At 43.1% G+C, this 71,467-nt stretch overlaps 3 protein-coding genes across 3 annotated transcripts in view; 2 read left to right on the top strand and 1 right to left on the bottom strand.

The window, feature by feature from the left end:
* Positions 1-4,268, top strand: part of ABCC3 (ATP binding cassette subfamily C member 3) — a gene marked incomplete at its 5' end in the record, with an annotated part of 64,636 nt that extends 60,368 nt beyond the window's left edge. Inside the window, 2 exons of the mRNA XM_080714038.1 lie at positions 246-440; positions 4,044-4,268. Of these exons, the coding sequence (XP_080570164.1) occupies positions 246-440; positions 4,044-4,152 (304 nt within the window). The 3' untranslated portion in view covers positions 4,153-4,268. The remainder of the gene's footprint in view (positions 1-245; positions 441-4,043) is intronic.
* Positions 4,269-8,579: 4,311 nt separating this feature from the next.
* ANKRD40 (ankyrin repeat domain 40) lies at positions 8,580-24,466 on the bottom strand (the record flags this gene model as incomplete). Its single annotated transcript, XM_080713626.1, has 5 exons — positions 8,580-8,726; positions 9,587-9,768; positions 13,746-14,231; positions 16,137-16,285; positions 24,333-24,466. The coding sequence occupies 5 exons, from the start codon at positions 24,464-24,466 to the stop codon at positions 8,580-8,582; spliced, it is 1,098 nt and encodes a 365-aa protein (XP_080569752.1).
* A 10,599-nt stretch (positions 24,467-35,065) lies between these two features.
* On the top strand, positions 35,066-69,492 carry LUC7L3 (LUC7 like 3 pre-mRNA splicing factor; the record flags this gene model as incomplete). Its single annotated transcript, XM_080712936.1, has 12 exons — positions 35,066-35,164; positions 50,203-50,269; positions 55,935-55,974; positions 57,147-57,291; positions 57,851-57,925; positions 58,892-58,996; positions 60,017-60,178; positions 60,874-61,157; positions 62,802-62,962; positions 67,762-67,902; positions 68,008-68,113; positions 69,459-69,492. The coding sequence occupies 12 exons, from the start codon at positions 35,066-35,068 to the stop codon at positions 69,490-69,492; spliced, it is 1,419 nt and encodes a 472-aa protein (XP_080569062.1).
* Positions 69,493-71,467: the final 1,975 nt, after the last annotated feature.

The raw sequence follows: 71,467 nt of genomic DNA, 5'->3' as shown, positions 1-71,467 counted from the left end.
CCACTCGTAGAGGAGTGAGGATGGGGAAGAAAGTACGAAAAGAGAAAGAGAGGTACAGTGATAATTAGCATCCCTCCATAGCGCCCGGCCTCCACTCTGTGTCCCAGGAGGGCTGGTTTGTGGCAGAGAGGGGAGAAGGTAGATAGAAAGCCAATCCTGGGCCGTTGAGGAGAAAGAGGTTGGGGCCGAGGCCTGGAAGCCAGTAGGAGGTACCAGCTAGAAATGCCTGCTTTTCTCCTTCCCAGCGTGGGCCAGAGGCAGCTGGTGTGCCTGGCCCGAGCTCTGCTGCGCAAGAGCCGCATCCTGATTTTGGACGAGGCCACGGCTGCTGTTGACTTGGAGACTGATAACCTCACCCAGAGCACCATCCGCACCCAGTTTGAATCCTGCACCGTGCTGACCATCGCACACCGGCTGAACACCATCATGGACTACACCAGGTGGTACCCGGGAACCCGAGCAACGGGAGGGAGGTGCTGGCTGGGGCATCAGGAAGGGGCGGGGCGGATTAGGGTGTCTGAGCATGGCAGAGCTTTGGGGATTGGCTGGGGGATGAGAGGGGAGCAGAGCATCAGCTCCCCAGGTGAAGAGGAGGTAGAAAAGAGCAAGGTTTCCTGGGCACAGGGGGCACTTTGCAGTTGCCGACATGTGGGGAAGGGAGGCCCTGGGTTGGGAACTATGCATGGGCCACCTTCACCCTTCCTCCTGTTAATGAGGTGAGGTGAGTGACAAGGACGTTCCCTTCCGAGCCCCAGAGACAGCAGAATACTTGCATGCCACTTTGTGTGCACCTTGCTGCCACCTGTGATGGGGTCATCACATGGGGCTGCAGATGAAGAAGCGGGCCCATCAGCTGTGTGACATCTGGGGCCCTGTCTAGTGGCCAGACGCTGACAGCTCTAAGAGGAGCGGATGCCTTGTGGTGGGTCTGAGCCACATGTTGAGTCCCAGGCCCTGGGTTACTGCAGAGTGCTGTGTGACCTTGGGCAATTTGCAAAGCCTTTCTGAGTCTGTTTCAAGTAGAAATGATAACGCCTCTCTGGATTGTTGTAAATCAGTGAAGTAATGTGTAGGAAGGTGACCTTGGGAAATGTCTTTTGCTCCTCCACCCCCACCCCTTTGGCCGACTTATTATAATTCCACCTAGCACTAGTCCTTCAAAGGAAGAGGGAAGAGGCCGTACCCTCGGAGCCTTTTGGCTTCCTTGGGGAAGCAGGCCACTGAACAAAAGGAAAAATTGTGACCTTGTCCTTCAGCAGTGTTGGAGCACAGTGAAGCCTCCTGGAAGTGGACTGGGGCTGGCTTGGCAGGGTGGGCTCCCTAGAGGGGCTGGGCACCCTGGGAGGGCAGGAGGAGGCCTGGGGGCTGGTGTAGATCCATCAACCAGCTTTCTCAGTAACTGCCTACAGGCGGCATGGAGAGGCAGGGAGTGTACCCTCTCTTGGAAGTGTCCCCACATAGTCTACAGGGTCCTAGGAGTCCAAATATTACCTCTGTTCTATCCGTAGCTTGTCCCCACCCCCTACTCCCATCCAGGACCCCACTAGGAGAAGGAGGGTGGACAGAAAGTAATGGGACCTGGGTCTGGAGGAGGGACAGGGCTGGGCTGAAAGAATCCATTGCCAGGCCTAAGCAAACAATAGTTCATTCCCCAGCAGCCCCAGGAGGGAGGTTGGGCCCTACCTTAGGGGTTGGGAGTTCATTCATTCTAGGCAGGCCAAAATTAATTGGACAGTCATGCTATAGAGCCTGTAATTAGTGCCCACAGGAAGGAAACAGGGGTCAGTGTGTGTAGATCAGGGAAAGCCTTTCCACACCAGGCAACCAAGGCACTTTCCTAAAGAAGGGCAGCACTGGCCAGGCCCCAAAGGGTGAGTAAGGGCTTGTGATGGGGAACTGAGAAAGGGAAGGAGCTAAAGATTTTATACAAAAGATTTATAATTTTTTTTCGGGTCTGGGGATGAAACCCAGGGGCATTCGACCTCTGAGCTACACCCCCTGCCCTATTTTTTATTTTTTATTTTGAGAAAAGGGTCTCACTGAGTTGCAAAGGGCCTAAGTAGCTGAGGCTGTCCGCGAACAGCGCTCCTCCGGTCTCAGCCTCCCAAATGCTGGGATTACAAGTGTGTGCCACCATGCCTGGCCCCATACAAAGGATTTAGCACATAACAGAGGCAAAGGGGCAGGTGAAGCTGGCTGGCAAAGGGGGAAAGAGAAACAGGTCCCCTTGGCTGCACTCTGAGGACCATGGAATGCATTTGGTCTTTATCCCAATAACCAGGAGAAGCCACTGAAGGTTTAGTGGTGGTGGGGGGGGGAGTCTTTGGGCTCTAATTTGGACAGTGGCCAGCTAGCAATGTCCACAGAAGTGTTCCTTCCTTTAGCTAAGTATGGTACTACACAACTGTAATCCCAGTATTTGGGAGGCTGAGACAGAAGGATATCAGGTTCAAGGTCAACCTCAGCAAGTAGTAAAACTCTCAGCAACCTAGCAAGATCCAGTTTCAAAACAAACAAAAGAGCTGGGTGAGGTGGCGAACGCTTGTAATCCCCGAGGATCGCACAGGTTCGAAGCCAGCTTCAGCTACTTAGTGAGGCTCTCAGCAACTTAGTGAGACCCTGTTTCCAAATAAAATATAAAAACAGGTCTGGGAGTATAGCCCGGAGGTAGAAAGCCTCTGGGTTCCACCCCCAGTACCACCAAAAAAAAAAAAAAAAAAAAGGGCTGGAGGTGTATAGCTCATGGTAGTACTGGTTCAGTCTCCAGTACTACAAAAAAAAAAAAAAGAAAGAAAAAAAAAGAAAAAGAGAGAAAGAAAGAAAGAAAGAGAGAAAGAGAGAAAGGAAGAAAGAAGAAAGGCCGGGCATGGTGGTTCAGCTTGCAGTATTTGGGATGCTGAGACAGGAATATTGCAAGTTTATGGATAGTGTCAGCTACTTAATGAGGCCCTCTGCAACTTAGTGAAACTCTGTTTTAAAATAAAGCCGGTTAGCATTCGGGAGGCTGAGACAGGAGGATTGCGGTTCGCAGACAGCCTCAGCTACTTAGTGAGGCCCTCTGCAACTCAGTGAGACCCGGTTTCAAAAATAGGGCAGGGAGTGGAGCTCGGAGGTCAAATGCCCCTGGGTTCCATCCCCAGACCCGCCAAAAATAAATAAATAAAATAAAGTCAGGTGTTGTGGTAGAATGCCCCTGGGTTCCATCCAGTACCACACACAAAAATATTTTAAATAAAGACTAAAAACTAGGACTGAGGGTATAGCTCAGAGGTAGAATGCCCCTAGGTTCAATCCGTGCTGAGGGGGGAAAAAAAGGAAGGGAAAGAGGGAAATGCTCCTTACCAGAATACCATTCTGGGTGTCCAACAGGTGGGGAATCGGAGCAGCCTGCCCCCTCCCACAGAGGAGCATCTCTCCAGGCCTGGGTGGATCCTTTCCCCTGCTCCTCACCTTGGTGGTGCCACCCTGTTGTCCTGGCACCAGGTGCACCGGTGTGTTGATAGGAGACTCTGACCCCTGGCTCAGGCTTGACACTGGCTGTGGGTGGGGGTTGGAGGTAGATTCACCCAATGGCGGCAGCAGCAGCCAGGTTTGCAGCCCAAGTCCCAGATTCGTGTCGAGCTCACTGCAGTCAGTTTCCCGCCGCGTTTCCTTTGTGAGCTTGCACAAAGCAAATGGATGTGCATCACGGCCCAGCGCGCAGGCCCAGGGCTCCCTGTGCACAGCCTGCTGAAGTTCTGTGACCCCAGCAAGGGGACAGGCTCATTAGGGAAGGTTTTCAGAGCCCAGACTAGTAGACATGAATAGGACCTGGTGTTTGATCACAGAAACTGCTTCATTTGCCAGCAGAGCTAACAGAACTGCTAAAATAACCAGCTTGCAAGCATGCACATGTGGTATATTGGCTGAGTTGGGTGAAATGACTGAAGTGGGTGGGCTGGCATGTCACTGCAGAGCCTTAGTGGTACCCAGGAGGGCAGGGTTGGACTCTGGCCAGATCTGGGCTGATGGAGACCTGACCACTTTTTCTTTTTTTCCACCAGGGTCCTGGTCTTGGACAAAGGGATGATAGCTGAATTTGACTCTCCAACTAACCTCATTGCAGCCAGAGGCATCTTCTATGAGTTGGCCAGAGATGCGGGACTTGTCTAAAATATATTCCTAGGATTTCTTTTTTTTTTTTTTTTTGGTGGTGGTACTAGGAGTGGAACCCAGGGGCTTTCTACCTCCTGGTTATCCTCCCAGACCTATTTTATATATTTTTTGGAAACAGGGTCTCACTAAGTTGCTGAGAGCCTCACTAAGTAGCTGAGGCTGGCTTCGAACCTGTGTGATCCTCCTGTCTCAGCCTCCGAAGCGTGGGGATTACAAGCGTGCGCCACCACGCCCGGCTATTCCTGGGATTTCTTCCTGGTCTCCTGCAAGGGAAAAAAGATACTTCTTGTGTCTGAGGAATGGACTTGTTAGGAAGTGGTGGGGCATTTGTAAGATTTTGCCTCTGCCAAGTGCCTCATAGAATAACTAAACTTAACACTCAAATGAAGAAGTATGGCCCACGAGAGATGACCTGCCTGAGGTCACAGGTAGTTTGAGACAGAGCCCAGACTAGTGCCTGGGTCTCCTGATTCCCAATCTAGTGTTACTTCTGCACTGCAGTTTCTAAACAGTCATTTCTCGGGACCACCCTCCTGACTCTTTTTGTTTTCTAAAGTATTATTTTTAGTAAAAGTTTCTCCTCCTAGAACAGAGGACTTCCAGGTCAGGTTATCTTAGCAACTGAGTCCTGTGCTCCAGGGGCTGTCTGAGTCCATTAAAGATGGGGTGCTGATGAAATAAAACTACATGGTTAACAACATACACATCCTAATGTCATCTTTATCTGCCTGTTCCTGAGGTTTTGGGGGCTAGGGCTTTTAGAGTAGGCCAGGAAGAATGGGGATGAAGGAAGACTTCACACATGTCAGTGTAATACAGTTATTTGAAACCCAAAAGCTTTTGGCTAGAAATACTATCTTCACAGCCAAAATGTCCTGGGCAATTGCCAGTAGTTCCTGCTCTGTTGCCCAGATACTCTGAAAAGATGAGAAAACAAAGGCCCTGAAATCTAACCCAAGGCCTCCTGGGAAAGCTGCTGAGAACACCTCCACGTTCATAGAATACCTCAGCCCTCTGGGCTGATTCTCTGGCCCCAGGCTGGCAAATGGGATGGGGAAGATGGGTAGGGACGAATAAAATTTATGATTTTTTTTTCTTTTTGTAGTACTGAGGATTGAACCCTTGTGCATACTAGGTGCACACACTCTGCCACTGAGCTCCGTCCCTAGCTCTTTTTATTTTTTATTTTGAGACAGGGTCTTACCAAGTTGCCCAGGCTGGCCTCCTTGCAATCCTGCCTCAGCCTCCCAAGTAGCTGGGATTACAAGCATGCATAAATTCACCTTTTTTGAACAGGGCAAAAAAAGAGTTTGTCTACCTGCTACCAGGACTTTTATTTGGGATGGGCCTCTCCTCTTCCTTCCCTTACTCAGTTTTCTGCCTCCATTACTCCTTCTCAGTTCCCACACCTCCATTCTTGGTGTGCCGTCACTGGTTGGGAGTGCTGGTTATTTTTTTCCTTTCCCCACCCTAAATGGTGTGCAGGAGAGAGACGGCTCCTTTGATCTGGTTTTGCTGTGATCCAGGTCGGCCTGTGCTCCAGGACCATTTGTTAAAGGTTAATCATATTTTTTTTTGGCAGGCTGTTTCTGCCCAGGATGTTTATGAGTATATGGAAGGCGACTTCCATCCTCGTGATAAAGCAAGTATGAAAGCACAAATGCCCGAATTATTCTGCCTCTCTTCGGTGCTAAGAAAAGGTCTCTGCTATGCTCTCTGATTTATTAGGCCAATTTGGCATGACGTCTGCTTTGTGAGGCGCTAGCTGGCCTAAACCACAGAAAAGCAGATTCGTTCGGCATCATTCTCAGCTAAAGAGCTCAAGGTGTAATGCTGTGTTTCCTCTCCTGTCTTGAGAATTTGCTTCTGAGCTCATTGAGGCCCTGACAGGTGTTGACAGCCCAAAGGAGAGGCTCAGTTGTGTCAAGTAAATAGGATAATCAAAAAATGTGGTTAATAGGGGATGACCTCCATCTAGCTGTTTCAGCGACTCCAGGAAAATGAAACCGACTGCTGTGAATTGGGAGGAAAAACGCCACATAAAATATCTGCCTCCAGGTGCCACTGACAGGGCCTGAGCTCTGCAGCCACAGGACAGAGGAGACTCAGGTGGAGAGTGGGCCCTTCCATTCCTCCTCCAGAGTACCAGGCCTCCGGAACTGTCCAACAATTTGAACCCCTATGATTAGAAGCACAGTGCTGTTCAGGAGGCCAACATGACAGAAAATGGGCTCAGTCAGTTAATATTCAATTTTAATAATACCTGTTATGTCTGAAGAATCAGCAATGCATAAAGGAAAGAAACTTCTGTGAATGTTTACACACAGTGTGAACACATGCTTTAAATATGCAGGGGGGTAAATTCACAGTTAACAAAGCTAAAAAAAAATCCTTTTTATAAATTACACAAAGCATATAAAAATATTTCTTCGAATGCATAGATTGAGACTTTAAACTTCACCTACTGGCAAATGTGCAGTCTTATCCCACTGCGAGTCACTGACCACCGAGGATTTTTATGGAGAGATCAGCGTAGGGCAGAGCCACTCACTTGGGGTCTACCTCTTACATGGGACAGACTCCAAGACTCTTGTTCCCTCTGCTTCTGAGCGGGCCACCTCCCAGCCAAGAAGCCCTGCTTCTGAGAGTCTCTAATTACAGTGGGTAGCAAAAGAGTTTTCACCCAGTGATTTAGACGCAAATTAATACTGAATTTATTTCTTTAAGGATTGAACCACAATTATATCAGTAAATTGTAAATTTTTTCAAAGCAAAGGAAAAAGAGGTTAGTACACCTAGATAAAGTAGTTTCTGACTGGTCGGAACACAAGGGAGTTTTCTTCCTTAAAGCACTTGGGAGAAAGGGAGTAGTAAGTAACCTTCACTCTGCTACGCAAATACTGCAAGGGTGGGTCCCCAGCAAGTGTGGCTACAGTCAAGTCACCAAACAGTGACTCTATGGCATGGCCTTGAGAACACCTCAGCATCCAGGCAGCAGCAGGCGGCCATTGTCTTAGCACAACAACATTCTCTTCCAGTGAAGTCTTCTGCAGTTTTCACTCGACTGTCATGTTCTAATAAAATTAACACAGTCAGGAAGTTAAGTTTCTTTGGAAACTATAGGCACTATGGGGAGAAAGCTTCTTAAGACAGCAGGGATGCTCTTCAACAGCTGGCCTCAAACCCCTGCTCTCCTGTTTGTCTACACGGGCTAGTTTCTACTCTAAAGTTAAGCTATTTGCTTCAACATGACAGTGGCTTCTCTTTTAACATTAATAATGCTGAAGAAAAGGGAAAAAATACTTGAATGTATTCTTGAGAAAAGTCTTATGCAATGCTTAAGAGTTTGACTGGCTGTTTTGTTTTTATGTCTAGTAGGCTCACAACTGACTTTGTTGAGTGGAATGGTGGTAGGAGGGGGATCCTTAAGATCAAACAATTTGCTTAAAAAAGCAACAGATTTCAGAGTTGTGTAAAAATCCTAATAATTTCAAAATAACCTTTATCTTTGATACAAAAATAAAGATGCTAACTCCTTTAATTCAGTTTCCCACAATAACCTTTAAAATAGCAACAGATTCAGGCTCAAAAATTGCTTTTCATTCCTGGTGGAGAATGAGAGTGGAGAAAACGGACTGGTAATGTTTGTGCTCTTCTCAAACGGTGCAATTAAACACATCGATGACAGGATTCGCCTTGAGTAAAAACACGGTGGCTTTTTAAGAAAGCGTCAGAGAGCCCTCTAGTGACTGTGAAGGGGAGGTAATGCAGATGACTGTCCAGAGACAGAAGCAGTAGTGAGCGTTCACAAAGGAAAGGTGGGGGAGGGGAAGCTCTTTTGGTTAACAGCATATTTACAATTAGATAACTGTGGACTTAAATACTTTTAACCTGAGTAACATTAATAAATATGTTATATGAAACCTCACAGTCACAAGTCACACTAAAAATCCTTTGTCTAGTACCTGTGCTTTCCCCAGTCTTCCTCTCTACTCAGTTCACAATTTCAGGAGAGTCATGAGCATGCAACACTGAGAAAAGCACACCCTGCTGGCCCTTCAGGTGCACTGTCAACAGGAGTGGCTAGAAATAGGTTCCCTCTCTCTCAGCTTCTGCTTAGACACCTCTCTTACATACTGCACATAAAACACACTGGATATAGAACCTGCGGCTTCTGCCTCTCCAGACCACTTCTCAGCTGTTCAAAGCTTCAAGCAATAGGTTTATTGTGCACCAAGAGGCTTGGAAGAGTGGCACCGCTGCTGGGGGTCGGGGCTTCCTGCCTTGGCAGAACGATGTTAGTGTACACTACGCAGTGGCACCAGGGGCCCTTGTGGGCATCGAGGCTTGTGTATCAATGGCTTGTCCTTGGCCCAGAGGTGGCACCCGCTGGCACACGCTCAGTGATAAAGGTCCCTGCTGCGTTAGTATGTCAGTTTTGAAGCTCTCCTGTTGTAGCAAGGCCTTTCAGTCAGTGTGGATGCAGCATTTCTGAACAGAAAATTATTTTCACTTATCATTAGAACCAGTTCCAGCTCCTGAAAATCTTGGAGTCGAGCAACATCTTTGTCCTAAAATAAAATAGGTTAATAAATTAAGAGGAACCACTTCTTTGTTTGGTGGGCTATCCTGATAAAAGTGTCTTGGCTTACTTCAAAATATACAAAGAAAAGTTTCTGTGGCAGATGAGTCTGTGATTAAGTCCTCAGACATGAGCTGGGTTCGAATAGCAGACTCCCTGGACAGCCACTACTACAGGATGGACATTTTTTTTTTTTTTTTTTTTTTTTTTTGCAGAACTTGGATGGAGCCCAGGGGCATTCTACCTGAGCTATACCCCGCAGCCCTATTTTTTATTCTTTATTTTGAAACAGGGTCTCACTGAGGCTGTCTGCGAACAGCGATCCTTGTCTCAGCCTCCCAAATACTGGGATTACAAGTGTGCACCACCACACCTGGCTAGGATGGACATCCTTAAAGGGATAGGCAATTCATGGATCGATTTCTCTCAGGTGCCCAGAAAAGCCAGAGGCCTGGTATTTAAGACCCCACAGTTGGAGGGAGGACCACACATATATACATGTGTGTTTGCCCTGTAATTTAACTTTGGTCTTGTTGTAAAGCACAAAGCACCTTTAATAGTGCACTAAGGTAATCCTTACAGGTCACTCACTACAGAAACAACTAAAAACAGGTACATGTGAATGGCAATTAAGAACATTCTCTCTAGTATGCTACAATTTTCAAAAATGTCAGTGTCTCTGTAGACTCGGTAGAGAGAAAGAAAGCTTACTGGCTACACTTGGAAAACCACTCTGCTCATTTTTTATTACCTTTTCATTTTTTCAACTATGACTCATATAACCAAGGAGGAAGCCGGTGTTTTCCAAATGCAAAAAGCAACCACTCATGCTTAGCAGGCTTTTCTTACCTTTCTTAACAGAGTGTTAGGTAACTTTCTGATCTTTTCCACCTGGTCTGGATTAACGCCCAGCTCACAGCAACTCACTCTGAGCAGTTCTTGGTAGGTGAGCTCCTGTCGGTCCAGTTCAATTTCAATGAAATCATTTTCTCGAAGAGATGGATTCTGAATCCTTACCTTGAGTACCAATTCTAGAAAGAAAGAGAGAGAGATGGTAATGAATAGCCTGGCATGGCATAGCCCAGGAAACTTAAGAACTTTCCCAGAAGATGGTTAGTTACATGTAATCATGACCTCAATAAAGGTCTATGCCACCCATCAGAAAACCACACCTGGTCTAGCAGAGGTTGCAGCCGTCCTGGCTCTGCTCGGGTCGTTTCCTGCATGGTCTTCCCTGCATCTACAACTGATTCACCAAATAAAAGGGGGGCAGGAGCAACCATCCCAGCTAGGCAGAAGGATTATTTACTAAAGTCTGCCACTGGGGCAAAAGAGGTAAAGAATTCAAAATGGAAGCTGGGTGTGGTGGTACATGCCTATAATCCCAATACTTGGGAGGCTGAGATAGGTGGATTGAAGGTTCAAGGCCAGCCTCAGCAACTTAGGGAGACTCTTTTAAAATTAAAAAATAAAACAGGGCTGGGGGTATAGGTCAGAGGTAGAATGTACCTAGATCTAATCCTCAGTACCAAAAAAAAAATTGAATTCAGAATGGGCTTGAGTACTAAACTATACATGAGGAGGGGAAGTACAAGAGGGTTTAAAAGAATGCAAAGGTAAGATATGATATATGATATACTCTCAAAAGACTTAACAAGGTGTATGTGGTGGCACAGGCCTGTAATCCCAGTACTTAAAAGGCTGAGACAGGAGGATCACGGGTTGGAGGACAGCCTCAGCAAGTAATGAGCTCTTCTCAACCTACCAAGACCCTTTTTTCAAATATGAAATAAAACTGGGCTGGAAGTGTAGCTTGAAGGTAGAATGCCCCTGGGTTCAATCCCAGGTACTAAAAAATTATGGATCTAAAGGTATTTAAATATGAGACTCCTATTAATAAAATAAAGGAGCCAAATGATAGCTAGTAAAAGAAGTCAAGGTCTACATATCACTTGAAAATAGTATGCCTTAATAAGGGTGGGGTCCTGGCTTTGGGAGTAAATAAACACTATTATTTATGGGCCAGGGATTAAAGCAATCTGCCTCTCTATTCTGAGCCTGGCTGCCAAGATGCCTGGAGTCAAACACTTCTGTGCACTTAGCAGTTCTGCTTGGTTCCTTATGTACAGATACCCTGGCCACTGTTATCAGCACCTAGAGTACCAGGTCCTCAAAAACAGGAAACAGGAGGTACTTATATAGGAAAGGACAGGTAAGACTAACCTACTCTGTGGTGTTGACTAGAATTAGAGCTATCAAGATGAACCTGTGGTTTCTTTCTTTTCTTTTTTTCTTTTTGTAGTACTGGGGATTGAACACAGGGGCATTCTATTTCTAAGCTAAGCCCCCAGCCCTATTTTTATATGAAACAAGGTCTCTCTAGGGTGATAAGTCTTACTACTTGCTGAGGTTGTCCTTGAGCCTGCAATCTCCTGTTTCAGCCTCTCAAGTACTGAGACTATAGGTGTGTACTACCACGCCTGGCTGACCCTATGGTTTCTAATGTTCTTAAAAAAAATATACACACACACACACACACACACACACACACACACACACACACATATGTATGTATGTTATATCCGGGTGTGGTGGCACAGTTTGTAATCCCAGTACTTGGGAGGCTAAGACAGGAGGATCACAGGTTCAAGAACAGCCTCAACAACTTAGTAAGACCCTGTTTCAAAATAAAAAAATAAAAATCAGGCTGGAGGTAGAATACCCCTATTTCAATCCCCAGTACCCCCCCACACAGAGAAATATAGCTATTCGTGTATAAAAGAATATTTTTTTGCTTTTTTCTTTCTTCTTTCTTTCCTAGGTTTTTCCTTTGAGTAAACCTAGCAAACATGACATACCTGTAGCAATGAGGACACCTAGTGTCCACATCCTAGTTCTCATCCTACTATTTTCTACCCAAAAGAACCAGGGTTCACCATGTGTGGTGGCAAATGCCTGTAATCTCAATACTTGGGAGGCTAGGATAGGAAAATCGAAGGTTAAAGGCCAGCGTCAGCAATATTGTGAGACTTAGCAATCCTGTTTCAAAACAAACAGGGTGTGGTGACACAAGTTTGTAATCCCAGTACTTGGGAGGCTGAAACAGAAGAATTGCAGATTTGAAGACAGCCTTAGCAAGTAGTGAGACTGCCATCAACCTAGTGAGACCTTGTTTCAAAATAAAAATAAATAGGGCTGGAGGTGTAGTTTGGAGGAAGAGTACTGTTCAATACACAATACTACAAAAAATAAAATAAAATGAAATAAGGTAGGGTATGTAGGTCAGAGACAGAATGTCCCTGAGTTCAGTCTCCAGGACATTACACACACACACACACACACACACACACACACACACACACACACAAGAAACAGGGAGAAATGGTCAACTCTAGGACTGGAGCATGGAAAGTTATATTTTGAGCCTGGAACATCATGCTACAGTAGAATATATGGAACTGGGTGTGGTGGCGTACACTTGTAATCCCAGCATTTGGGGGTTGAGACAGGAAGGAGGATTGCAGTTCGCAGCCAGCCTCAGCTACTTAGTGGGGCTCTTTGCAACTCAGTGAGACCCTGTTTCTAAATAAAGAATAAAAAATAGGGCAGGGGGTGTAGCTCAGAGGTAGAATTCCCCAGGGTTCCATCCTCAGCACCACAAAAAAAAAAAAAAAAAAAAAAAGGAAGTGCTCCAAGAATGCTGGGGACATGTCTAAGAACATAACAACTAATTTGAAGGAGCTTGCACTGACCTAATCAGAAATAATTTAAATATAAAAATGATAGTAACAGATTATAATTGATTAAACATAAAAACCCATGAGTTCATACTGATAGGGAGGGGAGAAGGGTAAATCCTTCTTTACAGTAAAATACAAACTAATAAATAAAAAATGATAGAAAATCATATTCTGAAGCTGGGCGTGGTTGTAATCTCAGCATTCAGGAGACTGAGACCAGAGGATCGCGGTTCGCAGATAGCCTCAGCTACTTAGTGAGGCACTCTGCAACTCAGTGAGACCCATTTTCAAAATAAAGAACAAAAAATAGCTGGGTGTGGTGGCACACACTTGTAATCCCCACGCTTGGGAGGTGGAGACAGGAAGATCGCACAGGTTCGAAGCCAGCCTCACTGGCTTAAGAGACCCTGTTTCCAAATAAAATATAAAACAAGTCTGGGAGTGTAGCCTGGAGGTAGAAGGTAGAAGGGTTCCATCCCAAGTACAAAAAAAAAAAAAAAAAAAAAAAAAAAAACCCACACAAAATAAAAAAAATAAGAAAATCATAGTTTACAAAATAACTGGCCTGGATCCTCCAAAAACATCAATGTCAAAAATGACATAAAGGGATAGAAGACGTTCCAGATTAAAACAGACTAAAATGGCATGCTAACTAAATGCAATTTGTGGTCCTGGGACAGGAAGCAGGTATTGGGGGAATGAGGATAACTACAAAAGGCACTGCTAAGACAACTGACAAAAATTAAACGTGAAGCTGGGCATGGTGGCGCACACTTGTAATCCTAGCATTCGGGAGGCTGAGACTGGAGGATCGCAGTTCGCGAACAGCCTCAGCTACTTAGTGAGGCCCTCTGCAACTCAGTGAGATCCTGTTTCAAAATAAAGAATAAAAATTGGGCTGGGGATGTAGCTTGGAGGTCGAATGCCCTGGGTTCCATCCCCAGATCCACACACAAAAAATATGGACTACTGATTACAGAGTGGTGCTACATCAAGGTTACATTTCCTAAATTTAAAAATTGTACTGAAGTTATATAAAATAATATCCTTGTTCCTAAGAAAGACACAATAGAAGCCAAACTTAAGTATTTCAGAATAAAAGGACAAAATGTAAATAATTTGTGAATCTGAGTAAAGGAAGTTCCTTATACGGTCTTATAACTTTTCTCTAAGTTTGTATTCATACCCCAAATATATTAACAAAAAAATCTCACCTCCCTGGACACCAACTCCCCTGTTACAGAGGCTGTTGGCTGATAAGGGGTTACCTTGCATATTAAACGGAAATGTTCCAGTGAAGAAAAATGGCTGGAATGCTGGCGCTGGTCCTGAAAACGTCCCATTTTGAGGCTCCAGAGTCACTGGTGGCTTGGATGGAACAGAAGAGAACAGGGAGCGACTCTGACTCACTGGTGGCTGACAAATAGGACCTGGTTTTGTGCTTTCTGGTGTTCTGAGTATGGCAGAGGGGGCAGACACATCGCCATTCTGAACCAATGCCAAAGATGTGTGGTCTCGGGGAAAGGCCCCCAACAGTGGGGGCTCCCCAGAGGGGAGCAATGGAGGTGAGCCGTCTGCAGGGGGTGATCCTGGAGGTGTGGCAGGGCCCCCATTCTGCAGCGGGGCTGAATCCTCTGTTTTAGGGGTGTAGATGAAAGGGAAGGCTGGGTTGGCCAAGTAGTTGGGAACAAAGGGCAGTTCTGACTCCTTCTTCAGCTGGGGAAGCTTATCTTCCTCCTCCTCATCTTCTTCCACTTAAAAAGAAGAAAACACAGAACATTTACACGGCCCTTTAAATATTACCAAGAAACCAACACGGTAAAAATGCCTGTAAACCCAGCTACCCAGGAGGCTGAGGCAGGAGGATCATAAATTCAAGGCCAGCCTAGATGACTTACTCTCTTTTTTTTGTTTTTGTGGTACTGGGGGGTAGAACCCAGGGGCTATACTCCCATACCTAGTTTATATTTTATTTGGAAACAGGGTCTCACTAAGTTGCTGAGAGCTTCACTAAGTAGCTGAGGCTGGCTTCAAACCTGTGCGATCCTCCTGTCTCAGCCTCCCAAGTGCTGGGATTACAAGTGTGCGCCACCACGCCTGGCTCAGCCTGGATGACTTAATGAGACTGTCTAAAAATAAAAAAGGAAAAGGCCTGGAATGTAACTCAGTGGTTGAGTGTCCCTGAGTTCAATTCCTAGTACCACAAAAAAAAGAAAGAAAAGTATCTTTGGAAGCTAGCATCATTTGGTATGTAAAAAATATTTCAGAGCCGGGCGTGGTGGCGCACGCTTGTAATCCCCGCGCTTGGGAGGCAGAGACAGGAGGATCGTGCAGGTTCGAAGCCAGCCGCGCTGTGTTGGCTTAGGAGACCCTGTTTCCAAATATAAAAATGTAAAAATAGGTCTGGGAGTGTAGCCCAGAGGTAGAAGGGCTTCCAGGAACCCCAGTACCACCAAAAAAAAAAAAAAAAAAAAAAAAAAAAAAAAAAAAATTTCAGTATTTATTGTCTCTCTAGGTCAGAAAAAAAGAATATTTCATTAGTTTTATGATTACTACTTTTATCACTGCTTCAAATTTTACCAAATAATAAAAACTTTATAATGCTGACTTCCCCCAAAACAAAGAGTTACTATCTTGGCATAGTAATCAGCTTTGAGAAACAGGCCAGTTGTTTGCTTAGCATCAAGAATGTGACCAAGCCGGGTGTGGTGGTGCATGCTTGTAATCCCAGTACTGGGAAGCTTGAGAAAGGAGGATCCCAGGTTCAAAGCCAGCCTTAGCAACTTAGCAAGGCCCTCCGAAACATAGTGAGACCCTGTTTCCAAATAAAAAGTAAAATTGGCCTGGGAGTGTAGCTCAGAGGTAGAATTCCCTGGATTTGATCCCCAGTGCCACAAAAAAAAAAAAAAAAAAAAAAAAAGAATATGGCCAAACCAGGCATGATGGTGCATACCTATACCTATAATCCCAGTACTTGGGAGAAGGAAACAGGAGTATTACAGAATTACAGGAGTATTACTCCACAATGTAGTAAGGACTGAGAAACCTAACAACCCTGTTTCAAAACAAAAACTAAAATAGGGCTGGGGATAGCCTAGAGGTAGAAAGCCCCTGGATTCAATTACCAGTACCATACACACACATACACAAAGAGGATGGCCAATAAGCCAAGGGCAGTGGTGCACACCTATAACCCCATCACTTAGGAGGCTGAGACAAGAGGATCACAGGTTCAAGGTCCACCTCAGCTACTTAGCAAGACCATGTTTCAAAATAAAACACAGACTGGGTGTGGTGACTCACGCTTGTAATCCCAGCATTTGGGAGGCTGAGACAGGAGGATCGTGGCTCACAAACAACCTCAGCTACTTAGTGAGGCCCTTTGTAATGAGTGAGGCCCTTTGTAATCAGTGGGAATATAACTCAGAGGTAGAATGCCTGAGTTCAATCCCTAGTACCGCAAAAAAATAAAATAAAATAAGTAAATAAATAAATCTAAAAGTAAAATAAAAAACAGAGCTCGGGGTGTAGCTAACAGGTAGACTGCCACTGAGAGTCAAATCCCAGTACCAAAAAAGGAACAAAAAAATGCAGTCAAGAATACCATAAGGAGTAAATTCCTTTGACAAAGTCAAATGTTTCTCCAAACACTGACTCACCTCCCATAATCTTCCTGATTTCTCTTCTTGATGTTAACTGAACTGGCATTTCTCCTTTTGTGGTAAGAATCTCTTTATCAGCTCCTGATTTTAACAAGTAAGAGACCACCTGTCCATGGTTACGTTTACAGGCCCAATGCAAACAGGTCCTGTCCCAAAGAAGAGAAAAAGAAAATGATTTTAAAAGAGAAAACATAACATGGAATTTCAAATTTTAAACATCAGTAAATAACCGGGCATGGTGGCGCATGCTTGTAATCCCCGCATTTGGGAGGCGGAGACAGGAGGATCGCACAGGTTTCCTGTTTCCAAATTTTAAAAAAAGTATAAAATAGGTCTGAGAGTGTAGCTCTGAGGTGGAAGGGCTTCCAGGAACCCCCAATATCATAAAAAAAAAAAAACAGTAAATAAATGCAGTAAGCCTCTTAAGAGGTCAGGTAGAATTCAAAAACCAGGCTGCTGCTCTGGAGGTAAAGGCAGGAGGATCAGAAGTTTGAGGCTACCCTAGCAACTTAGCAAGACCCTGTTTTAAAATTTTAAAACAAGGTCTGGGAACAAGATGTGGTGGCACCCACCCAGGGGCATTCCACCTCCAAGCTATACCCTCAGTCCTTTTTTTTATTTTTTATTTTATTTTATTTTCCAGTACTGGGGATGGAAACCAGGGACAGGGACATTCCTTTTTTATTTTGCGGGTCTGGGGATGGAACCCAGAAGCATTTGACTTCCAAGCTACAACCCCTGCCAAATTTTTTATTCTTTATTTTGAAACCGGGTCTCACTGAGTTGCAGAGGGCCTCATCAAGTAGCTAAGGCTGTCCACAAACCGTGATCCTCCTGTCTCAGCCTCCCAAATGCTAGGATTACAAGCCTGTGCCACCACGCCCGGCTTGGAACCCAAGGACATTCTACCTCCCAGCTATATTCCCAGATCTAATTTTTTATTCTTTTTTTTTTTTTTTTTTGTACTAGGGGTGGAACCCAGGGGCATTCTACCTCTGAGCTACACCCCCAGCCCTATTTTTCATTCTTTATTTTGAAACAGGGTCTCACTAAGATACAAAGGGCCTCACTAAGTAGCTGAGGCTATCTGCAATTGCGATCCTCCTGTCTCAGCCTTCCAAATTTCTGGGGTTGGGAAGAGTAATTTAGTGGCAGAGCACTTGCCTAGCATTTGCAAGCCCCTGCCTTTAATCCCCAGCATTGTACAAGTACGCGCGCGCGCACACACACACACACACACACACACACACACACACACTGTCCTGTCCTTTCTAGCCCCTGGGAAATTTTAATTTGTCATAGGAGCTTAATTTCTTTCCTTTCTTCCTTTTTTTTTTTAAATTTTGTGGTACTGGGGATTGAATCAAGGGACGTTCTACCTCCGAGCTACACCCTCAACCCCATTTTATTTCATTTTTATTGTGTGTGGGGGTGGCAGCCACTGGGGCTGGAACCCATGAGCCTTCTGCCTCCATGCTATAGCCCAGTTCTATTTTATTTTTTATTTGGAAACAGGGTCTTGCTTAGTTGCTAAGAGCCTCATTAGTTGCTGAGGCTATTTTCAAACCTTTGTCTTCCTGTCTCAGCTTCCCAAGTACTACGATTACAAGCTTGTGCCACCACACCCAGCCTCTCAATATCTTTAAAACGTATTTTTATATTGCCTCATTCCTTTGTAGAAACTATGAAAATTCATGTATATGTATCAAATGTCCCTGTAATATTAAATATTATCAGGCTAATAACCATTTCCTACCTGCAGCTTGCACTGTCACTTCAATTTTTATTACTGTAGGGGACAGTCCTGTCTGAATTTCAGTTGCTCACTCTCTTTTCCTCTTTTCTCTCCTTACACACACACACACACACACACACACACACGATTTTTTTTTTTTTTTTTGGCGGCTCTGGGGATGGAACCCAGGGGCATTCGACCTCCAAGCTACACCCCCTGCCCTATTTTTTATTCTTTATTTTGAAACCGGGTCTCTGAGTTGCAGAGGGCCTCACTAAGTAGCTGAGGCTGTCTGCGAACCGCGATCCTCCATGTCTCAGCCTCCAGAATGCTGGGATTACAAGCGCGCGCCACCACGCCCGGTTCACACACACACGATTTCTACAGTTCCATTTTTTTTTTTTTTTTTGGTGATACTGGGGTTCCTGGAAGCCCTTCCATCTTAGGGCTACACTCCCAGACCTATTTTATATTTTTATTTGGAAACAGGGTCTCTTAAACCTGCGCAGCTGGGCTGGCTTCGAACCTGTGCGATCCTCCTGTCTCTGCCTCCCAAGCGTGGGGATTACAAGCGTGCGCCACCACGCCCAGCGTTTTTTGTTTCTTTTCTTTAGCTAAGGCTGGCTTTGAACCTGTGCAATCCTCCTTTCTTAGTCTCCCAAACGCAGGGATTACAAGAGTATGTCACCATGCCTGACAAGTTACATTTTTAAGAGCTGGCTTCTCTCCAGATAGCTACATATTTCATCTCCTTAAATGAAAGGCACACAAACTTAAATTCCCAAGGCATTTAAAACATGTACATCGCTGGGTGTGGTGTCCCAAGCTTGTAATCCCAGCACTTGGGAGGCTGAGACAGGAGGATCGCACAGGTTGAAAGCCAGCCTCAGCTACTTAGGTTCTCAGCAACTTAGTGAGAAATTATAAAATAGGGCTGGGGTGTAGCCCGGAGGTAGAAAGCCCCTGGGTTTCACCCCCAATACTACAAAAATAAATAAATAAATTAATTAATTAATAAAAATAAAACATGTATATCAACCACCAAAATTCTTTTTTTTAATTCTTTATTTTGTAACAGGGTCTCACTGAGTTGCAAAGGGCCTCGCTTAGTAGTAGCTGAAGCTATCCGCAAACTTTGAGCCTCCTGTCTCACTCTTCCAAATGCTGGGATTATAAGCGTGCACCACCACTCCTGGCTCAACCAAAATTCCTTAAGAACAACTCTTCAAACATAACAGACTCAATTTTTTTTTTTTTTTCAGTACTGGGGATTGAACCCAGGGACATTCTACCTCTGAGCTACACCTTCAGCCCTATTTTTTATTCTTTATTTTGAAACAGGGCCTCACTAAGTAGCTGAGGCTGTCCATGATCCTCCTGTCTCAGTTTTCCAAATGCTGGGATTACAAGCGTGTGTCACCACACCCAGCTTATTCTTTATTTTTAAAACAGAGTCTCACTAAATTGTGGAGAAGTACTGGGATTACAAGCGTGCACCACCGTGCCCAGCTATTATTTTATATTGTATACATAGGGAGGTGATTCCCTGAAGGGCTATAGTTTACTATTGTATAGAAATGTAATTTGCAAGCTGGCAAAAAAAAAAAAAAATCCATCTTAATAGAAGTTAAAGGATTCAGAGCTACTAAATTCATCCCCAGGTGCCAAAGCTGAATTTATTTTATGAAAGGAAATACCTTCTTCCCTTTTACTTTTTTTTTTTTTTTGGTGGTACTGGGGGTGGAACCCAGAGGCTTTCTACCTCTGGGCTATACTCCCAGACCCATTTTATATTTTATTTGGAAATAGGGTCTCACTAAGTTGCTGAGAGCCTCACTAAGTTGCTGAGGCTGGCTTTGAACCTGTGTGATCCTCCTGTCTCAGCCTCCCAAGCGCGGGGATTACAAATGTGCGCCACCACGCCCGGCTTTCCCTTTTACTTTGAAATGTCCTCCTTTACCAACAGTCTAACTGAACTGAGATAAATATCTTCCAAGCTTACAGTCAATAACAGATAAAATGAAGAAAAGAACACACGTTCAATAGTGAGGGTTAGGCCACTAAGTCACTAAACTGGGAACCATAATTATCTGTAAACTTAATTGGGTTCCAAGAAAAAGCTGATTAACCCTGGGCATCTTACCATTAGAGACTTAAAAAAAAGCGAGCTTGTCTGACTGGTTATGAGCAACTCCAATGATATTCCAGAGTGACATTCTATACCAATATTCATTAGAATGAGATTAGCCAGATACCTTTATAGTAATTTTTTTTTTGGTAGCACTAGGGATTGAACCCAGAGCCTAGCACATGCTAGGCAAATGCTCTGCCACTGAGCCGTTCCTCTAGTGGAAAAGTCTTGATCTAGACTAAATCATAAGAAAGCTCCAAGAAGATAAGTATCTGCTTGACACATCCATATGCTTAATTCTTATTACTGAAAGAATAAACCAAGGAAAAGGTAGACTGCTTAGAGGAGAAGGATCCAAATGTACTTTTTCTGGGCAAACTGTAGCCTAGAGTTGTGTGTGGATGTCTGTGGCATAGGGCTTGAAAAGTGAATAATTATAATAAGTGAGCACTCAAAAATGAATGAAGCATGATGAGAAAAATATGTTCCCTTTTGGAAATAAAGTGCTTGCTTGCTGGTAGTAAATCACTCATTGATGGCAAGCTGGAGAATGAAGGAGGTAATTTACTGTGAGTGGGTCTGAGAGACTCTGGGACAAACCAACTAGCTAGAGCGTCACCATGGGAAGTGGGGTTCAGTCAACACAGCAGTCCCCCACAGCCCCGTGCCCTTATTGATCATCATTTGTGAGTCCAGAGCTATGTGGCTCTGGGCAGCCATAACTCATAGCTATTGCAAACAGGGAATATTTTCAACCTTTTCATGGACCATTACATTTGTTCCTTAAAGCCAAGGGGTATGCATCACACATGAATTACAATTGATGTGGGAACTCTATCTTTGAACTTCAACTCTTTACACTTTATATTTGCAGTCAGAATATCCTATTAGTCCTGGAAGTATTTCAGACCAGAGGCACTGGACACCATTCATCAACTGAGCATCATTTCTCACTGCTGGACTGCGGTTAGTGAACAACCAAGAATTGAAAGCAGACAATATTCTGCTTTTCCATGCTGAAAAGTAGGTTTTTGGGGATAATTGTATATGACATTACCCACCATGTTGCTTAATAATAAAATAATGACAGTAGGGGATTAGGGAATGACAGAGGTTGGGGAGAGCTTTGTGCAATTTTATTTTATTTTATTATTTTTTTATTTTTTTGGTGGTACTGGGGGTGGAACCCAGAGGCATTCTACCTCTGGACTATACTCCCAGACCTTTTTTATATTTAATTTGGAAACAGGGTCTCACTAAGTTGCTGAGAGCCTCACTAAGTAGCTGAGGCTGGCTTCGAACCTGCACAATCCTCCTGTCTCAGCCTCCCAAGTGCGGGGATTACAAGCATGTGCCACCACGCCCGGCTTTATTCTTTATTTTGAATCTGGGTCTCACTAAGTTGCTGACTAATCCTCATTAAACTAAGGCTGACCATGAACCTGTGATCCTCCTGTCTCAGCCCAAGTACTGGGATTACACATGTGTGCCACCACACCTGGCTATTTTTATTTTGAGCCATGATTTCACTAAGTAGCCTAGGCTGGCCTTGAATTTTGATCCTTCTGCCTCAGCCTCCTGAGTCACTGGGATTATAGGTGTGCACCACTGCGCCTGGCTCTTTCTGATTGTATTTAAAGGTGGACGTGGCAGAATCGGCTGACTGGCTGTATGTGGGATGTAAGGGAAAGACCAGAGGCAAGAGGGGTGTCAAGTATTCTGGGCTGGGCATCTGCAAAGATGAGATGAGGAAGACTCAGAGCAGCAGGCTACGGGCAGTAGGGGGATAAAGGAAGAGTGGAAATTCTATCTTGACCATGATGAGTTTAAATTAAATCTATGAGAAGCCTTTTTAGGCTATTTTAGAGTCAACATACATTTACTGAACATCTGAGGAGGATAAAGTTTGGAGTCAGATGCCATGTTCATTTTTCAACTCTACAAGTTACTTAAATTCTAACAGTAGTATAGCATTACCAAACCCTAAATTTAGGAGTATTTTGCAAATTGGGGAATTATTTAATCTTTCTGGGCCTCAGTTTCTTCATCTGTAAATCAGAAAATAGTAACAGCTATGTCCCCAACTAGTTGTGAATGAGACAATATATGTAAAATGTTCAGAACTGCATCTGTGCTACAGAGCAAGTTCAATAAAGGTTAGCGCTTTATATTATCTTCCTCTATCTGAATGCTTGCAATGCTCTTCTGAAATAATTGGCAAATGAAATGACTTGGACAAGGGTGCAGAGCTAGGTAGGAATGGGGAACCTGCAGTGAAGTCCAGGTTCACTCTTGTACAACACTGCCTCCTAGTGCCAAAACATTCACAGCTCTAAACCAGAGAACTATGCTCAGAAAAGGTACCTGGAAGCCAGTGGTGGTGCATGCCTATAATCCCAGTACTTGAAAGGCTGAGATGGGAGGATCGCAGGTTCCAGGCCAGACTCAGCAACTTAGCAAGGTCCCTTAGCAACTGAGATCCTGTTTCAAAATAAAAAATAAAATAGTGCTTGGGGTAAAGCTTGTGGGTAAGATGTCCCTGGCTAGGTTCAATCCTGAGCATACACACACACACACACACACACACACACACACACACACACACAGTACATGGACAAGAGCATGTTTTTTGCAAACACCTTAAAATAAAACAAGCCAGTATCTGGCTTTCTGGACAGCTAGCTCTCTAAGCTGAGTTTGGTGGTGGTGGTGGTTGTGTTGGGGGGTGGGGGGGTGGCACTAGGGCTGGAACCCAGGTGAATTCTACTTCTGAGCTACACTCCAGCCCTATTTTATTATTTTTTATTTTGAAATACAGTCTAAGTTGCGGAAGGCCTCACTAAGTTGCTGAGAATGGCCTTGAACCTGAGATCTTCATGCCTCAGTCTCCCAAGTTCTGGGATTACAAGTATGTGCCCCCACACCCAGCTAAACTGTGTTTTTTAGGGAAAGATAGATTTGCTAGGAAAATAATAAAACCTCAATTTTATTTTTTTTGTTTTTTTGGGGTTTTTTGGTGGTACTAGGGGTGAAACCCAGAGGCTTTCTACCTCCGGGCTATACCCCTAGACCTTTTTTATATTTTTATTTGGAAACAGGGTCTCACCTAAGTTGCTGAAAGCCTCACTAAGTAGCTGAGGCTGGCTTCGAACCCGTGAGATCCTCCTGTCTCAGCCTCCCAAGCCTGCGCTACCACGCCCGGTTTAGAAAACCTCAATTTTGGTTCTACAAAATTAACAGTTGTGTGACCTAGGGCAAGTTATGCTCTGGAACTGAAACAGTTTCTATTGTCCATTTCAGTTCCAAAATGCATGATTCTACTCCAACAAATAAAAAATAAAAATCTGCAAACTCGCAGGGTTGTGGCCATGCTTGTAATCTCCGAGTTTAGGAGGCGGAGACAGGAGGATCACGCAGGTTCCCAGCCGCGCTGGCTTAAGAGGCCCTGTTTCCAAATAAAAATATAAAAAGTAGGTGTCTGGGAGTGTTGCCCAGAGATAGAAGGGTTTCCAGGAACCCCAATACCACAAAAAAACAAACAACCAAAAAAACCCTGCAAACTCACTTTATGCTAGCAAAACAGGCTGGTTAAACATTACCTGGATACCTGGATCAAATAAAATTTAAATTGCAAATGCAAGGAATCAGAATAATACCACATATCTTGAAACTAAAAGATACCACAATATCTTGAAACTAAAAGATATGACATCGTAAAATAGACTCCTTATTTATTTGAAAGGACCCCAAATCTGTAGGCAGATACCTATAGCCTCAGATGAAATTCTCCATTGGAAACTGTAATTTAAAAAAAAGAAGAAAAAAAAAAGGCCAAGCATTCTACAGGATAAACGAGTCTTTCCCTCAACAGGCAGCTGCAGGCAGCAGCAAATCACTGTTGCAGTTAAGACAGCAGTGAGGAAGAAAAGTGATGAAAGTGGTGGGTTTGGGGGGGGGGGGTTGTTTGTTTTCTTCTGGTCTTGGCTAGAGTAATTGTACTGTTTATAAGATTCCTATTTGCTCAGTTGCTCATGCTTTTAGCTCTGCACGAAGTTCTTCAGAAGTGCCTAAGGCAAAAATAATTCAACAAAGGTGAGCTCCAGAGCAGAGTCGCTGAGGAACAGGAGGCTCCAGCACCATTCGGACCAAGTTAGCAGGGGGCGCGGGGGTGGGATGCCCCGGGCGGGATTCGGCGGGCGGCTCCGGGCTGCTCCGGGCCGGGGCCAGGGCGGGCCTCCGGGGGCGCCCGCTGGGAAGCCCCCGCCCCGGCCTCGCCCGCGCCCCGAGTCGCCGCCCTGACCCCGGGGCGCCCCCGCTGCCCACTTACCAGCCGTTGACCTCATTTTGGGAGTTCACATCCACCCCGCTCTCCACCAGTTTCTGCACCTCCCGGATGTCCCCCAGGGCCGCGGCCTCCCGCAGCCTCTCCTGCTGCTCCTTCTGCTCCAGGAGGGCGCTCATCTTCCCTCGGGCGCAGGCCCCGCCCGGGCCGTCAGCGCCGCCGCCGCCTCCGCGGCCCGCTCCCCGCCATGGGGAGGAGCGCTGGGCTCCGCCGCCCTGCTCGCCGGCCCGGGCTGTGCCCCTCCCGCCGTGTGCCGCGGCCGCGCGGGGCTCCCGGCCCAGGCCTCCTCCCCGGCCCCGCCCGCCGAGCCCGGCTCCGGGGGACTCTATTCGCGGTGACAACCCCGACCCGGATGCTTTCAGTTCCGCCGCACGCCCCGCCGGCGGGGTGGCTGTTTATATAACCACCGCATAATATTATCTGCCGTGATTCATTGGCTATTTTTAGACCTCCCCACCCCGCAGCTGCCAGGGAGGAGGACAGACGCATGAAGAGAGAGAAAAAAGCATATTTGAGATCCAAGAAAAGCCCTATCCTCTGGTGCAAGCTGTTTACCAAGCTTCAAAAATAATTGGTGGGGTTCCCTCCCCCCATTTCGGTTGGCTGTTTTTCCTTATCTCAGCCAATTCTTGCCCAGCAGAACAAGGAGATGGGTGGAAAACGATTCCACTATAATATGCCCTTTATTGCAGGGAGAGATTACACTGTTCTTTCTTCTTTTTGACAGTGCTTGGAACCGTTCAGTTAGACGATTTCAACTATTGTTTACCTCTCATGGTAGAGGGGGATTTCTTCTATCTTTCAGGGGGAAAAAATTAGCATTATAGTTTATAAGCTGCAATTTATTACTGTTTATATGTAAGTCATAATTACTCTTCATGAAGGCCAGGAAAAAAGAAATACCAAAGAGGCTTTGGAGTCATCCTGGTTCTGATCCCAGGCGCTCAGGGTAGAGCCATGGTGTTTATAAACAGCATTTGGTGGGACTCCTTGTTTAATCTAATGAGGCTCAGAGCATCCCTCGGTTAACATTGTTTTACAACCCAGCGAGAGAAAATGAAAATATTGCATTGCTGAGTCTGAGTGCCTTGGAGGGATCCGCGAATGTGGCACAGGATGCAACTTTGCAGATGGGGTGACAGGATTAAGGAGAGGGGCCTGGGGGAGGCCTGAGCAGAGAGGAGATGAAATAGGAAGGGACAAATTTAGGCATGGAGTCTTCATTTCTATCTCTTGGGGCTGCCAGCGTCTGCACAGCAAGCATTTTTCTTGCTACCGTTTAAGAAAACCCAACGTCTGTTTATTGCGATACAGTAATTCACACAATACACGCTGCACATCAGGAGGTGCTGAATATAAACTGACTAAACACTTCAATTGACCCCCCTGGCAAATTGGAACTCTGCTTGAGTTCCATTTTTATTTGTTCCTCCAATTTAAATTCTAATCCTCAGATCCAGCATGATACTCTATCAGACTAATGTGTGTGGCACTAGAATTAGGTCCTTTTACATAACTTCAGTGACATGGGAAAAAGTAGTAGCCCTTCTTAAAAAAAGAAAAGAAAAGCCAGGCGTGGTGGTACAGGCTTGTCATCCCAGTACTTGGGGAAGCTGAGACTGGAGGATCACAAGTTCACAGACGCATGAAAGCCTTAGCAACTTAGTGAGACCCTGTTTCCATATAAAAAATAAAATAGGGCTGGGGGTGTAGCTCAGAGGCGGACGACTCTGGGTTCAATCTCCAATATCACACAGAAAGTTTTTTTTAATCAATTTAAAGCCAGGTGTGCTGGCACATGCCTGTGATCCCAGCATTTAGGAGGCTGAGACAGGAGGATCATGGTTCACAGCCAGCCTCAGCCACTTAGGCCCTTTGCAACTCAGTGAGACCCTGTTTCAAAATAAATAAATTTAATTTAATAATAAATATAAATAAATAAATATTTATTCTTTATTTTGAAACAGGGTCTCACTAGGTTGCAGAAGGCCTCACTAAGTAGCTGAGGCTGGCCGTGAACCACGATCCTCCTGTCTCAGCCTCCCAAATGCTGGGATTACAAGCATGTGACACCACACCCGGCCAGAGTAGAAACTAGTTTACATTGTTATAGCTGGATTTATAGATTTGTTATTGGTTTGGGGATTTTTGTTCATTTTTGCTGGGATTAATTTTAGGGTCTTTTGACAGGAAAGTACCTCTGACAGGATGGGAGGGGCGGTGGTGGTCTGCAAATGAGGAGGATACCTGGATTTCTAGCTGATTAGATATGGTACCATGGACTGAGAGTTGGGACAAAGGATGAAGAGGTTTGAGGTTCAGTCATAAATTCCCCTTTTGTGTGTGTGTGTGTGGTACTGGGGATGGAAACCAGGGGCATTCGACCTCTGAGTGACACTCCCAGCCTTATTATTATATTTTTTTGTCTTTTTATTTTTGAAACAAGGTCTCACAGTTACGAAGGGTTTCTCTAAGTAGCGGAGGCTGTCTGCAAACCATGTTCCTCAAGTCTCATTCTCCTGAATGCTGGGATTATAAGCGTGCGCCACCACCCTCGGCCCAATTTTTTATTCTTTATTTTGAAACGGGGTCTCACTGGGTTGCAAAGGGCCTCACTAAGTAGCTGAGGCTGTCGTAAACCCAGATTCTTCTGTCTCAGCCTCCCAAATGCTGGGCTTACAAGTGTGCGCTACCACGCCCAGATAAATCCCCTCTTCCTTTTTTTTGTACTGGGAATTGAACCCAGAGGCATTTTACCTCTGATCTATACTCTCAACCTTTTTTTTTTTTTCTTTTTTGGTGATGCTAGGGATGGAACCCAGGGGCATCCTACCTCCGAGCTACACCCCAGTTGGATTTTTTTATTCTTTATTTTGAAACAGGGTCTCACTAAGTTGTGGAGGGCCTCACTAAGTGGCTGAGGCTGCCCACAAACCCGCATCCTCCTGTCTCAGCCTCCCAAGTACTGAGATTACAAAAGTGTGCCACCACATCCAATTTTTGTTTTGAAAAAGGGTCTCGCTAGATTGATGAGATTCTCACTACTTCCTGAGGCCATCCTTGAACCTTTGATCCTCCTGTCTTAGCCTCCCAAGTACTGGGATTACAGGTGTGTGGCACCATGCCTAATTACTTATTTATTTATTCGTTTATTTACTGTAGTGATAGGATTGGAACCTAGCATCTTCCCCATGCTAGGCAAGCGCTCTAGCATTAAGCTATGTCCCCAGCCCGGAGCTGTTTTCTGATTTTCACTCAAGTGGAGATGTCCAGGAAACTGTGTGCGCGGTACACCAAGGAGATCTGGGCTGGGGTTTGGGATTTGTCAGTCATCAGCAGAAGGTGCCAGCTGAAGTCATGGAAACAGAAGAGATAGCTCCAAGAGCATGTTTGAGTGCCGAGAGAAGAGAGCCAGGCAGAGCCCAGAAGACACTCATTTTAATGATGGGCAGACGGGAAATCATCTAAGGAGCCTGAAAGAGGGATTTACTGGAATCCTAAGAAGGAAAGCAAAGGGGTGGGAGGGATTGGAGATAATGGAGCGATTCACAGGGTCAAGTAAATGCTGAAGAAAAGGCAAGAAAGACAGGAATGAAGAGTAGAAAATGGGGGATGGCTGGTGACATTGGAGGGGAAAGTCACGGAGGAGTGTGGATGCCGGGTGGCCAGAATGCCTTCCTCTGATTAGGCCTAGGCTGTATGACTTATAAACAACAGAAATCGATTTCTCACTGTTCTGAAAGCCGGAAGTCTGAAAGGACAAAGTCTCTTTCTCTCGCTCTCTTTTTTTTTTTTTTCTTCAGTACTGGGGATGGAATCCAGGGGCATTCTACCTCCAAGCTGGACCCTCAACCCTATTTTTTAGTCTTTTGTTTTTGAAATGGGATGTCACTGAGTTGCGAAGGGCCTCACTAAATAGCTGAAGTCTGTCCGCGAATGGTGATTCTCCCGTCTCTGCCTCCCAAATACTTGGATTACAAGTGTGCACCACCACGCCTGCCCAAAGCGGGCTCTTGAAGCCCTTTTCTTTCTTTTGGCTCAGGGGTGGGTAGTCCTGGGGATTGAACCCAGGGCCTTGTGCATGTTAGGCAAGTGCTCTACCACTGAGCTACACTCCCAGGACCCCTTTTTTGGTTGATGTATGTATCTACTTATGTAGCACTGGGGATTGAACCAAGGGGTATTTTACCTCTGTGCTATGTCCCCAGCCCTGTGTGTGTGGAGGGGGGGAATGGGGATTGAAACCAGGGCATTCTAGCTCCAAACTACAGCCCTAGCTCTATTTTATTTTTAGTTGTAAACAAGGACTAACTACGTTGATGAAAGTCTCACAACTTGCTGAGGCTGTCCTTGAACCTTTGATCCTTCCATCTCAGTTCCAAAGTACTTGAATTATAGGCATGTACGACCATACCTGGATTTACTTTTTTTTTTTTTTTAAATGGGTCTGAGGATGGAACCCAGGGGTATTTGACCTCCGCACTACACCCTCTGCCCTATTTTTCATTCTTTATTTTGAAACCGGGTCTCACTGCCCCATCCTCCAGTGTCAGCCTCCCGAATGCTGGGATTACAAGCATGCACCACCATGCCCAGCTCGGATTTACTTTTTAATTTTGAGACAGCCTTAGATATTTAGTGAGGCCCTCAGCAACTTAGTGAGACCCTGTTTCAAAATAAAAAATAAAAAATAGGGCTAGGGGTATAGCTCAGAGGTAAAATTTCCCTGGGTTCAATCCCCAGTACAGGAAAAAAAAAAAAAGAGAGAGAGAGAGAGAAGGGGGGAGGGAGGGAGAGAGAGGAGCAGGCAACCTGTTGTGTGTGGCGATTAGAGGATTTGGACCCAGGTTGGCTTCCTGGAGCTGGTGAAGCTTGGGCAGTGAGCTGAAGGGTGGGTTGCTGGGGTGAGGAATGAGTGTTCCAAACTTAGAGCCACGTAAATAATGTAGCAGGAAAAACAAAGACATTTGGGGTGCAGGAGCCAGAGCAGATGTAGTTGGAGAAAAGGGTCAGACCCTGGACCATCTTTTAATGTTGGAACCTTAGGGTGGAGATAATGGAGAGTCACAGAAGAGTTTTCAGCAGGGAAGAGATGTGACCAAGTTTACATTTCGAAAGATGCTGAAAGAATGACCATGGTGGGGCACACCTGTAATATTAGTGATTCTGGAGACTGAGGCATGAGGATTGCAAGTTCGAGGCCAGCCTGGGAAATTTAGGGAGACTCTGTCAACATAAAATAAAACAAAATAAAATAAAAAGGAGCCAGGTGTTTTGGCCCATGCTTGTCCAGCATTTGGGAGACTGAGACAGGAGACTGCGGTTCAAGGACAGCCTCAGCTATTAAGTGAAGCCCCTTGCAATTCAGCGAGACCCTGTTTCAAAAATAAAGAATAAGCCAGGCGTGGTGGTGCATGCTTGTAATCCCAGCATTCGGGAGGCTGAGACCTGGAGGATCGCGGTTCACAGCCAGCCTCAGCTACTTAGTGAGGCCCTCTGCAACTCAGTGAGACCCGGTTTCAAAATAAAGAATAAAAAATAGGGCAGGAGGTGTATCTCGGAGGTCGAATGTCCCTGGGTTCCACCACCAGACCCACACAAAAAAAAAAAAAAGAAAAAAAGTAAAAGAAAAAAAGAATAAAAGTAGGGTTGGAAGTATAGCTCAGAGGTAGAATGCCCCTAGGTTCCATCCCCAGTACCTGAAATAAATAAATAAATAAATAAATAAATAAATAAATGCCAGGTGTAGTGGCACATACTTGTAATCCCAGTAATTGGGAGGCTGAGACAGAGGATAGCAGGTTTACTGCCAGGCTCAGTTACTTAGTGAGCCCCTCTGCAACTTAGTGAGACCCTGTTTCCAAATAAAATATAAAAAATGGGTCTGGGAGTGTAGCCTGGAGGTAGAAAGCCCCTGGGTTCCATCCCCAGTACAACACACACAAAAATAAATAAATTTTAAAAAATAGGGCTGAAGAGCCAGGCATGGTGGTGCACGCTTGAAATTCCAGCCCTTGGGAGGCTGAGACAAGAGGATCACATAGGTTCGAAGCCAGCCTCAGCTACTTAGTGAGGCTCTCAGCAACTTAGTGAGACCCTGTTTCCAAATAAAATATAAAATAGGTCTTGGAATATAGCCTAGAGGTAGAAAAGCCCCTGGGTTTCATTCTCAGTACCACAAAAATAAATAAATAAATAAATAAATAAATAAGGCTGGGGGTATAGCACAGAGGTAGAATGCCCCTGGGTTCCATCCCCAGTACCGCAAAATAGAAGAAAAAAATAGGGCTGGGGGTGTAGCCCAGAGGTAGAATGACCCTGGGTTCCCTCCCTACTACCACACACACACAAAATAAACGAATTAATAAGTAAATGAATAAACAATCCAGGAGTGAGACTCTCATCAACCTAGAGAGACCTTGTTTCAAAATAAAAATGAAAATAAGGCTGAGGGTATAGCGTGGAGGTAGCCCGCCCCTGAGTTCAAGCTCCAGCACCACACACAGAGCTGCTGATGTTGTACCTCAGTGGTAGAGCGCCCCTGCCTGCAATCCTCAGTACTGCAAGGAAGAATGGAAAGGACAGGAAAGGATGAAAGGAAGGGGGAAAAAAGCAGGTTAAGACAGCAAGACAGGAGTCTCAGGCCAGGCTGCAGGCCAGCCCGCAGCCAGAATCCTGTAATAACTGGCTCTCTTTCCATAACAGCTCATGAGGGGGTTGGAGTGTGGCTCAGTGGTGGAGCACTTTGGAGCATGTACAAGACCCCGGGTTTAATCCTTAGTACCCCCCCCCACCCCTGGCCCATGCTCATTTCCCCCAAAGAGCTTGCCAGGCCCGCCATACAGGGTACACACTGGCTGGGCGGTTTCAGCAGATTCCCCGCAGTTCTGGAGGCTGCCTGCTGTGGCCTTTTCTCTCTGCAAGCACAGCCCTGGTGTGTCTTTGTGGCTCCAAATTTCTTCTTCTTATAAGGACATCAGTCAGATTTTATTTCAGCCCACTCTAATGGTCTCATTTCTGATGCAATCACCTCTTCGAAGGCCCTAATCTTTAAATATAGTCACATTGGGAGATACTGGGGTGGGGTGGATTCAGCTACAAGAGATGAACCTTGTGAGTGTGGAAGGCACAAGTCAGCCCAGAATGTTTCTTTCTTTTTCTTTTTCTTTTGTGGTACCAAGGATTGAACCCGGGAGTTCTCTGTCACCAAGCTATACCTCCAGTCCCCCCAACCCCCTTGATTTGCTTTTGTTTTTGTTTTGTTTTGTTTTACTGGGGATTGAAACCAGAGGCATTCTACCTTTGAGCTATACCCCCAGCCTTATTTTATTTTTATTTTGGAACAGGGTCTCACTATGTTGATGACAGTCTTACTACTTGCTGAGACTCTTCTCAAACCTGTGATCCTCCTGTCTCAGCCTGCCAAGTACTGGAATTACAAGTGTGCATCACCATGTCCAGCTTTCCAGCTCTCTCTCTCTTTCTCTCTGTGTTTTTGTTTGTTTGTTTGCAGTACTGGGGATGAAACCCAGGGACATTCTACCTCGGAACTACACCCCTCACCAAGTAGTAACTGAAGCTGTCCGCAAACTGCGATCCTCCTGTCGCAGCCTCCCAAATGCTGGGATTACAAGCATGTGCCATCACGCCCGGCTTTCTTTCTTATTTTGAACTTTCTATCCTCCTGCCTCAGCCTTCCAAGTACTGGAATTCCAGGTGTGCACCATGCATGACTGGTTTCCTCCAGCCCCCACCTTTCACTTTTATTTTCTTTTTCAGTACTAGGGATTGAATTCAGGAGCATTCTACCTCTGAGCTACACCTCCAGCCCTATTTATTTATTTATTTATTTATTTATTTATTTATTTATTTATTTAGTGGATCTGGGGATGGAACCCAGGGGCATTCGACCTCTGAGTTACACCCCCTGCCCTATTTTTTATTCTTTATTTTGAAACAGGGTCTCACTGAGTTGCAAAGGGCCTCACTAAGTAGCTGAGGCTGTCCGCAAATCGTGATCCTCGGGACTCAGCCTCCCGAATGCTGGGATTACAAGCATGCGCCACCACGCCCGGCTTATTTTTTATTTTGATACAGGATCTCACTAAGTTGCTGAGTGCCTCACTAAGTTGCTGAGGCTGGCTTTGAACCTAAGATCCTCTTGCCTCAGCCTCCCAAGTACTTAGATTACAGGCCAGTGTGTACCACCATGCCTGGCTTTTTTGTTTGTATGTACGGCTGAGTCCCCACACACAGACTTTATTTTGAGATAGGATTTGCTAAACTATGAAGGATGGCCTCAGATTTGTGATCCTCCTGCCTCAGCCTCCTGAGTAGCTGGAATTATGGAAAAGTACCACCACTTTTGCCTTGTTTTTCTTCTTAGAGTTTCCAACACCATTTTATGTTTTTGTTTTTCCTTTTCTTTTTTTTTTTTTGTTTTTTTTTGCGGGTCCGGGGATGGAACCCAGGGGCATTTGACCTCCGAGATACACCCCCTACCCTATTTTTTATTCTTTATCTTGAAACCAGGTCTCACTGAGTTGCAGAGGGCCTCACTAAGTAGCTGAGGCTGTCCGTGAATCGCGATCCTCCAAGTCTCAGCCTCCCGAATGCTGGGATTACAAGTGTGAGCCACCACGCCCGGCTTTGTTTTTCCTTTTCAAGGCAGTCTGGCTTTCAATCAGAAAGATTCAAAGGATACTTTTCAGTTTTCTTTTTTCTTTTTTTTTTTTCTTGGTGGTACTGGGGATGGAACCCTTCTACCTCCGGGCTACACTCCCAGACCTATTTTATATTTCTACCTGGAAACAGGGTCTCTTAAGCCAGCACAGCTGGCTTTGAACCTGTGTGATCCTCCTGTCTCTGCCTCCCAAGCACGGGGATTACAAGCGTGTGCCACCACGCCCGGCTACTTTTTAGTTTTCTATAATGTTCAATGTTGATCACTTTCACCTTCTTTTTTTTTTTTTTTTTTTTTTTTGAGGTACTGGGGGTGGAACCCAGGGGCATTCTACCTGAACTACACCCCCAGCCCTATCTCCTATTTTTTTTTTTTTTTTTTTTGCGGGTCTGGGGATGGAACCCAGGGGCATTCGACCTCCGAGCTACACCCCCTGCCCTATTTTTTATTCTTTATTTTGAAACCCGGTCTCACTGACTTGCAGAGGGCCTCACTAGGTAGCTGAGGCTGTCCACGAACCACGATCCTCTGTCTCAACCTCCTGAATGCTGAGATTATAGGCCTGTGCCACCACACCCGGCTACTTTCATTTTTTTCTTTCTTCTTTTTTTTCTTTTTTAGGACTGGGGATGGAGCCCTCTAAACTACACTCCCAGCCCTATATTTCATTCTATATTTTGAAACAGGGTCTCACTAAGTAGCCTAAGTAGCTTCCAACTGTGATGCTCCTGCCTCAGCCTTCTGAATGCTGGGATTACAAGTATGCCCTACCATGCCTGGCTCTACTTTCACCTTCTTGAAACTCTCTCTTTCTTTTTATGTTTTGCAGTACTGGGAATGGAACCCAGGGGCATTCTATTTCTGAGTGACACCCTCAGTCCTAATTTTTTATTCTTTTTCTTTTTCTTTTTTTTTGGTGGTACTGGGGGTGGAACCCAGAGGCTTTCTACCTCCGGGCTATACTCCCAGGCCTGTTTTTATATTTTATTTGGAAACGGTCTCACTGAGTTGCAAGAGGACTCACTAAGTAGCTGTGGCTGTCTGCAAACCGCTCCCGTCTCAGCCTCCCAAAAGCTGGGATTACAAGCGTGCTCCATCATGCTTGGCTTAACAATCTGACATTTAATGACAAAAACTCGGAGGTAGAATGCCCCTGGGTTCCATCCCATGTGTGTGTGTGTGTGTGTGTGTGTGTGTGTGCACACGTGTGTGTGTGCGCGCGCGCACATTGCTGAGGCTAGCCACGAACCTGCAATCTTCCTGTCTCAAGCTCCCAAGTACTTGGATTTCAGGTGTGCACCACCATGTCTGGCTATTAGCAGCTGTCTCCCTACTAATACCAGATCTGCGGTAGCCAGGGCTCCTCTGTCTGAAAGGTCTTAAGTCTGGCTTCAAGCACAGTGCCTGACACGTGCTAAGTACTCAGCTATTTGCTGAAATTCCAGCCTGGGAACCGTCAGGTTTAAATCCCTAGACTCCATGCTCACCTGGTCCCTCGATGTTCCACCCTACGAATCGGAGGAATCGGGACAAAGCTAGCTACGTAGAGGAGGGAGCGAGCACCGTGACTTGGGAGAATGGAGTCGGAACCTGAAATCAGCGCTGATCTTGTTTCCACCGCTGGAAGGTAACACCGTGGGCACCACGTGGACAAAGGGAGACAAGGCTTCTCCTCCATTTCGGGGCGGTGTCCAAAGTTTCATAACGTAGGCTCCGGCTTTTCTCCGTGAAAAAGCCCGGGAAGCCGGGCGCGCCGGCGGACGGCCGCTCGGGCGGGGGCGGAGCCTCGGCGGCCTCGCAGGCCCCGCCCCCGCGGCGCGGAAGCCCGGCCCCCCGCCGCCCGGCCTGGGCGTGGCCCCGCGGGCGCACGGCATGCTGGGAGGGCGCCCGCGCGGCGGCCATTTTGTGTGATCGGCTCCTCTGTGGAGGAGGCTGCTCGGCCTGAGAGCAGGCCGGGGAGGTTGGCGACCGAAGGGTCGGCGTTTTCGTTGACGGGTGCCCGGGCTGGCGGGAGCAGCCGCCCAACGGAAGCACCATGATTTCGGCCGCGCAGTTGCTGGATGAGTTAATGGGCCGGGACCGAAACCTCGCCCCGGACGAGAAGCGCAGCAACGTGCGGTGGGACCACGAGAGCGTAAGTCCCGCGGGCTGGGGCCTGTGCCCGGGCGCCGTGGGGGAGGGGAGCGGGAGGGAGGGGAGCGGCGCCGGCCGGGCGGGGGCCGGGGTCGTGCGGGCGGCGCGTCCGACCCGGAGGCCGGGAGGTGGTCCCGGAGGGTGGCTGCGCCCGGCCTCGGGGATGGGGCTGATCTGTTGTCTTACTATCGAGGAAGCCCGGGACAGCCCTTGGCAAGGTTGAGAGGCACCTTGATGAGGTGGAGGAAGGCGGGAAGGGAAGGATGGGCGCATTTTATTACCACTAGAGGCTGCGAGAATGCACCTCATGAAATAGGCAGAAGGGCAAATGCTTCCGTTATTTGGGTTGAGCGGCGTTATTTAGACTGAGATTTCTGACCAGAATTAGTGCCCCCCCCAAAAAAAAAAAATGATGGGGATGGCTTCCAGCAGTCCTTTTTGGACGATTCTTGAGAAAAGTAGAAATGCAAAGAGGTAATAACTTGGTCGGGGTTGTCTCGTTGACTTACCGAAAGGGTTGATATCACTTCTATTTAGTCCCTCGGATAGGCGGTGGTCAAGGCTTTTTCTTTCATTTAAAACTCATTCGGTCTTCTTATCCCCATGAATGAGGGTAAACATAACCCAGATTCACGGGTGAGGCTTGAGGCTCACCCCAAGGTCTCTTTGGCAAGTAATTGGCGAAACTAAACCTAATCTTGGTAGCCCTGTTCACTCTGCACGGTTCTATGAAACTGGCTCTTTACAAATACCATTGAAAATGTTTTGATCTAATTTTGGATGTGGAGTGTAATGTTTCTTATTTTACATATTACCTGAAGAACAGACGCAGAACTTAATTTTTCTTAGCGATTATAATAAACCATGGTAATTTTAAAGCAGTTGTTAAGACATAAGGAAATACTTAAGCAGATAGTCTTTTAAAGGATTATTTGCTTGTTTAAAACATGGCTTTGGATAGAGTAAAATTTCTCTTTTGCAACGCAGGAAAACAGGTTGGCACTAGATGAGTCTTTTAAGTACCTTAAATAAGTTAATATTTGGCTGACTTTGTAGCCATGTGTTACCTGATTCCAAGGTAACATAAAGTATTTTATGGTAGGATTCATTTTATTGGTTATTTACCAAATTCATTGAAACACTTGTCATTGATTAGTGAATCTTGTGGATATGAGTCTCCTCACTCATTGGACAGTAGGAGTCTTAAGAGTAACTTTGTTGCTTGTGTCTCTAGGCATCACTAGTCTCACAGTGAAGTAACTTTCTCAATTTTTGTTGTTACCCAAGTGTGGTGGCAACATGTAATCCCATATTTGGGATACTGAGACAAGAAGATCTTGGGTTCCAAGAAGCCAGCCTCAGCTGGCTGAGTCTCTCATCAGTTTATCTTGACTCTATTTCAAAATAAAAAATGACCCAGGCGTGGTGCAGCATGCTTGTTAATCTCAGTACTTGGGAGGCTGATACAGGAGGATTCCAGGTTTCAGAACAGTCTCCACTACTTAGTGCAGTCCTCCACAAGTTAGTGAGACCCTGCTTCAAAATAAAGACTAAAATAGGACTTGAGGGTGGAGGTCAGAGGTAGAATATTTCTGAGTTAAATCCTCAGTACCACACACAAATTGGTCTGGGGGTGGAGTTTAGAGGTTTCCATACCCAGCACCACACACCATAAAAATCTTTAAAAAATATTTAATTTTTTTTTGTGGTAGTGGGGATTGAACCCAGGCACATTCTACTTCCCATCTAAACCTGTCTTTTTTTTTTTTTTTTTTTTTTTTTTTTTGGTGGGTCTGGGTATGGAACCCAGGGGCATTCTACCTCCGAGCTACACCCTCTGCCCTATTTTTTATTCTTTATTTTGAAACCGGGTCTCATGCTGGGCGTGGTGGCACACACTTGTATTCCCCGCGCATGGAAGGCTGAAACAGGAGGATCGCACTGGTTCGAAGCCAGCCTCAGCTACTTAGTGAGGCACTCAGCAACTTAGTGAGACCCTGTTTCCAAATAAAATAAAAAATTGGTCTGGGAGTATAGCCCAGAGGTAGAAAGCCTCTGGGTTCCACACCCAGTACCACAAAAAAAGAAAAAGAAAGAAAGAAAGAAAGAAAGAAAGAAAGAAACAAACAAACCAGGTCTCACTAAGTAGCTGAGGCTGTCTGCCAACCTTGATCCTCCTGTCTCAGCCTCCCGAATGCTGGGATTACAAGCGTGCACCACCATGCCTGGCTCCAGTCCTAGTTTTTATTCTTTATTTGGAAATGGTCTCACTAAGTTGCGGAGGGCCACAGTAAGTAGCTGAGGCTGGCTGTGAACCTGCAATCCTCCTGTCTCAGCCTCCCAAGTACTAGGATTACAAGCATGCGCCTGGCTAAGAAAATATTTTTTTTTGCGGGTTTGGGGGTGGAACCCAGGGGCATTTGACCTCCGAGCTACACCCCCTGCCCCATTTTTTGTTATTTTATTTTGAAGCAGGGTCTCACTGAGTTGCAGGAAGCCTCACTAAGTAGCTGAGGCTGTCCTCAAACCAGGATCCTCTGGTCTCAGCCTCCCGAATGCTGGGATTACAAGCGTACGCCACTACACCCGGCTTTAGAAAATATTTTTTAAACAAGCTGACTAAACATTTTTCAAAGCAAAGTGCTCGACCACTGAGCTTCAGCCTCTAACTCAACTTTTTTTTTTTTTTTTTTTGGTGGTACTGGGGATGAAACCCAGGGGCATTCTACCACTGAGTTGCAAAGGACCTCACTAAATAGCTGAGGGTGGCTGGGAACTGCTGTCCTCCTATCTCAGCCTCCGGAATGCTGGGATTAAAAGTGTGGTCCATGCCTGGCTCAGATCTTTTTTTTTTTTTTTTTTTTTTTTTTTTTTTTTTGGAAACAGTGTCTCCCTAGGTTGATAAAAGTCTCAGTAGTTGCTGATGCTGTCCTTGAATCTGTCATTTTCCTGTCTCAGCCTCCCAAGTACTGGGATTATAAACGTGCTGCCGCACCCAGCTATATTTTGTTTTGATTGCTGAGACTGTCCTCAAATGTGCCATCCTCTTGTCTCAGCCTTCCAAGTACTGAGATTACAAGCCTTCACTATCACACACCCCTTTCAGCTTTTCAAACTAATCTTTGTAAAGGTAGAAAAAAGAACATTAGGATCTAGCTAGTGTACAAATAGGACGTTTTTGTATTTTGGGTTAAAGAAAGAAAAGCTTTTGTGCTGCTAATGAATTGGATCAGCATTTGTGTTTCTGCCCTCTTGGTTTTTTTTGTTTGTTTTTGTTTTTGTTTTCTTCAGTACTGGTGGGGATTGAACCCGGGGACACTCTGCTTCCGAGCTATACCCCGGCCCTATTTTTTTGTGTTTTTTTTTTTTTTTTTTCTCTTGGCGGTACTGGGGATTGAACCCAAGCCTAATTTTAAATTCTTTATTTTGAAACAGGGTCTCTAACAAAGTAGCTGAGGCTGGCTTCAAACCCAGATCCTCTTGTCTCAGCTTCCCAAATGCAAATGCTGGGATTACAAGTGTGCACCACCACGCGTGGTGTATTCTTTATTTTTGAAACGGGGTCTCACTGAGTTAGGAGCACCTCACTAAGTAGCTAAGATTGGCCGTGAACCTGGTATTCTCCTGTCTCAGCCTCCCACGTACTGGGATTATGAGTGTGTGCCACTGCACAGGTGGCTCTGGAGTGGTAATTTATTGACACATTACATTGTATGTGGTATTAATGGCAGTGATGAAGCTCCGAGAATAAGTTAGGTTTTATTGTCATCTCAGCAGTAATCTTTTCAGTTCTAGTGCCTTTCACTTAATTTTAACTTTTAGTGTTTTTCACCAAAATATCCTATCCCTCTAATGACACTTTATACTTTGTTCCTTTACTGATTTTTCTGTAGGGAAGATGATGCCGCAGGTGATGATAATGACCAGGAACAAAGCACGTGTCCTTTTCTAAATAGTGGCATTACTGGAGGGTATAGTAAAGTTAGGGAAGGGTGTGTGTGTGTGTGTGTGTGTGTGTGTGTGTGTGTGTGTGTGTGTTTTATACCGGAAATTGAACTCGGGTATTCTAACTCTGTGCTATATCCAGCCCTATTTTATTTTTTGTTTTGAAACAGGCTTGCTAAATTTCTGAGGCTTTTCTCAAACCTGTGATCATCCTGCCTCAGTTTCCCAAGTACTGGGATCACAGGTGTGTACCACCTCTTCCAGCGAGGGATAGTGTGTGTGTGTGTGTGTGTGTGTGTGTGTGTGTGTGTGTGTACACACACGCATGTGCACACATGCTCAGAATTGAACCCCAGGGGTGGGATATTCTACCTCTGAGCTACACTCCCAGCCTTATTTATTTTTAAACAGTCTCACTGCCAGCTCTAGTATTTTTTTATTTTGAAAGAAAATCTCTGCTTCTGTCTCTGAAACAGAGTTGTGGAGGGCCTTAGTAAGTTATTGAGCCTGGCCTTGAACCTGGGATCCACCCGTCTTCAACCTCCCAAGTACTGGGTTTACAAGCATGCACCACCACGCCCAGCCCTATTTAATTTTTCATTTTGAAACTGTCTTGAGGAGATGCAGCATGCAAAGATACGCAGCCAGCTAGCCTAGCAACTTGTGAGGTCCTCCACAACTTAGTGAGACCCTTTTTAAAAATAAAAATAAAATAAGGCTGGTGGTGTAGCTGAGAATTAGAATATCCCTGAGTTCAATCCTTAGTACCACCATCACAACAAAAAGTAGTATTCTTAGGGTAGATAACAACAGAATAGTGTAGTTGTGGCTCTTGGCCATGGAGATCCTTCAGTGTATTGACAGATAAGGGAATAAATATACATGCTATTCTCCTGCCCCCCCCCCCATCCCTACTGGGGATGGAACTCAGGGACAGGCATTCTACCTTCAAGATATACCCCTAGCCCTATTTTTTATTTTTTATTTTGAAATAGGTTCTCACTGAGTTGCAAAGGACTTCACTAAGCAGCTGAGGCTGTCTGGAAACTGTGATCCTCTTGGCTCAGTCTCCTGAATGCAGGGATTACAAACATGCGCCCAGGATCTCACTAAATAGCTGAGGCTGGCTGCGAACCTGCAATCCTCCTGTCTCAGCCTTCCAAGTACTGGTATTATAAGCATGTGCCACCATGCCAGGCAGTCTGGGCTATTTAAATGTAGATTATCCACCCGTCCCCTTGTTGAAATTTGTACTCAGGGCTTTGTATACACTAGGCAAGTGCTCTGCCAGTAAGGTACATCCCTAGCTCAAGAAGAAAAATATGAAGAAGAGGAGGAAGAAAATCAGCAAATTTGGGAAATTGTAAAGAATTCTACAACTGGAGTCTTTGTTTTTATTGGTGGGGAGTACAGATACAAAGCAGGAATCTGTTTTTATTTATTTTGCAGTACTGGAAATGGAACCCAGGGGCATTCTACCTCTGAGCTACACCTCAGCTCTATTTTTTTTATTCTTAGTTTTGAAACAGGTTCTCCTTGAGTTGCAAAGGGCCTCACAAAGTAGCTGAGGGTGTTCGTGAACCATGATCCTTCTGTCTCAGCCTCCCTAATGCTGGGATTACAAGCATGCGCCACCATGCCTGGCCTGAATGTTTATTTGTTTATTTATTTAGTGGTACTGAGGATGGAACCCAGGGGCCTTCTACCTCTGGGCTACACTCTCAGACCTTTTTTATATTTTATTTGGAGACAGGGTCTCGCTAAGTTGCTGAGAGCCTCACTAAGTAACTGAGGTTGGCTTTGAACCTGCGTGATCTCGTGTTTCAGCCTCCCCAGCGCGGGGATTACAAGCATGTGCCACCACACCTGGCTTGAATGGTTTTTATAAGCCATAAAAAGCCTTTAAGTTTGGGCTTTATTATATTGGGAAACAGTTGAAAGCCCCCCCCCCTTTTTTTGTGAGACTGGGGATGGAACCCAGGGGCATTCTACCTCCGAGTGACACTTACTCATAGTAAGAATTATTCTATCTTTCTTTATTTTTATTTATTTTTTGGTGGTACTGGGGTTCCTGGAAACCCTTCTTCCTCCGGGCTACAATCCCAGACCTATTTTATACTTTTTATTTTTGGAAACAGGGTCTCTTAAGCCAGCATGGCTGGCTTTGAACCTGCGCGATCCTCCTGTCTCCGCCTCCCAAGCTGGGGATTACAAGCCTGCGCCACCACCCCCGGCTTATTCTTTATTTTGAAACAGGGTCTCACTGAGTTGCAAAAGGGCCTCACTAAGTAGTAGCTGAGGCTGTTTGCGAACCGTGATCCTCCTGTCTCGGCCTTCCAAATGCTGGGATTAAAAGGGTGCGCCACCATACCTGGCCAGTTGCAAGTTTCTAAGCAGCAAGAGGTGCTTACTCTGGGTGTTGTGGAAAACTGAAATTTATTTTTTATTTTTTATTTTTTGGTGGTACTGGGGGTAGAACCTAGAGGCTTTCTACCTCCGGGCTATACTCCCAGACATTTTTAAAAAAATATATTTTATTTGGAAACAGGATCTCACTAAGTTGCTGAAAGCCTCACTAAGTAGCTGAGGCTGGCTTCGAACCTGTGCGATCCTCCTGTCTCAGCCTCCCAAGTGCAGGGATTACAAGTGTGCGCCACCATGTCCGGCTTGAAATTTTATCAAAAATTTGCATAGGCAGGAAATAGAGAACAAACCTTGATTACAAAGGCATATATAATACAATAAAGCAGGGCGTGGTGGTGCTTACCTATAATCCAGTACTTGAGAGGCTAAGACAGGAGGATTACAGTTTGGAGGACAGCCTCAGCAAGTAGTGAGACTCATCAACCTAGTTGAGACCCTGTTTCCAAGTAAAATTTTAAAAAGTAGAATGGAAGCCGGCCGTGGTGGCTCACACTTGTAATCCCAGCATTCGGGAGGCTGAGACAGGAGGATCACGGTTCACGGACAGCCTCAGCTACTTAGTGAGGCCCTTCGCAACTCAGTGAGACCCTGTTTCAAAAAAAATAAATGGGCAGGGGTTGTAGCTCAGAGGTCAAATGCTTCTGGGTTCCAGCCCTAGACCCGCAAAAAAAAAAAAAAGTAGAATGAAGGTATAGCTTGAGGGTAGAATGCCTTGGGCTGAATCTCCAGTACCACCAAAAATAAGTAAATAAAATAAAAGCCATGAAAATGAATGGTTGGAAAAGCATGATCGTGGTATAGTTAAAACATAAAACTATGCTATCAAATTGGATCTTTGTTATAACTTATCAGGAACATTCTCTTTAGGGATTTGTTTAAAAAAAAAAAAAAAAAAACAAAAGCAAAACTCCAAGCCTGGCGTGATGGCTTACGCTTGTAGTGCCTGCGTTTGGGAGGCTGAGACAGGAAGATCGCACAGGTTCAAAGCTACTTAGGCTCTCATCAACTTAGTGAAACCCTGTTTCCAAATAAAATATAATATAAAATAGGTCTGGGAGTATAGCGGTGAGGTAGAAAGCCTCTGGGTTCCACCCCGAATACCACCCCCCCCCAAAAAAAAAAAAAAAACCCTTCATAGCCGGGAGTGGTGGCACACACTTGTAATCCCCACCCTTGGGAGGCTGAGACAGAAGGATCCCACAGGTTCGAAACCAGCCTCAGCTACTTAGTGAGGCTCTCAGCAAGTTAGTGAGGCCTTGTTTCCAAATAAAATATTAAAAACAGGTCTGGGAGTATAGCCCAGAGGTAGAAAGCCTCTGGGTTCCACCTCCCCCCCCCAGAAATACCCTCCATTAGTTTAACTCTTAGTTAAAATGAAAACATTTGATTTTAGAGGGACATAGTAAGAATTAAGCTGTGTGTGTGTGTGTGTGTGTGTGTGTGTGTGTGTGTAAAACATTTGATTTTAGAGGGACATAGTAAGAATTAAGCTGTGTGTGTGTGTGTGTGTGTGTGTGTGTGTGTGTGTGTGTGTTGCTAGGGATTCAATCCAGGGGCATTCTACACCCCCAGCCTTTTTTATTTTTTGTTTTCAAACAGGGTTTAACTGGGTTGCTCAGTTTCACTAGACCCAGCGCTACACACACACAAATGTATAGAGCAGTTGAGGTATTCCAGCGTGTGTGTGTGTTACTGCAAATTGAACCTGAGCTATAACCTTAGCCCTATTTTACTTATTTATGTATTGATATGTATATGTATTTTTTCTCACGGTACTGGGGATTAAACCCAGGGGTATTCTACCTCTTAGCTACACCCTACCCCTATTTTTTATTCTTTATTTTGAAATGGACCCACTAAGTTGGGGATGACCTAAATTGCTGAGACTGTCCTGGAACCTGATTTTTCTGTCTCAGCTTCCCCAGTACTGGGATTATAGGTGTGTGCCACTGTGCCCAGTTTCTAGTAATATTTTGTAACTGTCTAAAAATGTAGGGTAATTGGAGCTATTTAGAATATTTTGTTAGTCTTTGTCATTAAATATATTGTTAAGCCAGGCATGATGGCGCAAGCTTATAATCCAAGCATTTGGGAGGCTGAGACTGGAGGATCCTGGTTTGCAGGACAGCCTCAGCTACTTAGGCCCTTTGCAACTCAGTGAGACTCTGTTTCAAAATAAAGAATAAGAAAATGGGGCTGAGGGTGTAGATCAGAGGTAGAATGCTCACTGTGTTTCATCCCCAGTACCTCAGAAAACAAAAAAAGAGGGTAAGCCAAAATTGTGTTAGGAGAATTCTCTACTCCCATCTGTGGTCTACTCCTATGCCTCCCATCTTTGTTATGAGTTGTTAGGTCCATGGTGGACATTTAGTAAAGAATTGCTGAGCTGGGCATTGTGGCCCACACCTTTTATCCCAGTACTTTGGAGGTTGAGACCAGAGAATCACAGGTTTGAGGAGCCTCAACAAGTAGTGAGACTCAGCAACTTAGGGAGATTCTATTCCAAAATAAAACATGAACAAGGATCGGGGATATACCTGGGATGTATCATGCCCCTGAGTTCAGTCCTCAGTATCACAAAAGAAAAGAACTGTTTAATAAAAGGCCAAGTGAATTAGTAGAGACCTTGTATGGATTTTTTTCCTTTTTTTGGTGGCACTGAGGATTGAACTCAAAGGCATTCTACATTTGAGCTATACCTCCAGCCCAGTTTTATATTTCTTATTTGGAAATGGTACTGCTGGCTTGATGAGTCTCATTACTTGGTGAGGTTGTCCTCGAACCTATGATCCTCCTGTCTCAGCCTCCCATGTACTAGTATTACAGACTTGAGCCACCAAGCACAGCTTGCATGAATATTAGTAGTAATAAAAGTTTATATTTTTTAGGGATTACTGTTACAAATGCAGATTGCTCATATCTCAATTTTTCTTTTAGCACTAATTCATTTGAAGAACCTAAATATTGCTGCCAATTTTTATATTTAGTATGTTTTTTTTTTTTTGCGGTACTGGAGGTGGAACTCGGGCATTCTACCTCTGAGCTACACACCTAGCCCTGTTTGTTTGTTTGTTTGTTTGTTTGTTTGTTTGTTTGTTTATGGGTCTGGGAGTGGAACCCAGGGACATTTGACCTCCAAGCTACATCCCCTGCCCTATTTTTTTATTCTGTTTTTCTTTTTTCTCCTGGGTTTGAGGATGGAACCTAGAGGCAATTGACCTCTGAGCTACACTCTTTGCCCTATTTTTTATTCTTTATTTTGAAACAGGGTCTCACTGAGTTGCAGAGGGCCTCACTAAGTAGCTGAGGCTGTCTGCAAACCGCAGTCCTCCGGTCTCAGACTCCAGAATGCTGGAATTACAAGGTGAGCCACCACGCCCAGCTTCTTCTTCTTCTTTTTTGTTTGTTTGTTTGTTTTGTTTTTATTTTGGTGGTACTGGGGGTGGAACCCAGGGGCTTTCTACCTCCGGGCTACACTCCCAGCCCTATTTTATATTTTATTTGGAAACAGAGTCTCATTAAGTTTCTGAGAGCCTCATTAAGTAGCTGAGGCTGGCTTCGAACTTGAGCGTAATCCTCCTGTCTCAGCCTCCCAAAGGGTAGGGATTACAAGTGTGTGCCACCACACCTGGCTTATTCTTCATTTTGAAATAGGGTCACACTAAGTAACTAAGGCTGTCTGCGAACTGCAATCCTCTGGTCTCAGCCTCCCAAATGCTGGGATTACAAGCGTGTAATACCATGCCCGGCCTCTCCAAGCTGTTTTATCCAGATTGATTTTATTTTTTCTTTGAAAACAGGGTCTTACCCGGGCGTGGTGGCGCACGCTTGTAATCCCTGCGCTTGGGAGGCAGAGACAGGAGGATCGCGCAGGTTCGAAGCCAGCCGCACGCGCTGGCTTAGGAGACCCTGTTTCCAAATAAAAATGTAAAAATAGGTCTGGGAGTGTAGCCCGTAGGTAGAAGGGCTTCCAGGAACCCCAGTACCACCAAAAAAAAAAAAAAGAAAGAAAATAGGGTCTTAGCTGGGAGTGGTGGTGCATGCTTGTAATCTCAATACTTGGGTGCCTGAGACAGGAAGATTACAAGTTCACAGCTAGCCTCAGCTACTTAGGCTCTCAGCAGCTTAGTGACCCTGTTTCCAAATAAAATGTAAAATAGGTCTAGCACAGAGGTAGAAAGCCCACGCAGGGTTTTGCTAAATTGTTGAGAGCCATGCAGTTTTAGCCTCCCAAGTACTAGTATTACAGGCGTGTACCACCGTGCCCATCTTTGCTTAAATAGTTCATTCTCTGTTATGTCTGTCTTTTATATGTTGTTACCATAAGAATACTATATTGGTATTTTATTATTAAAAGAGATTGTATAATTTTCTTCTTAGAAATTCCTTAAGTTTGTATTTGATTGTATTTCAGTGATGGGAGGGACTCTAGAGAAGGGTGTATTCGTCATATTTTATTTATCATCATTGTTTTTCGTTGCCGGGAATCAAACCCCAGGACTTTACACAAGCTAAGCACACACTCTGCCACTGGAGCTGCATTCCCGGTCATACCTCTTATTTTAATGGTGAGCCTATCTGAGGGTCAGAAATTGAGGTTTGGTCCTGGGGATTGTATCCAGGATCTCTATCCGCAACTCTAGCTGCTTGCTTGCTTATTTATTTGTTGTTTGTTTACTTTGTATATGGTACTGGAAATTGAACCCAGGGTGTCCTAACACTGAGCCAAAACCCCAGTTCTTTTAATTTTTTTTCTTTTTATTTATTTTTTGTTTGGTATTAGGGATTGTTCTACCTCTGAGGTATATTCCCAGCCCAATTTTATTTTTTATTTTGAAACAGGGTCTCACTAGGTTTATGAGAATCTTACTACTTGCTGAGACTGTCTTCCAACCTGTAATCCTCCTGTTTCAGCCTCCCAAGTACTGGGATTACAGATGTGTGTCATCATGCCCAACATTCTTAAACTTGAAACAGGGTCTCACTAAAGTTATTATGTGTTGGCCTTGAATCTGTAATCCTTCTGTCCCAGCCTTCCAATTACTGGAATCACAGGTTTCCCTACTGGCTCCCAGCTTGGCCTTTTTTATTTTCCATTTTGAGACAGGGTCTTGCTAAGCCCCCTTTGTGGGCCTCAGACTTGGGGTCCTCCTATTTTAGACAGGTGTGTCCTTTCGTACTAGCCTTTGGGGGTGGTTGTGTGTTCCAACCCATTTTTTTAATTTTAATTTTTGTGGTATTAGGGATTGAACCCAGAAGCATTCTACCTCTGAGTTACATCCCCAGCTCTATTTCTTATTTTTTGTTTTGAAATGGTTGCAGTAAGTTGCAGAGGGCCTCACCAAGTTGCTGGCTGAGAACCTGGGATCTTTGTGTCTCAGCCTCCCAAGTACTGGGATTACAAGCCTGTGCCACCATGCCCTGCAAATATTGGTATTTCCAAAGGAAACAGTATAAAGGTACTAAGATGTGAATCCAGGGGAGGATGTAGCTCAGTAGTGGAAAGCATGCCCAATATTTTAGATGAGGCTCTGGATTTGATTCCTAGCACCAAAGGTGGGAGGGGGAGTGTGAATGAAACTCACTAGGATAATATTGGTATAAAACCAAATATGCTTAGGTCTTTAGGCCTGCCTGATATGTAAATCTTTAGTTTTGTTTTTGTTTTTTGGTGATACTGGGAATTGAACCCAGAGTTAACTCTGCCTCCAAGCTACACCCCAGCCCTATTTTGTCTGTCTGTCTGTCTGTCTCTTTCTGCGGTCTGGGAATGGAACCCAGGGGATTTCGACCTCCGAGCTACACCCCCTGCCCTATTTTTTATTCTTTATTTTGAAACAGGGTCTCACTAAGTTGCGGAGGGTCTCACTAAGTAGCTAAGGCTGATCACAAACCTCAATTCTCCCAGTCTTAGCCTCCCAAAGGCTGGTACGAGGGCATGCCACCATGCCCAGCTTGCTTGCTTTTTTTCTTTCTTTCTGGTATAGGGGATGGAAGCCAGGGGCATTCTACCTCTGAGCTACATCCCCAGCCCTATTTTTATTATTTATTTACTTATTTACGTTGTGCTGGGGATTGAACCCAGGGGCATTCTACTTCTGAGCTACACCCCAGCCTGATTTTTTATTATTTATTTTGGAATAGGGTCTCACTAAGTTGTGGAGGGCCTCACTGAATAGCTGAGTCTGGCTGCGGACCCAGATCCTCCTGTCAGCCTCTCAAGTACTGGGATTACAAGTGTGTGCCACCACATCGGGCTTTATTCTTTATTTTGAAACAAGGGCCCGCTAAATTGCAGAGGGCCTCACTCAGTAGCTGAGGCTAGCCTCAAAATGCGATCCTCCCAAGTACTGAGATTACAAGCATGCGCCACCACGCCTGGCTACCTATTTTATTTCTTGTTTTGAAGCAAGGTCTCGTTAAGTTGTCAACACTGTCCTCAAACATGTGGTCCTCCTGTCTCAGCCTCCCAACTACTGGGATTACAAACACCACTACCAAACCCAGCTAGATAATCTTTTGTGACTTTAATTCTTCTGGGCACAGCTTGTGAAAGCACACTGCTGTCAATGAATATAGAAAATATATTTCATATATAGCATCTAAAGTTCTAAGCGTCTAGAAATAATTCTCAAGGTGTTTACTTTTTTGATTGTTTGCTTTTGAGTTGCTGGGGATTGAACCCCAGAGTCTTGTACAAACTAGGCAGGGCTCTACCAGTGAGCTACATTCCCATTCTCACATAAGATTAAATAACACTACCTTTCCTTTCCTGTTAGAGTTGTACATTGGTAACCCACCCAGTAACTGAGGTTTCATGTGAAAGAAGGATGATATGGAATTTTGATTAACAGGGGTTGGTTTGCAGTATTAGAGAATTAAGTGTGAGCTAGAGCATTTTGGGGATATGTCTGAAAAGTACCAGTGAGAGCATTGAAAGTTGGTTTCAGAGCTGGGCGTGGTGGCGCATGCTTGTAATCCCAGCATTTGGGAGGCTGAGACTGGAGGATCATGGTTCATGGTTCGGGGACAGCTTCAGCTACTTAGTGAGGCCCTCCGCAACTCAGTGAGACCCTGTTTCAAAATAAAGAATAAAAAATTAGGTAGGGGGTGTGGCTCAGAGGTCAAATGCCTCTGGGTTCCATCCCCAGACCCGTGCCACCCCCCCCCCAAAAAAAAAAAAAGTTGGTTTCAATGTGTTAAATCATTTTACCCTCGTAGGAACTTGCCAAGAGTCATTAAGTAGAGTGTTGGCATGTGTGAAAATATCTAATACACTTTGTGGGCAATTAGAGGACTTTTTAAGCAAAAGGATGGAGCATAATTGCTTTGAGCAAGTCTTATCTCATTTATGATTTCAGAAGCCCTAATCTTTAAATAGGTCCTATTTTTGTCAATGTTAGAATGAAGCTGGGTATGGTAGTGCAGGCCTATAGTCCCAGTGATTGGGAGGCTGAGACAGTAGGATTGCAGGTTTAGGGCCAGCCGTAGCCACTTAGGGAGGAGACCTTATTTCAAAATAAAAAGGGCTAGGGTGTGGCTTGGGGGTAGAATGCTTCTGGGTTTAACACCCAGAACATACACAAAAAAGCCGCATTCTACCTAGTAAATATGTATACCTACCAAAAAGCTAGAATATTTACTGGAGGAGCTGGGTGTAGTGGCTCATGCTTGTAATCCCAGGATTTGGGAAACAGACAGGAGGATGGTGGTTCGAAGACAGCCTCAGCTTAGTGAGGCCCTTTGCAACTCAGTGAGACCCTGTTTCTAAATAAAAAAAATAGGGTTGGGGGTGTAGCTCAGAGGTAAAACTACCCTGGGTTCCATCCCCCAGTACTGGGAGAGAAAAAAAATATCTATGGGAGGATGTGTGGGTGTTTGCTGGTGGAACCAGGGTGTTTTGCCTCTGAGCTACATCTAAGCCCTATTTATTTATTTATTTATTTATTTATTTATTTATTTATTTATTTTGGAAGTACGATCTTACCAGGTTGCTGATAGCCTTTTAAGTTCCTTAGGCTGGCTTCCAACCTGTCATCCTGTCTCACCCTCCCAAGTTACTGGGATTACAGGTGTATACCACCACACCTGGCTAATAGTGTAGCATTTTCTAAAATATAAAATCCCTCCTTATTCTGGCAGGTCCTTTCTGTATTTGTTGTTGCTATTTGGGGGGATAAGAAAGCAAAGATTAAAAGAAAATGATTCTCAGGACTGATAATTCTCAGTCCTGTACATCATTTCTTTCATCAAAACAGGAATGTGAAAGTCATTAATTAGACTAATACAGTTTCAGCAAGTGATGTTGTTCTGACAGCTTACTTAGTTGAAAGATGAATACATTAAGAAATAAAATATTTTTGGCACTCTTTAAGGTAGTTTAAACACTGGCAATTTATTAAGCCAGGTGTGGTGGTGCACACTTGTAATCCCAGCATTCAGGGGGCTGAGACCGGAGGATCGTGGCTCGCGGACAGCCTCAGCTACTTAGTGAGGCCCTCCACAACTTAGTGAGACCCTGTTTCAAAATAATAAAAATAGAGCAGGGCGTGTAGCTTGGAGGTCAAATGCCCCTGGGTTCCATCCCCAAGACCTGCAAAAACACAACAAAACAAAAGAAACCCTGGCAATTTAAGACTGAATACCTTTTTTTTTTTTCCTCTCCATTAGGTTTGTAAATACTATCTCTGTGGTTTTTGTCCTGCGGAATTATTCACAAATACTCGTTCTGATCTTGGTAAGTGAACTTTCTGTAACATTAGCAAATTTATGACTAAAACAATTCATGATTCTGAGGTTTTTTCCTTGAAGCTTTTGCTGATAATTTATTTCTTGCTAAATATTTGAATGTTACTGTTAGTCTGATTAAATATGATGCCATACTTAAACAATTCATGTCTATTTCTACTCCCTCCTAAAACCCCACTAAAATGAAAAACCTTTTAAATGATGTCAGTGGAAAAAGAGGTAACATTAAATGTCAGCAAATTTTTAGAAGATAACAAGTATCAGCAGAGAAGCCTCTCCTAACATCCTACAGAAGGGGTTACTAAGCAGAAGCTAGTGTTTGGTCAGCAGAACCTTGGGCAGGCTTGTTAGAATGTGGAGGCATCGGGTACCTACCACAGAAGGCAGGACTGAATCATGGGGCTAAAAATGAGAGATTAGTCAATAAGTAAAGGTTTATCAACCTTGACACTTGACATTTTGAACTGGTTTTCAGGGTTCAAAATTTCCTGTGCATTACAGGATATTTAGCAGCACCACTAGCTCTACTATACTCTATATGCCATACACACACACACACACACACACACACACACACTATATATATATATATATCTATATCTATATATATATATATACATACATACATACATACATACATACATACATACATACTCTATATGCCAGTAGCACTCTTCAGCTCTGACTGCCATAAATGTCTTTAAACACTGCTGCCAGGCATAGTAACACAAGTACTTGGGAGGCTGAGAGGGGGAACAAGGGTTCAAGCCAGCCTCAGCTACTTAGGCCCTGTTTCAAAATAAAGAATGAAAAATAGGTCTGGGGGTATAACTTAGAGGTAGAATGCTCTGGGTTCAATTCCCAGTATTGCAAAAAAAAAAAAAAAAAAGTTTGCCTTTGTATATTAGGAGTGTATGAAGACTGTATGCAGGTAAAAACTGGCTATATTTGTTTGTTAGTTTAAGTAGCAAGCTGGGAGCAGTAGCACCTGCTTGTAATCCCTATAATATTAGTACTTGGGAGGCTAAGACAGGATCACAGGTTTGAGGGCAGCCTCAGCAAGTAGGGAGGCTCTTAGCAACCTAGCAAGTCCCTGTTTCAAAAATAAAAATAAAATAGGGCAGGAGTGCATCTCAGAGGTAGAATGCCCTTGAGTTCAATCCCCAGCACCAAAAGAAATAAAATAAGTGCTGAGCATGTTGGTGCACGCCTGTAATCCCAGTACTTGGGAGGCTGAGACAGGAGGATCACACAAGTTTGAAGCCAGCCTCAGCTATTTACCAAGGCTCTCAGCAACTTAGTGATTCCCTGTTTTCAGATAAAATATAAAATAGGTCTGGGAGTGTAGCCCAGAGGTAGAAAGCCCTTGGGTTTCATTCCCAGTACCCCCCCCCCAAAAAAAAAAAAAAAAGCAGCAGCAGCAAGGCATGGTGGCGCACACTTGTGATCCTAATCCTAGTAGTTTAGAGTCTGAGACAGGAGGATCACAGGTTTTCAGGGCAGTCTCAGCAGATTGTTAGACTCTCATCAACCTAGAGAGAGAGAGGGGTAGGGATATAGCTCCAAGGTAGAATGCCCCTGGGTTCAATCCCCAGTACCAAAAAATAGACAAATAAAAAAGCATCAGTGGTGGTTCATACTGGTGCCATGTGCCACCCAATTTTTCTTTAGTGGCAGTAAGTATTAATTTCCTCTTTTTCCACTCTCCCTTTATTTCTGTTTAGTTGCTCTTCATTGTGTTTACCTTAAAAACTAAAGAGACCAATTTTCATGTGCCCTTTGAGCATGGATGCTTCATTAGACCATTAGAATTGAATTGGGTTTTTTTTTTTTTTTTTCTTTTTTTCTTTATTTTGCCGTACTAGGGATGGAACCCAGGGACATTTTACCTCCGAGCTAGTACCCAGTGCTCTTTTCTTTTCTTTTCTTTTTTTTTTTCTTTACTATTTATTTATTTGTTTATTTTTTGGTGGTACTGGGGTTCTTGGAAACCCTTCTCCGGGCTACACTCCCAGACCTATTTTATATTTTTATTTGGAAACAGGGTCTCTTAAGCCAAACCTGTGTGATCCTCCTGTCTCTGCCTCCTATGTGCGGGGATTACAAGCCTGTTCCACCACGCCCGGCTTTATTTTTTATTTTGAAACAGGGTCTCACTGAGTTGGAGAGAGACTCACTAAATAGCCAAGGCCAGCTGCAAAGCAGGATCCTCCTGTCTCAGCCTCCCAAATGCTGCTGGGATTACAAATCATGTGCTGCTACACCCAGCTCAATTTAGGTGGTTATTGTCTATTCATTAATAAAATGGATTTTTCTCTTCTTGTGCTGGGGCATGCTACCTCCAAGATACACTGCCAGTTCTTTTTTTTTTTTTGAAACAGGGTCTGTTTGTTTGTTTGTTTGGTTGTACTGGGGGTGGAACCCAGATGCTTTCAACCTCTGGGCTATACTCACAGACCTTTTTTATATTTTATTTGGAAACGGGGTCTCACTAAGTAGCTGAGGCTGGCTTCGAACCCATGCGATCCCCCTGTCTCAGGCTTCCAAGCTCAGGGATTACAAGCGTGCGCCACCACACCCGGCCTTGAAACAGGGTCTCTAAGTTACAGGGGGCCTAACTAAGTAGCTGAGGCTGGCCTTGAACCTGGATCCTCCTGTTTCAGCCTCCCAATTACTGGGATTACAAGGGGGTGCCACCACACGCAGCTTTTTTCATCCCCTTCTTGGTAGTATTGAAACCCAGGTGTCATACATGCTAGGCAGACTTTTTTTTTTTTTTTTTTGCGGGTCTGGGATTGGAACCCAGGGGCATTCAACCTCCAAGCTACACCCCCTGCCCTATTTTTTATTCTTTATTTTGAAACTGTGTTGCAGAGGGCCTCACTAAGTAGCTGAGGCTGTCCAGATCCCGGTCTCAGCCTCCCAAATGCTGGGATTACAAGCGTGCACCACCACGCCCGGCTGACTTTTTTTTTTAATGTGGAACATATTGAAAATGGCAGTCAGACTATGGTTGGTACCCTCCCCCACATCCCCCCTCCCAACAATGAGTGTCCCAAGTTAACCATGCTGTATTTCTATTTTTACACAAATTCAAATGTAGCTCCTTCATTAATCAACCTCAGCCTCCTTCCTCTCCTATCCTTCCATTCTAGCTTTGAGGCGTTTCTCCTCCATTGTCTAGAGTCTCTCTGGTATCTCTAATACTCCTAGTTTGGGCATATTAGAGGAAACATAAATCCCTTCTCTTTCTGTGCTTGGCTGATCTCACGTAACATAATGTTCTCCAAGCCTTTCCATCTTTTTTTTTTTGGTGGTGGTACTAGGGTTCCTGGAAGCCCTTCTACCTCCGGGCTACACTCCCAGACTTATTTTTACATTTTTATTTGGAAACAGGGTCTCCTAAGCCAGCGCACGCGGCTGGCTTCGAACCTGCGCGATCCTCCTATTTCCGCCTCCCAAGCGCGGGGATTACAAGCGTGCGCCACCACGCCCGGCAGTCTTTCCATCTTGCAAGTGACATGATTTTGTTCTTTTTTATAGCTGAGTAGAATTCTTTTGTGTGTATTTCCCATAATTTTGCAATCCATTTATCTGTTGATGGAGACCTAGGTTGGTTCCATATTTGGGCTATTAGGAATTGTGACGCTATGAACATGGGTATGCATATGTTACTGTATAGTTCTCTGATTTCACCCAGAAGTGGGAAAGCCAGATCATATGGTGGGTCCATTACCGTTTTTTTTTTTTTGTTTTTTTTTTGTTTTGTTTTGTTTTGTTTTGTTTTGTTTGTTTTTGTTTTTGAAGGTCTGGGGGTGGAACCCAGGGGCATTTGACCTCCGAGCTATACCCCCTGCCCTATTTTTTATTCTTTATTTTGAGACAGGGTCTCACTAAGTAGCTGAGGCTGTCTATGAACCAGGATCCTCTGGTCTCAGCCTCGCGAATGCTGGGATTACAAGCTTGCACCACCACGTCCGGATATGCCATTCCTAGTTTTCTTTTCTTTTTGTGGTACTGGGGTGGAACCCAGGGGCTTTTCTACCTCCGGGCTATACTCCCAGACCTATTTTATATTTTATAGAAACAGGGTCTCACTAAATTGTTGAGAGCCACACTAAGTAGCTGAGGCTGGCTTCAAACCTGTGCAATCCTCCTGTCTCAGCCTCCCAAGTCCTAGGACTACAAGCGTGTGCCACCATGCCCGGCCCATTCCTAGTTTTCTAGGGAATCTCCACACTGATCTCCATAGTGGCTGAACTATGCACTCCCACCAACAGTGTATAAGAGTTCCTCTTTCCCCACATCCTTGCCAGCATTTGTTGTTATTTGAGTTCTTTATGCTTGCCACTCTGATTGGGGTTAGATGGAATGTCATCGTAGTTTTGATTTGCATCTTCCTGATGGCTAATGATGTTGAATATCTTTTCCTGTATCTATTGGCTATTTGTGTCTCTTTTGTGAAGTGTGTAATTCAGTTCAGTTGCCCATTTCTTGATTGGGTTATTTGTTTTGCTAGTGTAGAATCTTTTGAGCTCTTTGTATATTCTGGATATTAGCCCTCTGGTTGGTGGCTGGTAAAGATCTTTTCCCATTCTGTAGGCTTTCTCTTTAGGTTCTTAATGGTTTCCTTTGATAAGAAGAAACTTTTTAGTTTGATGCCATCCCTCTTGTTAATTATTGCTTTAATTTCCTGCGCTTTGGAGGTCTTGTTGAGAAAGTTACTGCTTGTGCCTATATGTTGGAGTGTTGAGCCTTTGCCCTCCTAATAACTTCACAGTCTCTAATTTTTAAGTCTTTGATCCATCTCAAGTTGATTCCTGTGCATGGTGAGAAGTAAGAATTTAGTTCCATCTTTCTACAAATGGATAGCCAGTTCTCCCAGCACCATTTGTTGAAAAGGCTTTCTTTTCTCCAGCATACAAATTTGTGTCCTTTGTCAAAGATCAATTGACTGTAGGTATGTGGATTTGTTTCTCTATCTTCTATTCTCTTCCACTGGTCAGTCTGCCTGTTGTGCCAGTACCGTGCTGTTTTTACTACTATTGCTCTATAGTATAATTTGAAGTCCGGAATTGTGATGCCTCCTGCCTGGTTTTTATTGCTGAGGATTGCTTTGGCTATTCTGGGTCTTTTCTTTCTCCATATAAAATTCATGACTGATTTTTCTAGGTCTATGAAGAATGTTGTTGATATTTTAATAGGAATTGCATTGAATCTATAAATCACTTTTGGCAGAATGGCTATTTTGATATTTATTCTGGCTAGGGAGACATTCTACCACTAAGCTATATCCCATCCCTTATCTTATTTTAGGCAGGGTCTTACTTGCCCACACTGCCCTGGAATTTGTGATTCTCCTGCTTCAGCCTTTTGAGTAGCCAGGATTACAGGCATGCACCATCACCCCAGTTTCTGATTGGTTGGTTGGTTGTCTCTCCCCTCTCTCTCTTTATCTTCCCCCCGCCCTTATTTAAACTTTATTTTGGTTCTGGGCCTATAACTTGGAATTCTCTTCTGTCAGCCTCCTGAGTAGCTGGAATTATAGGCATGTTTCACTGTTCTAGCTGTTTTTTCCTTTTCAGAACTTCATTCACAAGAGAAATGGTTATTAAATGTCACATACTTTATACATTCACATTTTTTTCTTTCAGGTCCGTGTGAGAAAATTCATGACGAAAATTTACGAAAACAGTAAGTTGTACCTTTTTGTCATTTTTTTTTTTCTTTTTACTAGTCGTTTGTTTTGAAGAAAGAATTGGATTAGTGTAAAATGAATGTCTGGCAGGGGATGGTACAAAAGCTATATAGTTTCAGTGATATTATTAGTTGCTATATTAGTACATATTATATCCCAAGCTTTACTATACCACATTTGCTTTTTTATTTATTTTTTGGTTATACTTAGGATTGAACCCAGAGACACTCTTCCTCTGAGTTACACCCCTTGTCCTTTTTATTTTTTGTTTGGAAAGAGGGTGTTGCTAGATTGTTTGAGAGTCTCATGTTGCTGAGACTATCCTTGAACCTGTGATCCTCCTGTCTCAGCCTCCCAATTACTGGAATTACAGGCGAGTGCCACCACACCTGGCATCACATTTGTATTTAATTAATTAATTTATTTATTAATTAATTTATTTTTGTGGTACTGGGGATGGAACCCTGGGGCCTTCTACCTCTGGGCTACACTCCCAGACTTAAATTTATATTTTATTTGGAAACAGTCTCACTAAGTTGCTGAGAAGCCTCACTGAATAGCTGAGGCTGGCTTCAAACCTGTGATCCTTCTGTCTCAGACTCCCAAGTGCTGAGATTATAAGCATGTACCACCATGCCCGGCTACATTTACTTTTTCATAGCCCCAGTTTTGGAGATGAGATGTGTCCTGGGTTCAGGGTCACAGATTCAGTATAGAAGTAGAGCTCGGAGGTCAAACTCTTGTATAAGAGCTGGATGTGGTGGTGCACGCTTGTAATCCCAGCGCTTAGGAGGCTGAGACAGGAGGATCGCATAGGTTCGAAGCCAGACTCAGCTACTTAGTGAGGCTCTCAGCAACTTAGTGAGACCCTGTTTCCAAATAAAATATAAAAATAGGTCTGGGAGTGTAGCCCAGACATAGAAAAGCCCCTGTGTTCTACCCCTATTCCCCCCCTCCACACACACACACACAAAACCTGTATAAACCATTGCTTTCAACCAAACACGGTACAATATATTGCCTTCTCTTCACCAGGATAAGGGACAAACAGAAATCACTTCATATGTACTCAGTTTACTCTTCAGGCTAAATGCAGCAGTCTTTGAGAGTAAAGATAGAATATGTGAATTGTAATAGACAAAGGTATGTTTATTTTCATTTTTATCAGGTATGAAAAGAGTTCTCGTTTTATGAAAGTTGGCTACGAGAGAGATTTTTTACGATATTTACAAAGTTTACTTGCAGAAGTAGAACGTAGAATCAGACGAGGCCATGCTCGTCTGGCATTATCTCAAAATCAACAGTCCTCTGGGGTAAGTATGAAGTGACTTTACAATCTTAATAAAGGTTCTTTGTTCTCTGGAGCCTGAGACCTAATATTCTTGAAACTTGTCTTCTTTTCATTACTTTTTTTTTTTTTAGGATGAATTAAAACCTAAAGACTTTTTAGTTTTTATTAGTAAATACCATATTGATTTTGCTAATCATAGGGCTTCCTGTTTTGTTTTGTTTTGTTTTGTTTTGTTTTGTGGTACTGGGGATTGAACCCAGAGACAGTCTAGTGCTGGGCTACACCCCTGCTCCTTTTGAAATTTTTGGTTTTTTTGAAACTGGTCTTGCTAGGTTGCTGAGAGTCTCACTAAGTTACTGAGGCAGATTTTGAACCTACAATTCTCTCAGCCTCCCAAATACTAGGATTACAGATGTATGTCAGTAACTGACTAAATAGTGATTTACTACCAGAAATTGAAGATAATAAATTGCTATTCCTGTGATTAGGCATTTTAATTATTAAATAGAATGCTAGATGATATGTTAAAGTTCAAGTGTTTATTATGTCTTTTATTTGTTACCACATTTTATTGTCTTCAGGCGGCTGGCCCAACAGGCAAAAATGAAGAAAAAATTCAGGTTCTAACAGATAAAATTGATGTGCTCCTTCAGCAGGTGAGAATTGTGTACTTTAATATCAGGAAATACTTAGGACATTTAGTTGACATAAGGATGGCAAATACACATGAACATTAGTCATTTAGAGAAATACTAATTAAAACTGCAATGAGGCACTTATTTAACAACTATTTGAATGATTCTAATTAAAAAGATTGATCATACTGTGTGTCAGCAAGGATCTGAGCCAGTTGGATATATCAAACTCTGCTGGTGGGTGTGTAAAATGATGAAGCCACTAAGAAGAGTTTATCTGTTTCTTAAAAAGTTAAAAACGCAACATGAGTGATTTCTCTTCTAATTGTTTACCCAAGAGAATTGAAAACAGTGTCTCTACATTGTTTGCTGGTGTTCACAGGAGATTTATTCATAATGGGACCAAAAAAAACCCCCACAAAGCTAGCAACAATTCAGATGTTCATCAAGAGATGAATGGATAAATTGTGATGTAACCATAAAACAGAAATGGGATACTACTCAGTAAAAAGGAATGAACTATATGCAATAGTATGCTGAATCCTTAAGTAATTAGAGTGAAAAAACAACACAAAAAAGGAATACAAACTATTATACACCTATGTAAAATATAAGAATTGCAAAATAATGTAGTGAAAGAACAAGATCAGTTAATGCCTCAGTATATGTATAGAGTTGAGGTTGGAGTAGTTACTAAGAGTAAGTAGGAGGAAACCTTTGTGGGGTGGTGGATATGTTCATTGTCTAGATGATACCCTTGATTTCATGGGCATATGCATATGTCCAAACTTAGATTTTGCACTTTAAAAATGTTTGTCTTATTGCATGTCATTAAAGCTGTAAAATCACAAGGGTAAATTAAGCATAAAGAGGCTTCAGTAAACAAAATTAAAAAGGCACAAAATTACTAAATGCTAATGAAGCATGGATTAAAAAGAAAATAGATTGATTAGACAAGAGTCTTAACTGTTTCTTTTTTCTTTTTAGATTGAAGAATTAGGATCTGAAGGAAAGGTAGAAGAAGCTCAGGGAATGATGAAATTAGTAGAACAGCTAAAAGAAGAGAGGGAATTGCTTAGATCCACAACTTCGGTGAGTAACAACTTGTCTTTGAATTACCCAGCCTTTTCATAATCCACTGCATGGAATCTGTTCTTATTTTAGAGCCTTTTTTAAATTTTTTTAATGTGTGTGTGGTACTAGGGTAGATTGAAACCCAGGGGCCTTCTACCTCTGGGCCATACCCTTATCCCTATTTTATTTTTTATTTGGAAACAGGATCTCGCTAAATTGCTAAGGCTGTCTTTGCACCTGTGATCCTGTCTCAGCCTCCCAAGCACTGGGATTATAGGTATGTGCAACCACACCCAGTTATTTTTGAACCTTTGAAAACATTTTCTATTGTTCTAACTTAAGAGCGATCAAGTATTTTACAGGCCTCATAGTTTGTTGTTTTTGCAGTTCTGGGAATTGAATCCAAAGTCATTCTACCTCGAACTACATCTTCCAGCCCAATTTTTTTTTTTTTTTTTTTTTTTTTTTTTAATTTTGAAACAGGATCTCACTAAGTTTCAGAGGGCCTCACAAGTTGCTGGGGCTGGCCACCAACCTGCAATCCTCCTGTCTCAGCCTCCTAAGTATGGGATTACAAGTGTACCACTATGCCTGGCTCACATGTTTTAATTTAGGTTTGCAGGTCACAAGGTCCCCAGCAGGTTCTAAGCTCTACCTTGAATCATGAAAGCTTTAGACAACTTGATGATACAGAAAGAAAAAGAACAAAAAATTCTCAAACTCATTATATTGTTTATTTTGCCGGGCGTGGTGGCACATGCTTGCAATTCCAGTACTTGGGAGGCCGAGACAGGAGGATCACAGGTTCAAGGCTAGCCTCCGCTCTTTTGTGGGGCCCTCGGCAACTCAAATGAGAGCCTGTTTAAAAATAAGAAATGGGGCTGGAGTATAGCTTGGAGGTAGAATGCCCCCCCCCCTGGGTTCCATCGCCAGTATCACAAAAGGGGAAATAAAAAGCTATTCTAAATGTTAATAAGTTTTTGGGGGGAGATTTGCATGTTGTCTCTTCCTTACATAATAACTAATTTATCTTTTCAGACAATTGAAAGTTTTGCTGCCCAAGAAAAACAAATGGAAGTTTGTGAAGTGTGTGGAGCCTTTTTGATAGTAGGAGATGCCCAGTCCCGGGTAGATGATCATTTGATGGGAAAACAACACATGGGCTATGCCAAAATTAAAGCCACTGTAGAAGAATTAAAAGTAAGTTTCTTACAAGCAGTTTTGTAGCTCTGTCTAAAATTGTAGTATAACATAGCTGTAACTAGCCACCACTAAAAATAGCTATATTTTAGTGTAGCTATAAGTTGATCAGATGGAGATATAAATTCCCCATTCTTTTTTTATGTTTATATTTACTTAAAGCAATCATAAGTATGGTGTGATGACATACACCTGTAACATCGGCTACTTGGATTGGGCAGGAGAATTTCAACTAAAGGACAGCCAAGGCAACTTAATGAGACCCTGTTTCAAAGAGTAAAAAGAGAGGGATATAGCTAAGGGGTAATGCACACCTGGATTCAGTCCTCTATATCCATGAATGGATGGATAAATAAATAAAGCAGTGATACTCCCCATGAAGTTACACTGTTTGTTAAGCTATCATAGTACTATCTTCACTCTAACAGAATGTTTGTAATATTTACCAAGAGAATTAGTAATGATATATTGTATACATATGTGGTGTTTGAGTTTTTTATTTTCTTTGAGGGCACCAAATTGGATAAAATGATCTACAAATTGCTTCACTTTAAATGACCATTGTTTGACAATGGCTTTCAGGTTGTAGATGTATATAAATTCAGCTATGAGGGGTTATCGTTGTAGCTCAAGGGTATAGTGTTTACACGAATTCCTAACATGCACCAAACAAAAATCCAATTTGATTTCCTTAGGAAAAATTAAGAAAAAGAACTGAAGAACCTGATCGGGATGAACGTCTAAAAAAAGAGAAGCAAGAAAGAGAAGAAAGAGAAAAGGAAAGGGAGAGAGAGAGGGAAGAAAGGGAAAGGAAAAGACGAAGAGAAGAAGAAGAAAGAGAAAAGGAAAGAGCTCGAGATAGAGAAAGAAGAAAGAGAAGTCGTTCACGAAGTAGACACTCAAGCCGAACTTCTGACCGAAGATGCAGCCGGTCTCGGGATCACAAAAGATCAAGAAGTAGAGAAAGAAGGCGAAGCAGGTATACAAAACATGGAATACAATATCTGGCTTATAATGAGCCCACAGTAAATTTTAGTAATTACTAATGTTACTTTTTAGAATGATGCCTGCTAAGCTCTAAGTCCAGGTACTCCCCAACGTATGATTAGGTTAGATAATAAACCTATCATATATTGAAAATGCATTTAATATATCTGTGAAAGGAGTATCATACCAACCCAGTACATTGTAGAATGTTGGTTACATAAGCCGGGAGCTTCGGCACATACCTATAATCCTAGTATTGGAAGACTGAGACAGAAGGATCACAGGTTTGAAGCTGGCCACAGCACCTCATCAGCAAGCTGTTTCAAATTTTAAAAAAGGTACTGTTTCTGTTGTATGTATTTTACCTTTTTTTTTTTTTCCGGTACTGGGGATTGAACCCATGGGCATTCTACCTTTAAGCTACACCCCAGCCCTATTTTTTATTTTGAAATAGGGTCTGAGCCTGCAATTCTCTTGTCTCAGCCTCCCAAGTACTGGGATTCCACCACCACACTCAGCTTATATATTACTTTTTCGCTATCCTGAGGTTAAAAAAAAACAAGTTTGACAATAAATTGAAGACTGGCTATATTCTTAAATACTAGGATAGATTATGAGAGTTGAATCAGTGAGTGAGTAAGTGGTTCTATCTTATTTTGTTGGGTTTTTTTTCAGTACTTGTTGTGGAACCCAGGGATATTTGACTTCTGAGCTGTACCCCCTGCCCTAGGTTTTATTCTTTATTTTGAAACAGGATCTCCTTGAGTTGCAGAAGGCCTCACTAAGTAGTAGCCGTGGTTGTCCTTGAACCACTATCCTCCTGTCTCAGTCTCCCAAATGCTGGGATTACAAGCATGTGCCACTAAGCCCGGCCTGGTTTCATCTTTAAGACAAGTTATTTTCTTTTTTTTTCTTTCTTTTTTCTTTTCTTTTTTCTTTTTTTTTGGGGGGGGGGTGGTACTGGGGTTCCTGGAAGCCCTTCTACCTCTGGGCTACACTCCCAGACCTATTTTTACATTTTTATTTGGAAACAGGGTCTCCTAAGCCAGCGCGCGCGCGTGCGTGGCTAGCTTCGAACCTGTGCGATCCTCCTGTCTCTGCCTCCCAAGTGTGGGGATTACAAGCGTGCGCCACCACGCCTGGCCTGAGTCTCACTAATTTTCAGAGGGCATCACTAAGATGGTGACTTGTCTCAGCCTCCCAAGTACTGGGATTACAAGCATGTGCCACCACGCCCAGCGTGTTTTTGTTTAAGGTTTGTTTTTTTTTAATTTTTAATTATTTTGTAATACTGGGGATTGAACCCAGGGGCAGTCTACCCCCGAACTATACCCTCAGCCCTATTTTATTTTTATTTTGAAACAGGGTCTCACTAGGTTGATGGAGAGTCCCACTACTTGCTGAGGCTGTCCTCGAACCTGTGATCCTATTTTCAAAGCCTCCCAGTATTGGGATTACAAGGGCGGGCTACCACATCTGGCCATTTTTAATATAAAATGTCTTAGTAGTAGCAAGCTCTATTCATATACTTTTAAAGGAAAGTTTGAAAGTTTTGTTTAATCATGTTGCCTATTAAAGGTATTCATTACTGTAATACCAGTTGAAGTTGCTTTTCTTTCTGTTTTAAATGATTAAGAAGTAGAGATCGACGAAGAAGCAGAAGCCATGACAGATCAGAAAGAAAACATAGATCTCGAAGTCGTGATCGAAGAAGGTCAAAAAGCCGGGATCGAAAGTCATACAAGCACAGGAGCAAAAGTCGGGATAGAGAACAAGATAGAAAATCCAAGGAGAAAGGTTAGTTTATATGTGAATACAGTTAATGGAGGGGCTGTTTCCATACCCTTATCTCGCCATTCCCTTTTCTCCAGAAATAGGTGGTGTTCCATCTCCAGCTATATTTCTTTCCATTTATAAGGAAAGTCGTTTCAATAAGTGTTCTTTCCCCTCTTGTTTGATTTGTGAAAGTGACAGTTGGTCTGATGTTTCTTAGATCATGTTAAAATCACATCCTTCAATTGGTAATTTGAAGATTTTTCATCTAAATTATTCCAAATGTTGTATTGCCTTTCAGAGTTATTAGATTCTAGAATTTAACTTGGTTATTGACTACATTGTTTTTTAAATCTGCAGTGTTCCATAATGTCGAGTAAATTAAATGTTGCATTGGTCTCTTTGGGCAGAATTTATAATTCAATTAATAGGATGATTAAGTTCTAAATTCTCGTGGTGTGTGTGTTACTAGGGATTGAACCCATGGGCATTTTACTTCTGAGCTATACCCCCTGCCTTTATTTTGAAACAAGGTCTCACTAAGTTGTGGAGAGTCTCATTAAGTAGCTAAAGCTGGCTGCCAACCTGTGATCTTCCTGTCTCAGTCTCCCAAGTCCTGCAATTATAAGGGTGTGCCAACATGCCCAGCCTAAGTTCACATGGTGTTCTTTTTTGTTGTTGTTGTTTATGTGGGGGGGAGGTACTGGGGGTGGAACCCAGGGGCTTTTCTACCTCCGGGCTATACTCCCAGACCTTTTTTTTATACTTTATTTGGAAACAGGGTCTCACTGAGTTGCTGAGAGCCTCACTCAATAGCTCAATAGAGCGAGAGCCTCACTCAATAGGTTGGCTTTGAACCTGTGCAATCCTCCTGTCTCAGCCTCCCAAGCGCTGGGATTACAAGTGTGTACCACCACTCCCGGCTAAGTTCCCATGTTTTAACCATGCATCTTAACTGTGTTTTATATTGAATCCATATTCTCTGTGTTCTGTGGCTTCCCAGTTTCTGATCTATGATGACATTAACATTAGTGGACTTCTAAGTTTTGTTCCTAGGCGTGATGGCACAGGACTATAATCCTAGTTGTTCAAGAGGTTGAGCCTGAGACGAGGTATCACAAGTTGGAGGTCAGTCTCAATCTTAGTAAGATCCTCTCTCAAAGATAAAAAATTGGACTAGAGATATAGCTCAGTGGTAGAGCTCTGGGTTAATTTTCTATTCTCATCTTTTTCTTTTTGTTTTTCTTTTTCTTTTCTTTCTTTTTTTTTCTTTCTTTTGCTGTACTGGGGAGGAACCCAGGGGCATCCTACCTCCGAGATATACCCTCAGCCCTAATTTTTATTCTTTATTTTGAAACAGGGTCTCACTGAGTTGCAAAGGGCCTCACTAAGTAGCTGAGGCTGTCTGTGAACCACAATTCTCCTGTGTCAGCCTCCCAAATGCTGGGATTATAAGCGTATGTTACCATGCCCAGCCTATTCTAATCTTTTAACTTACCTTAAAAAAAAAAAATGATTCTTTCAATCATCGGAGTGTTCTTTCTTTTCTTTTCCCTCCCTCCCTCCCTTTCTTCTTCCTTCCTTCCTTCCTTTCTTTCTTTCTTTCTTTCTTTCTTTCTTTCTTTCTTTCTTTCTTTCTTTCTTTCTGCATTTCCATTTATGTTGACTGGGCCAATTATGTTTTGTATGGTTTTAGAGATGAGAGAAAAAGCCTGCTTCTAATTATCTTAGTTCAACTGTTCTGTCCTATTTTGGCTCTCTGTTTCTATGTTTGATTACCAACATAATATATGTATTGCTGTTTGAATTTATTATATTGATTTTCTGTGGTATTCATGTTATATTCTATTATATAACATGCCCTACTTTGCTAGAGGTAGGGGTTTTACGGGGGGCTAGGTTAAATTAGAGAAATAACAGCGCAAACTGGGCATGTATTTTTGGTTTCTTTTATTTTTTTCTCATAAGTGTACCCCTCTTTTAAAAATAATATTTATGTATTTTACATATGCTGGCCTTTTCTATAACATGAGACCGATTAAACTGTAAGAACAAGGGTAATTTTTCCAACTTGACTGTTGCAAGCTCTAGTATTGCCATTTATATTCATAGTTGCTTCTGTCATTGAAAAGGCAATTGCTGCTGGGCTTGGTGGCTTGTAATTCCAGTACTTGGGAGTTTGAGCAGAGGGGATGCAGATTTGAGGAGAGCCTCCGTGAGTAGTGGCTCATCAATCTGAAGAGACCCTGCTTCAAAATAAAAATAGGCTGGGGTTGTAGCTTGGAGGTAGAATGCCTCCAGGTTCACACACAAACACAAACATAAAGGGGTAATTTCTGTAAAGGGTTACTTTAAAAACAAAAGTTACCTAATATTTTTGTAAAACATTCAGTGTAATATATTTTGAGGTGGAGGTTCCACCATCAAGAGCCAAATATGAACGTCTCGAGATCAAATTAATCACTTTTGTTTAGATAAATTTTTATATTCCTTTTTTTAAACATTAGTTGCCCTATTTCTTTTTTGTCACTTAAAATAAATTGGGTTGGAGCCAGGCATCGTAGTGCATGCCTATAATGCCAATACTTGGGAGTCTGAGACAGGAGGATTGCAGGCTTGAGGTCAGCCTCAGCAACTTAGGCCATCTGCAACTTAGTGAGATTCTGTTTCCAAATAAATAAAATAGGGCTCTAGGTATAGCTCAGAGGTGGAATGTCCCTGGATTCCTTCCCCAGTACCACCAAAAAAAAAAAAAAAAAAAAAAAAAAAAAAAGCCCAGAGGTAGAATTTCCAGTAAATACCTTTCCCCAACAAGTATTGTTTAAGCTGAGTTTATTTAGATTACGGGCACATAAGAATATTCCTGGTGAGACTTAAAGGAGAGAAGATTGGATACTCAGGAAACTCATGAGCCCTGCCTTGAATTGGGCATGCATGCCAGTGCATCATTAAACAAAGTTTAAGATGAGAAATGATGAGTTTGTGGGCTTTTGCAAACTCCTCCATGTAGCCCTCTAGGTATTCCTTGGTGTATCAGTGACTAAAGGTTTAGACTTAGGGGCCAGGTAGGAACAATAGCGAGCATTTGATAGAAGAGTGAGTACACCACTACAAATGCTGTCATGGAAGCTAGTTTATCTAACCCCACAAATGGGAAATCACTTCTCACATAAGGATATCTTTTCATCAGACAGCTTAGGGTGCTTTATTTGTGGAGTTTCTTTTTAATCCATAGCCCTAAAATCCACATATTGTAGATGTCCTTAGGACTATTAAGATCTACCATATTTATATAGGGCAGAAGATAAGATTATTGGACTGACTACTAGTCCTCTACGGGGCAACAAGACGACTCTTCCTCATTGAAGCTACTCGTGCACCGGAGAAGCCCCTAAGGCACAAAGGGAGGACTTTCCCACAAGGTCAGTTAGAGCACAGTTCCCACAAGTGGACAGAGAGATATTAAGCAAGTCTTGCAGTTAACTACTTGGACATTGCTTTGTGTATTTGCAAGTGTTAGACTGAATGTGCTCTTTCACCTAAAATCCTGAGCTTTTAGATTCTTGGAATAGGTATTCCACCCATACTGCATTACTTTGTTTTCATTTCTATCCCTTTCCCAGTATTTGGTGTGTGTCTTAAGAACTTTGTCCAAAGCCAGGGGTGGTGGTGCACACTTGTAACCCCACCATTCAGGAGGCTGAGACTGGAGGATAGTGGTTTGTGGCCATTCTCAGCTGATTAGTGAGGTTCTTTGCAACTCAGGGAGACCCTGTTTCGAAATAAAAGAATAAAAAATTGGGCTGGGGAGCTGGGCGTGGTGGCACACACTTGCAATCCCAGCATTTGGGAAGCTGAGACCGGAGGATCATGGTTTAAGGACAGCCTCAGCTACTTAGTGAGACCCGGTTTCAAAATAAAGAATAAAAAATAGGGCTGGGGGGTGTAGCTTGGAGGTAGAATACCCCTGGGTTCCATCTCCAGTACTGCAAAAAAAAGGTGGGGCTGGGGGTATAGCTCAGAGATAGATTGTCCTTTGGCTCCATCCCATTACCACCAAAAAGAAAAAAGAAAGGGAAAAAAAAGAACTTCGTTCACAATCTGTAGAGAGTACTGCTTTTAAGTGTTTTTCTGCTTCATGATATACTGTGCTTGACCAGCTAATCTTAGTTTTAAGAGGAAAAAATAACTTTTCTCTAAGATTTCTAGTTTTGTATCATTGTTTTTTGTGGGAATTTTTTGTTAGGGAGGAATGCTTAGAACTGGAACAGGATCTCGCTGAGTTGCAAAGAACCTCACTAGTAGCTGAGGGTGTCCGCGAACCGCCATCCTCCTGTCTCAGCCTCCCAAATGCTGGGATTACAAGCTTGCACCACTACGCCTTGCTAATTTTTGCATTTAAAAATATATAATTGAGTGAAGATGCCTGCTTAATTCAACTTTGCCTTTTGTGGTTACTGGTTTTACTCTTGTAACAATAATTTAACGTTATTATGAAAGTTTTGTACTTTCATACCTTCTTGTTGCTTTCTGGTATGATTTGTCTAAATTGAAAATTACTTAAATTTTAGATTCTGCAGTAGCTTTTTAATAACTTCTCACCAGTTTGAGAGAATTTGATGTTTTTATCTTCTGATTTCTTTAATTCTTACCCTCTCCCTCCTCCATAAATTATAAATCATAATCCTTGGGTAAACTCAGCAAATTCTGTTACTTTGCAGTTTGTGGGAAGTTATCGTCATATCTCTATTGCTTCATTTTCAGAAGAGGAATGTATTTTTCTGTACGTTAAAATCCATGGTCAATGTCTTCTTTTATGGCAGAAAAGAGGGGATCTGATGATAAAAAAAGTAGTGTGAAGTCCAGTAGTCGAGAAAAACAGAGTGAAGATCCAAACGCTGAATCGAAGGAAAGTGATACTAAGAATGAGGTCAATGGGACCAGTGAAGACATTAAATCTGAAGGTGACACTCAGTCCAATTAAAACTGATCTGATAAGACCTCAGATCAGACAGAGGTAAGTGTATTGTTTCTCACTTTGATTAGGGCTTTTTGTTACTGTTTGACAGTGCAGCGTAAGTATGCACAGATGAAGATGGAACTAAGCCGAGTAAGAAGACATACAAAAGCATCTTCTGAAGGAAAAGACAGTGTAGTCCTGCAAAACATTTTGAGGTACATTGTTTTGTCTCAGCTATTTTGTAGCAGACTCGTGCCCCCATTAGTGTGCCTCTTTGGAAATTATTGCCCAGTTTGTAATATAGTCGCCATTAAAAAGTTAATTATCCTTTTTTTAGGGATTTTGCTGTCATTTCTTTTTTTTAATAAAAAGGTTGAACTGTTTTTTATTTTTTTATTTTTTGGTATTAAGTCCATCTTGTGTTGGTACATTGGCAGAGACATATGCTTTAAAAACTTAAATATTTCTGAGGCACATGTTGGACTACTTTGTTTTAATTAAACTGCTAGTATTTCTTTGTCGAGGATGTTTCTAGTTTTTTTTTTGCTTTATTGCCTTGCATTCTAATGCAGTTTGTTCTGTAACTCGAGAGCCAGTAGCATTGGATTGATGGAAGTGTAGGGTTTATGAATTATTGCAGCTGACTACCATACCTCACACAGCGTTGGTGTTGTGAGCGGCCCATGAAAAGCCAAATTAAAAATCAAGGATTCAGTCAAACTAAGCAGGTACTCATGCCAGGTACTCCTTTCTCTACCCACATCCATGTTTGAATGCTATTGCCTGTGATCTTTACGCTTAACTGTTGTGTATCTTTTTTGTTCTTTATAAGAAGCACAGAGGGGTTTTTGTGCATCGCGTGAAAACTTACAAATCAAATGTTAACAGAATGGACTTTTTTTTCAACTGTGTGTAGGGATGCAGTGGTGCCCAGAATTAGATATCTTTAAAGAATTTTAAATTCAATAAACACTTCATATTATTCGCCTTGTTACATTCAATGCAATTCTCAAGTCTTTAAGAGGTATGTGTTTAATATTTCCTACTGTGTAGGAGAACTTGCAGTCAGCTATAGGTGTATAGGAATAGTCACTGGCTGATATATTTAAAGCAGCAGTGAATAGGAAGGACAGACACCTTCAATCTGTGACATGCAAAGAACTGATGTCTAGAAGGAATTTGGGTTTTTAAAGAACTATTCCAAGTCAGGTTTTCTCCGTGTTCTTAAAACCTCTAAATTGTTCATTCTTTGGGCTAGTGGCGTGGGATGAAATATTCCTAATGAAAGGAAGTACCAATTAGTTGATTTGCTGATGGCATTTGATTTCTAGGGAAGCAATATAGACTTATATCTCTATGAGCTGTTTGTACCTAGGCAGGCATACACAGGCACATGGCTTTAAAAACCACACCAATGCCTTGGTTATTAAAAAGATCGCAAACATTTCATATACACGTTAATTATAATTAGCAGTTAGTGACTGGGCCAACACATAGTCATAAACATTTGCCTTTTATATGCTGTCTAATTATCATTTTTCCCCAAATTTTGCATTGTAGGACTACTGTTGGAAGATTTTTTGAAGAATACTGAAAACGGCATAAAGTGAAGATCAACATTAAAATGAGGTGAAAGAAAGCTATAGTGGCATAGAAAAAGTATAAAGCTCAGTTAGTTTTTTTATTTTAATTAAAAATTAATTCAGGACTGATATGACCTATCAGATTTCAGAACATGTGTTAATAGCATATATGCCACTGAAACTTAGGTCCTGTATCATATTTTTTCTTTTAAGACTTTTTTAAAATATTACCTAAACATGTGGCTTGCTCAGTGTTTAATTGCAAGTTTTCATTCTTGGACTTTGAAAACAGGATTAAACGTTAGTATTCATGTGAATCAGACTAAATGGGATTCCATTTTTACAACTCTGCTATACTTAGCCTTTGGATTTAGAAGTAAAAATAAAGTATCTCTGACTTTCTGTTACGAAGTTGATTGTCTGTGTTATTGAAAAGTTTTAGTATTAATCTTTTTCTAATAAAGTTATTGACTCTGAACTAGTCCCTTGTTTTAAATATAAGAGGTACACTATTATAGTGTTGGTGTACATTTTTATCTTGTTCTGTTTAAGACGAACTTTTATAGAATTTCCAGTTTAATGTTTTAAATAATGGTGCTTCAATTTTGGGTGGCTATGAATAAATTTGAATTTTGCTTTTAATAGCAAAGATGTACAGTGAACTAGAATATATTTTTACATCCCTGAGAGTTTTCTTTAGTAGAAGAAAATTCTGAGTATCCTGACAAACATTATCTTCCTCTTATCTGGCTATGAAATAATGTAGAAGAACATTCAAGAACTTCTAACTAAAGTTTTTCTTGTTTTAAATCTGTACCAAAATTTCTTTTAATCTGGTCAGTTTGCAAATGTATTTATTTCTGTGGGGGGTGTATAGTATATATAATGAGGATGTTTTTTTTAAGCTGGTGATTTTATGTCACATACATAATTAGCATGTTTTATCTTTAGCTAGCTTCATCACTTGTGTAAAAGTATCTCCTACCACACACACACATACACACACACACGAGAGAGAGAGAAATTCCTTTATGATACACAATTTTCTAATGTTGCCATCAGTTTATATATAGATAAAGAATCTGAGTAAAGGGTTAAGTGACTTATCCAGAGGTCTTGTATCTTTATGTTGGTGGAATGTTGGGACATGGAATCTAGGTCTCTGTTGCCTCTTGGCATTGCCTGTTATGCCATTGTGTTCATCCTCGTAAGCAATGAGTCACTACAGCATTTACTAAAGTTATTCTCCACCAAACCTTTAAAAATAAGCCTTCACTTTTAAAGGCCGTATGAGAAAATGCTATGGAGACAAACCCTTCCTTACTTCCTAGCTGACCATGGAGATGGAGATGGGAATGCAGTTGCAGATGAGGTTATGAATTTGTAAGAGATGATTTGTGTGAGAATTAAGATACAGTGTGAATGCTGGGCGTGGTGGTGCACGCTTGTAATCCCAGCCCTTGGGAGGCTGAGACAGGAGGATCACACAGGTTCAAAGCCAGCCTCAGCTACTTAGTGAGGCTCTCAGCAACTCAGTGAGACCCTGTTTACAAATAAAGTATAAAATAGGTCTGGGAGTGTAGCCCAGAGGTAGAAAAGCCCCCGAGTTCCACCCCCCAGTACCAACACACACACACACACACACACACACACACACACACACACACACACACACACACTTTTTCAGCTGCCCTCTAAGTACTATTTTCTGTGAAATCTACTAAGATTTAAAATGCCAGATTCTCTTCTGCCTGATCTAGAAGTAATAGCTAATCTAAATGAAGTAAAATAAATGAGCCCCTGTGAAAAAGTTTTTCTTATGAACAATTAGGTCTATTGGTAACTGTTGAAATTATCTACAATTTGAGAGGAAGGTTGACTGGCCACTTAGGGTGTTCATGACTTAAGACTAGCTTTAATTATGAAGATGTAAAAGTTGAGTTTTATACTATTTATACCCAAATTGATCTTGGCTAAAGAGGAAGA

Source organism: Muscardinus avellanarius (assembly GCF_963383645.1).
Source record: "Muscardinus avellanarius genome assembly, chromosome: 16".
Classification (NCBI taxonomy): Eukaryota; Metazoa; Chordata; class Mammalia; order Rodentia; family Gliridae; genus Muscardinus; species Muscardinus avellanarius.
The sequence above is the reverse complement of the archived record's forward strand: the minus strand, read 5'-3'. Positions and strand labels throughout refer to the sequence as shown.